This window comes from Chelonoidis abingdonii, chromosome 23, assembly GCF_003597395.2.
Source record: "Chelonoidis abingdonii isolate Lonesome George chromosome 23, CheloAbing_2.0, whole genome shotgun sequence".
Classification (NCBI taxonomy): Eukaryota; Metazoa; Chordata; order Testudines; family Testudinidae; genus Chelonoidis; species Chelonoidis abingdonii.
Window position 1 is genome coordinate 16446012 of NC_133791.1, and position 71251 is coordinate 16517262.

The 71251-nt window shown below is 48.7% G+C and overlaps 1 protein-coding gene across 1 annotated transcript; it reads right to left on the bottom strand.

Moving 5' to 3' along the window:
• Nucleotides 1–17983: 17983 nt before the first annotated feature.
• Nucleotides 17984–60609, bottom strand: ACTL8 (actin like 8). The gene is made up of 3 exons (XM_032787564.2): nt 60321–60609; nt 19936–20311; nt 17984–19024 (listed from the first exon to the last, which is right to left on the bottom strand). Exons 2-3 carry the CDS (start codon nt 20299–20301, stop codon nt 18260–18262), a joined length of 1131 nt encoding a protein of 376 aa, XP_032643455.1. The 5' UTR covers nt 20302–20311; nt 60321–60609; the 3' UTR covers nt 17984–18259.
• Nucleotides 60610–71251: the final 10642 nt, after the last annotated feature.

Consider the following 71251-nt stretch of genomic DNA (forward strand, 5'->3'; position numbering starts at 1 on the left):
GCAAAAGCAAGGAAAGGCCAAACAAGGGGAAGAGAGAAGAAAATGGCAGAGAAGGTAGGAAGTCATGGCCAGAAAAGGTGAAAGTACTAATGGGAAAGAAGAAGCAAAAGATGGAATCACTCAAGATGAGACAGGAGACACGAAAGGGGGATGCTCCCCTCATTTGGCTGTGATGTTCAGCCCCCCAGCTGGGAAAATGGTCAGTGGAAAGAGGTGGGAGGAGAGATCCAAGATGTAAAGTGGAGGGAGAGAGAGAGACACATGAAGGGAAAATGAAAAACGTAAAGAGGGAGCCATCAGCAGGGCGCCCAAGGCAACCGGGAATGGAAGTGGGGCCGGAGGGTGAAACGCATCCTGGGTGAGGTCTGGTGTGTGTTCCATGTTCCGCTTCTAGGGTGACCAGATGTCCCAATTTTATAGGGACAGTCCCAATATTTGGGGCTTTTTCCTATATAGGCCCTTATTACCCCCCACCCCATCCCGATTTTTCACACTTGCACACTTCGCAGACACAGGGGTGAATTTCACCAGTAGAGATCAGCCTGCTAAGAGTGGCAGATGGAGAGACCCGAGCAGCGTACACGCTTTGCCTGGGCTCTTTGCACAGGAGGATTCTTCACTGTGAATGCCTGGGGCACACCAGGTCTTACACGGGAGCGGTAGGTTAACGTGAGCGTTGGCCAGGCTGAGGGTTAGGGGCCAGAGGAGGGATGGCAGAGATGTCGGGCTGGGTCCGGCAGGCTGAATAAAGTGGCTTCCTGCCTCCTCTGTGCCAGACAGGAACGCTGAGCTGCACCCTGCCTTCTGCTTTGATGAGACTCTAGCCGCTCGGAGAGCCACCTGACAGCTTAGCACCAGCACCAGGGTGCCACCTGAGGTAACTTGTCAGCTGTGCAATCGGGACCCAAGGCGATGGGTGACTCTTGTGTGCAACGGTGCAGCAGACTGCTTAAATCACCCTCCCCCCAGCTCCCTAGGAAAGCGCTGGGGCCCGCTGATTCCCACGCAGCCAAGAGAGACTCGACACTCGTGTTCCTGCACTCGTGCCAGAGGTGAGAAATCCCAGTAGTGAGCAAATGCTGCATAAAAACATACAGTTACTTGAAGGCAGAATTCAGCTTAGCTGCTGCCCACTGCTAATGGTTGACGCTGTTGAGAAGTGTCCGAATTGGTTTGGTTCCCAATAAATGAAGCGAGATGGGGAGATTTGTCCAGTCCGCAAGCACTGGGAAAGCTGGGATTTCACACACAACCAGCCCTGAACCTAGGCCATGCAATTTGAGAGCAAAATTCCCATGGATGTCAGTAGCTGCAGGACTGAGCCAGGGAGCTTTTTCGGAATGAAAGTGGAGGAAGGCTGGCCGAGAGGTAGAGCACTGGTACCAAACTTAGAGACCTGGCTTCAAGTCCCTGCCCTGCCACAGACTTCCTGTATGACCTCGGGCAAGTCACTCAGCCGCCATGCCTCAGCTCCGCACCTGTACAATGGGGATATATATTAGCCCTGTCCTGCCTCACGGGGGCATTGTGAGGACAGATCCATTACAGAGTGTGAGGCACTCAGCTACCATGGAAATGGGGTCACATGATGACTTGATGAAACATGTTCTACCATCAAGGGTTGGCTAACGGGGGTTTAGGAGGATCCCTAATCTTCCTGTGGGCCCCACTGCTGGCAGAGGCCAAGGCTCAGGGTTGCAGTAGCAGCAACTTTATTAAACACATCCACATTGGCGGGACAGCTACGACGTACTCAACCATGGCCGACAACGTACTGGGTCCTGTGTAAGACCTGGTATAGTGTCCGGAAGTGATCTGCAATGGGGTTATTGCAGGGGGCTGGAGGAGAACACACAAGGTGGGCTTTGCCGGCAATTATTCATTATTGTTTGCATGACAGTAACATCCAGAGACCTCCAGCTGAGCTCCGGGCCTCCACTGAGCTAGGCGCTGCACATACACATAGTGAGAGAAGCTCCTCAGGGCAGCGATTCTATGATCTAAATAGACACGGCAGACAAAAGCATGGGGGGGGGGAAACTGAGGCACGGCAAGAAGAAGTGACCTGCCTAATGTCACAAAGCAGGTCAGCGGTAAAGCCAGGAATAGAACCAAGTCTCCTAACTCCCAGTCCAGGACCTATCCTCTGACTAGATTCACTGCCTGCCTCTTTACGCAGTGCAGGCCTCGGGGTCATGTCTCATCTAACACACAGCACTGCCAGAAGCACAGGGCTCCCTGCACACATGCTGGGGCATTGGTACAGTCCTGACTCAGCAGAAAGTCATTGATTAACTGATTCACCAACTCACTCTTCTAGAAAAAGGGAGGTCCATCCACCGCACCACACCGAAATCAGCACTCAGAATGCAGAGAGCTCGTGATCTGCAAGCGTTTGAGTCATGTTCCCAGATGAGTAGGTCTAATCTGACCTTCTGTGTCACACAGGCCACGCAACCTCGCCCACTGCTTTCTGCATCCATGCCTTGACTTCTCTCTGAGCTACAGCGTCTCTTCTCTGAAGGAGCCCAGTTTCCATGTCAAGGTTTCACGTGATGGAGAATTCACCACAATCCCCAGGTAAATTCTTCCAATTGTTTATCACCTTCACTGTTAAAAACTTGCATCTTATTTGTAGCCTGAATGTGTCTATCAGCAGCTTCCAACCCCTGGGGTCTCATCTGGCTTTTGGTGGCTAGATTAAGAAGCTGGCTATTATCGAAAATCTCTTCTCTCCGAAGATCTTTGAAGAGAGTGATCAAGTTATCTTGTCACCTTCCCTTGGATAAACCAAACAGACTGAGTGTCTTTAATCTCTCACGGGAAGGAGTAATGGTCAAGTTGCAGTGGGGGAGGTTTAGGTTGAATATTAAGAAAACCTTTTTCACTAGGAGGGTGGTGAAGCACTGGAATGGGTTATCTGGGGAGGTGGTGGAGGAATCTCCTTCCTTAGAGGTTTTTAAGGCCTGGCTTGATAAAGCCCTGGCTGGGATTATTTAGTTGGGGATTGGTCCTGCTTTGAGCAAGGGGTTCGGCTAGAAACCTCCTGAGGTCCCTTCCAAACCGATATTCTCTCATGGCACAGTTTCCAGGTCCTTGTAATCCAGAAGAAGGGGATTCCAGGAAGAATCACACAGACAGGAAGGGAAATACAGAATGACGAGGCTGACTTTAAGGCTAGAAGCACTGAATACCATGTGCGCTCTACCCACTTCCACTTTGTTAGACTCTCTCGTTACGAGACTTTAATTTTTATGGCAGAGCACGCTCGCTTGCCCGACCAAAAGAATCATTTAATTAACGTGGAGAAACGTAATTAATTGTAATTGTTTGTGATAATTCATTGTTTAATATGATATTCATAATTATAAAAATCCTAATACCCAGTAACTGTCCTATAATGTAATAATTAAACTCTCATATAGGAGGCACTTCGTTTAAAGTGCTTTGAAATTGCTCCTGGTCTACACAGCCAAAATCAGTAACCCAGAGAGACACAGCACCCACACGTGCACCCCCGAGAGTGCCAGGAAGCTGCGGTTTCTTTAATTATCCTGTGCAGAAGAGCCACACTAAAGGCTTGTCTACATGGAACACTCAGAAAAGTTGATCTGAATTAGCTAAAAGTGCAAATTTAAAGTGGATTAGTTAAACCACATTAAGCCCCCATGTGAATGTTCTCATCAAGAATGAAAGTGGCCTTAATTCAGTTTATTTTAATTCACTTCCAAAGTGAATTAAGCTAAACCAAATTGAGGACCCAATTGAGCACCATACATACACAAACAAAGGCTGTGTCAATACAAAATCAACCAAAGACATGAAGTCAAAGCGCTTAAGTTAAAGCATGCTGAACCCTGTGTGGATGCTCTGATCCAGGAATAAAGGGGCTCAAGAAATAACTCCTGCTCCAAGGGGCTTACAAGCTAACAAGAGTTATGCCCATTTTACAGGTGGGGAACAAAGGCACAGAGAAACTAAGCACAGGGAACTGGACTCAATGACCTCTTGAGGTCCCTTCAAGTCCTAGAATCTATGACTTGCTCAAGGTCTGTGGCAGAGCGAGGAAGTGAACCCTCAAATTCCGCATCCCAGTCCAGTGCCTTACCCACAACACCATCCCGGTGCAGAGAGGCAGCCCTATATTTTGCTATCTTTGTGAGAATTCTCCAGAGCACACGCTTAGCTGAAGCAAGTCTCTTTAACGTGGTTCTATTGTTTCAGTCTGCACTGGCCCAGAACAAAGCACATGCTTTTGCTACTTTTACATTCCCACCCCGGGTATTCGTAGCTGCCTGATCAATTTCCATTCTGATCAGCAAAGGCCACAGCTCACAGACTCTGCCTAAATTGATAGACACTAAAATGCACCTTTACTTAACAGACATATTCTGCCTGGCATGTAAGCTGGGCAACCGCAGGCTGCAATCCTGGAACTGTGTCCCATCAAAAGAATGGAAAACAACAACAAAACCACCACTAACCCCATTGGCTTCACGCTAGACATGTTCTCTGAGCTTCCAAGCAAACGGTGCTCGTGATATCGGAAAGCTGGTTTGCAGCTGCAGCTCCCCGAAGGACGAGAGGAACATATTTCTGCAGAGCCGGGGTGGACGCATGCACCTCTCCTTTTTGAGCTTGGCCTGAAGACAAAAGAAAGAGGCAGTATGCACTTGCAGTTATGACACTGCGCTGGGAGTCAGGGGGCATGCGTTGAATGTTTCTCTTTGCGCCTGACCCTGGGCAAGTCATTTAACGTTTCTGTGCCTCAGTTCCCTGCACATACAGAGGATAGAAATCTTTCCCTTTGTCTTGGCTAGTCAGACTGTGAGCTTTTGGGGGCTGAGTCTGTACGTGTACAGCACCTCGCACAGTGGGGACTCAGTTTCCACTGAGGGCACTAGATGCTATCGGGGTGGTCTGAAAGGAGCAAGAGCCAGTTTTCCTGCAGCAAGAATATGCCCCCTTCCCAGCTGGCATACATACAAGAGCTAGGGCGACCATACGTCCTGTTTTGGCCAGGACAGTCCCTTTTCTAAGCCCTGTCCTGGCCGTCTCGACCTCTTTGGCAAAAGTGGGCATTTGTCCCGTTTGCTCTTGCTGACTCGATCAGTCGGGACAAACGACCCGGGGGAAAGGCAATGCCAGCTCTGAGCAGAGGAGGAGGCGTGGTGAGAGAGATCAGCAATACCAGCCTCAGCACCATACCGGGGGGCAGGCACAGCCCGGGCAAGCGGCGACACCGGTCCTGCCTGAGGAGGAGGGGGTAGGGCTTGGGTCAGACCTCTGCCGGGTGAGGGCAGGAAGGAGGCTCGGATGAGCGGCTCAGGCCAGGGTGGGGGGGCTCAGACGAGTGGCTCGGGCCAGCCCCACGGAGTATCCTGTTTTCTCTTTGGGGGAATATGGTCACCCTAACAAGAGCTAATCCCCAGATCCGAGCTGGTGGGTTCCATCAACCAGGAGGAGGAAGAGACGAATCAGCCAGCTGATACCATCCCCACTCCAGCCTCATCCGTGAAACCTGCCTCTGCTGCCTTTGTTTCCTCCTGCCAACTTCATGATGGGAGAAATAACAAGTCCAGAAGAACACGGCGGTGGCAAGTCTAACCTCATCGGCCACCTGGGGAGAAAACAAAAAAGGCACGAGAGCCCCAGCTGCGCTCAGAGAGTGGATCAGAAAGATGGCATCATCTGAAGCCTCATTGAACTTCCGAAGCTTGAAAACACTCTAATTTCCATGTGCCGAGTGTCCTCCGCCACTCTCACAACCATCTTAAGTACTTAAATATACAATTTACATGAAGGAATTATATACTGCTGGCTGCTTTTTAAAATAGGGAAAGGACCCCCCACGGAACTGTTTGCTTTCCTCTAGTGGTATAATCTTGTGTGAAGAATTTGTCCTTTCCCTCTAATTGTGCCATCTGTGCCTCGGTGGATGGGCTTCTGCTTTTTTTCCCTCCTTCTCCCCCTCACCTTTCCTTCCTCCTCCTCCTCTCTCTGAAGAAATTTGCAAGCGACGCTTTTTCATTCTGAGCACAAAGGTGGCGGGTGATCGGAGCAGAGGGGCTGGGCAGATTCAGGTTTTTATCTTGCGAGCGCGGACGTCAATGAGAAATGCCAAGGCTGATGGGGCTAGACGGGCCGCGTGCTCACTGCATGGCAAAGGCAGCATTGAAAGGGATTTGAGAAAGCAATGAAGGCGGTAAACGTCACCCTTTGATGTACTGCAATTCCAAAAGCCGCCCTTCCCCAGCCTTGCCAGTGTGGTAGGTGGGCCGGCTTCCACTTGTTGAGTGGGGAGGCTGAGAGTGGAAGGGATTCAATTGTGCATCCACCCCACCCCCCTTTGATATTATAACTTGCATTTCTAAAGCATTACAAGTGTGTTGCAAAATCAGAACCGCGTCATATACCTGTAGAGGCAGAACAAGCCTCTTTCCTTGTGAGCTGGTGCCTGGTCTAGATCAGGTTGCAATGTGGGGTTTGCTGAAGAGTCAAGTCTGGTCCCATCGTCCCTTGGTCTAAACGGGTGCATCTCGCCGTGAGAGCCAGACTCTTGCAGATGCAAGTCCCATCAGTGTCAGCTGTGGAGGGGAGTAGAGGAGGCAGTTACCGGGAGCTGTCTACTCACCCTTATGGTTCGGCAAGACGCCTGCCGATGTTAATTGCCCTGTTTGGCAGGTTGTGCTCTGGGCGTACAGGGAGATGATGTTGTCAACTTTGGGAGCACTGGAAGCTGTAGCTCAGGCATTAGGTCATTCTGGTGTCCAGGTCCATGCCCTGCTGTGCTGCACTGGAGTGTCCAACGGCTCACAGGTCCCGGCAGGATTTGGACCCGGCCCTTCGCACCATTTTGCTGCTGGGTTTAAAGAGTAACAGTAGGGCAGCACACGGCTTGCTTTGGCCATGCGTTCACGCGGCGACATTCTTGGCTGAGCCCGAGCTGAGTGCTAGCCGCAAAGAGCGCAGCACTATTCCCACGCTCCTCTGCGATCATGTGAGCATGGGCCACAGACCGCTCTCCTGTGAGCATGCCCTCCAGGGCGTCCGCGTGCTGGCAAAGCTCCAAAAGACCGGGGCTGCCCGACGAACAGGAAAACCATTATTATGTTTCAGCCCCGCGTGAGGCTCCCTTGCGACAGGTTGGGCTCCTGACCTATAGCCTCGCAGCCAGATTTTGGGCGGCCCTGGCTTACCAATCCAGACGGAGGGAGGAGGAAGCCAGCGGAGAGATGGAGTGGAGAATAATCCATGGGCGGAGGGATGGAGTGGCCACAGTGAGGATAAAGCCAGGTCTGCCTGACTGCCTGTGACATGCCCGAAGCCTTAGATAAACTTGCCAAGGCAAGGTAAGGGTCCTTCATAACGCGCTCCTCATTGATCATCTGGTTTTATGCACGTAAGCCGTCACAGGACCAGCCCCCACCCCCTGTGCCAGGCCTGTACGAGACAGGAACAGAATTCCAGCCCATTCCCAACTGCCTGATAATCTTACTATCAGCCAACTCTCGATCCGGTACAGACTTTCATGGGACTTTGCCGCAGGAGTCCGATGTGCTCATGGGACTATACAGCTGGCCTATCAGAACTGTGAACCTCCCACCAGAGCTGTTCTGTACATTCCCCACTCGATCCTTAGCGTCCAAGATGGGGTACCAGATGAATCTCTAAGCTCACTTACCGCTTGGTAGTTGTAGCGGCCACCAACCGATTCCGAGTGCCTGGTACATCTGGGTCCCAAAACCTTGCCCGGGGAACCCCCAAGCCCAGATCTTCTGGATCTTGACACAAGGAAAGAACCTTTCCCCGTTGCCTCTCCCAGGTTCCCTTCCTGGTTACTGGAAGCTCAGTGATTCAACTCCTTTACTCACAAAACAGAGAAGAAATTCCCCTTCCTCTCCTCGCTTCTCCCTTCCCAGAGCTCTCCCTAGGAGAGGAAAGTATCCTAAACAGAGAGAAATTATCCCATCTGATCCCCCTCCCTCTTTTCTCCCCAAGTCCTTGGGTGTCCAGACCCAGTCGCCTGGTGGCTCTCCCAGAATAAACAACATCAGGTTCTTAAAAAAGAAGCTTATTATTGAGAGGAAATCGTAAAAATTATTTTGTAATTTAGATGGATGAGGTCAGGGTCTTTATAGCTATAGCAGCTGGAGCTTACCTCCCAGCCTAGATACAAGTCCATTATCCTTCCAGCCAATGCACGATTAACCTCCTTTCCAGCAAATGCACATTTGCAATTAAGAAAACAACGAGCTAATCGGCCTTATCTATCTATCTTACTATTTTAAAAACTTATAGGCTGTATCGAGGTTGGGAGAACCCAGTTGACGCCCGGACACTCGACGCAGAAGAACCACCATCAATCTACAGACAGCACTCAGAACTTCCTCATCAGCTCTGGGAGTACAACGCAGTTTCATGGACAACCAAACCACCTTTACCAAACATCTTCTGGGCTCCTAACTGATTCCAAGGACCAGGTGCACTCCGACAGCAATACACTAGCAACTCAAAAGGTTTTAGGGTAATCTAGGAAGAAAGAATGTTTCAAGAGAGGTGAAAACACCAGTCGGTAAGTCCATGTGGGCTGGGCAAATTTTCAAACTTTTTTTTTTTTTTAATTTTTTGACACAAACAGGTCTCTTGACTCTTTTGTGAATGAAAAATTGTCATTTCTTTAAAAACATTTGGGCTTTTTGCCACAACAACGAAAGGCTGCGGGTTGCATTTTTTCATAAAAAAAAAAGTTTCCACTTTTTAAAACAAATTTCATTTTTCCTACTTTTTTCATCGAAAACACAGCATTTTCCAATGGACTCCAGGTCTCAGCCAGCCTTTGACCTCGAAGAAATTGGCAGCTGTGGAAACAGAGTGGCCTGTGGTTTTGCATATAAAGGAGGGATATTTGGAGCAAGTTCTTTACCACAGACAGAGAGCTCCGCGGTTACCTCCTGTTCGCAGTGGTGCAACCTTACAGAGGCCACTTGTAACTACGAAAAAAGGAGACCGCGTGGGGAGGTAAGTTGGAAAATGTTTGGTGACGCAAGATTCTCGGTCTCCCCATCACATCATCCTGTACAGAGCCTGTTGAGTTGAGGCCCTGCAACAGCAGCTGGCACTGACTCAGAACTGCGGAGAGGAGGTTAGCACACAATCTGTACTTGTGAATTTCAGAGGACCATCCCTTCTCCCTGCAGCCAGCGCTGTGCGCGAGAACACATCAGCCCCAGGGAGCAGGGTGGCGTTCGGGCATGTTTTTAACTGACAGATGACAGATTGAGATCACAGGGGGCAGACAGAGAAGCGAAGGCTGCCAGTGACAGAGGCCGGCAGAGCTGTCTATTCGAAGGAGCCGGCAGACGCAGCGATTCACGATACACCTGCAAACACGCAGACGCTCATTCTCACTGCTAGATTCTGTCTCAGGAGCACTGTACCGTGTTCACCTGTCTGAATGTCACACGGGAGACAGTAATTGTGCCACTGCCATTATATGCCTCATAGAGGCAAAGAACAGTCCGACGGAGCAGAGCGCATACGTTAGTAATGCCAGATGAAGACCGCAGTGTTTCAGCCAGGATAGGAGGATTATTATGAATTGTTATTATTTTCTTGTGGCAGCCTATAGGAGCTGCAGCCACGCACCTGGCCCCCATTGTGCTAGCTGTACAAAGAACAAAGACCCAGTCCCTGTCCCAAACAGTTTACAGTCTAAGACTTCAGGATCATTCAAAACCACTCAGCATTGGCCTAACCCTGCTGCCAGCGAGGCTGATGGGAGATTTAACATGGAAGCAGAGGTAGGCCAGCACGGAGCACTTTGGAAAACTGCCCCTTTGCATACAATATCTTGCAATATTGTGCCGCTCTTAGGGCTCAGTTCGTTGCTGGTGTCGCCGAACAATACGACCACTGGAGCCAGCCCTCCCTCAGCAAATTCTCCAGTTAGGACCCCAGTCTAAATTCTATCACCATGAGAAGGGGTTATGCAGGACAGCCAGCCATTATGCTGGCGTGCATGGGTGGAGGGGAATTCTCTTCTCACTTGGGAATAAATTTAACTCTCTGCAGGTGAGTCGGAACCAGGATAGTTAACACCACTCTTATCCCTCATGATACTGTTAGTGCAGGGCAACATTCTCAGACTCGGGTACTTAAAGTCAGGTAGCTAAATCCATGTATTCACAGCACGCTACATCTCCACCCCTCCTATCAGTGCTCATAAGCACCAGACAGTAGTTCCTCGGAGCGCCACAGGGATGTCTGAGGCCACGTTAAGGCCCTGTGCACTGTCCCGATGGTGCAATGGGCTGCAATCTGGCTGCAATGCCCAGCAGAGAATGCTAGGATCCCGAGCCAGCAGAGGGAGGGGGTTGTATGGCAGGGGACAGGCACCCTTAGCTACATTTCCCTGGCACAGACTGACCATTGGACTCTCTGGTTCCCACCCTTCTAGCCCCCTGGGGTCAGAGTGCACCGTAACCCACTCCCCGTTCCTCCCACCAGTGAGCCAGGTGGCAAAGCTCAGCATGTGTCCATTACAGCCAGCTGCAGAACAGAAGCATGTTGCCGCATTTCACCTCTTTAAACTACCTGCCTTTTTTCACTGGGGCCCCAACCCGCTCTCAGAGGCCCTGATATTGACGGCAGCTCATTGAAAAAATTGCCTGGGGTGAGGATAAGGATGAGGACCAGTAGAATGGGAGTAGGGTTGCTCAGGATTTAGGAGCCCTGGGACAGCTGAATTGGGCACCCAAGACCGAGATCCTGTTGGGGGGCGGGGCAGGCTGTAGGTTAGGGCTGAGGTGCTTTGGCAGAATGCGTGTGTAGCCGGGGGACAATCGGCAGAACTATGCGCGAGCCCAGGACTGGAATTGTAATGGGGGCTGCAAGTCAGGAGTGAGGTGCATTGGCAGAGTGGTGGGGGTGCATAGGACTGGAGTAGAAGGATGGTCAGGTCGGGATTATGGGGCATTGGCAGAGTTCTTAGAGATCTCAGGACTGGACAAGCAAGGCAGCTCTGAGGTATATCAGGTCTGAAAGCCAGGACTGAAATGCATTTATTGGCAGAGCTGAGGGGAAAGAGACACTTGCGTACCGGGCTGCTCACCTCTTGCCTGATGCTCACCTGAGCAGCCAATCCCTTAATGAGTTACAGTCACACTATAAAGCCTTGCATTATTAAAAACCCACTGCAAACTATTTAAATAAGAAAAAGATAAAAGTTAATGAGGAGAATTTTCAAACACAGCATGCTCCGAAAGCAAAATGTCTAGGGAAAAATTTATCGCCGTTTCCCAGCAGTTAAACACAGGTGGAAGACCCAATCCCATCTCACGGGAGTAACTTTATGGGTGAATTTTTGCATTTGTCCAATTCATTTCATAGTCTCCTCATCCCCATAAAACTTCTGTCTCTTTCTTTTTTAAGGTCTGTGCATCTCTCTGTAAAGGTTCCAGCTAACTAATCAAAAAACCCCGTGCGCACACAATAAATCTCTGCAAACTCGTGTCAGGTTTGCTGTGAGATCTAGGCAAATGCAGCCTCACGCAACAGATAAAAGGCATAAGTACGAAGTTGCAATTTTGCGCTATCATAGGGAGACTTTTATCACTGTTTTACAGTAGCATCCAGAGGCCACAATCAAGATCCTGGTGCTAGGTGCTGGACTAACAGCCAAGGTCTTCGCCACAAGACCATTGTCCCAACTGTAGCGAGAACGACTTTCAAACTCCCACCTCTGAGTGGCCCATACCATCCTCCCCCGAGAGAATCCTGCAAATAGCAAGATGTTCTCTCCCTATATTCACATCCCAAGCCTTTATACTCAACATATTGCAAGAAAATAGGTCAGGAAGAGGAAGTGGTCACGTCCTTCCTGCATCCTTTATGATTCTACCAGGACAGAGGAATCGTCTCTCTCTACGCTCTGGTAATAATGTCAGTCGAGGACTTGGCCTACTAAATGAGGAATGGAAAGAGGCACACATGGTCAGTGGCTGCTAACGGGGAGAAGTTACCACTCAAACCACTAGAACTAGATTGGTCCCAGCGCTATCTTAACATCCCAGTCGAGGGGATGAGCCTTTTCCTTCTGAAGCGGAGCTACAGGCTCCATTACTATTCTACTGCACATCGCGCTCGGCAGGTGCATTGAAGGACACCTCATCTGCCGAAGCCTCCAGGTCTCATCCTCCATGCTCCAGCAATGAGGGGGGATGCTTCCTGCTTCCTGACACGCTGAGTTTGTCAGTCTTGCTGGGCACTTTGGTCAGGCCCAGAGGTAACTGTAAAACAAAGGCTCCACAACCTTTGAGGATGCAGCTTGCACATAATTCATTGGGCTTTTTTCTGGCTGGAACACCAGACAGCTGTTCACCACTCCGCGTAAGCAGTTGAATTGCCCGCTGGCCAACATTCTCCATGTGAGGAAGTACAGGCTGCAAGAAAACAGAAAAGAGGAAGGATGGTCTTGTGGGCTAGCTTCAGGAGATAGAGCTTTCAGATCCTGCTCTATGTACCACAGGCTTTGAATGTCCTTGGTTACTTTAATCTCTCTGTTTTTTATAGTATAAAACAGGATAAATCCCTTACTTTGTTGTCTCACCTCTCAGGACTGTCAGATTGCTGGGGCAAGGGCCAGTCTCTTACGAAATATAACAAGGCTACTTTCACCCCTTTCTACAAGGCCACGCAAATGGCCACGTCCAATAACCTCATTGGGGGTACAGGACGCAGAGCTATGCGGGTTAGAGTAGAAAATCCAAGCTATTAGCTGCTTTCTGTGCCCCGATGGATCGGGCGCAGGCCACCCTGAATGCAGCTTGGATGGTTTTCAGGAGACTTCTTTCCAAATCAATCTAGCGCAATAAGTTAAATTCTCCCTTCGAGCAGTGAGCACGCGCCTGGGTGCTAGAGAGAGGACCGACCTAACACCGAACTTGCGGCACTTGGTGAGCCTGCCACCTCTCTGTGCGGGGCAGGCACTTCACCAAAACAGGTTGGCTGAAATACAGCAACACTCGCTCACCTAATCGCGGCACCCGTCATGCTTTTTCAGATTGACCTGTGCTCTCAACCAACAAAACCAGGGGTCAGCGGCTTATACTACATCAAACTTTTTTTTTTTAAGCAGATCTGACTTCTAGTACCTGACTTTGAAAATCGACATATTACTGCAAGAATGGAGCTTTAGCAGAGGGCACAGCGGCAAACCATTACTTGGTGTGTGTCATGGGCCCTAACTGTGGAGATTCTAGTGAAGCACTCCAAGAAGCCAGGGGCTTGCAATTTGTGTTAGCAGGAAAACCAGAGTTTTGGTCTCCATATCACCTTGAAATTAAGTGGCATTAGTGTGCTCTGGTATTTTGTTCCTTCTGCCTTCCTCTTTTTCAAGCTGCCCAGGGACTAGGAAAACTTTGGCTGGCGGGTTGGGTCGGTCAATAGGACACTAGGTAGGAAGGAACTGGGTCTGCAACGTGACCCAAATGGACATGTGAACCCAGTCGGTTCCTCCTTTTTATCATGACGTTAGCAGCCACAAGCAGACAGAGCTTCTATCCATCAGCGACATTCAATAGAAAGGCTCCAGCGGGGTGCTGGATCAACATCAGGACCCGCGTGCTATTCTGGCCCATGCCCGGCCTCACTACAACCTGAGTTGATCTTTTGCCCGAGTTTTCCAACTCATTTAGAGATTAGTAATCACCTAGATGATTTAGTTGGGGATTGGTCCTGCTTTGAGCAGGGGGGTTGGACTAGTATACCTCCTAGAGGTCCTTCCAACCCCTTATATTCTATGATTCTAGGGAATCTCGCCTAGCTTTGGGGAGCAGGAGGTTTTCCGTGCTATTCATAAGATGCTTGGACCATCGTGTATGGTAAAAGGCAGCACTCCAGGCCAGGTGAGTTACAGGACAAGGCAAGCAGCTGCAGAAGAACGCACCAAAATCAGGTACGTTCCAAGCATGAAGCCAGTTGCTAGACGATCATTCAAGAGGTAGATTCAATGGCAGCGAGGGCTGGAGCATCCAGCTAAGCCAATTCCCAAGGGCTACTGTGGAGAACTCTGGAACCCCACAGCATGACGGTACCAGGCCTGCCCTGCCTGACCCTGCCCACACTTTGCAAATATATTTCTCCAAGTCACCACGCTGAAGAAGCTGATCACATCCATGGAAATCCTTGTTCGGAAGACATTTAGCAAAGAGATTACACTAGATAACAGCTGTTCAGAGAGGGCCCATTTAGAGGATGGGCTCCTTTACTGTGTCTCAGGTTTCCCCCTTTTTGGGGGGGGGGAGTTAATTTTCCTTTAAAGCCAGCCTGGCTGAGCCTCTGAGGAAAGAAACGCACAGATCTGCCGCTCTAACGGCTAAGTTTAAGTTCTGTGTAAGTCTGAGGCTTTGGCTAAAAATACCTCCATGGATTTGAGTTTTACACTGTTTGCTTTGATCGGACCAGAGGAGACAGCTCCTGGCTCCCAGCTCCCTCTGTATTCAGGAGCCATCATTAACAGCTTACATGGAGCTGGCTGGCAGTTAAGTAGCTCCGCTTCAGAGTAGAGCTGTAAAGAGCTGAGTTTGTTTTATTTCCAAGAGCAGGAATTGTTGCTGCAGACTTAACATAGGGATTTGCTACAAATGCCAGTTAATTCCATTTCCACCTCCCAGATAGGTGGAACAAACAAAGGAATAGGAGAGATTGAGAGACACTGAGTAGGCCAGCTTCTGGAAAGGTTTGCTTGTGTAGCCAGAACCTGATTCTCTTGGTCAGACAGGGCCAAGTCCCACTGGAGCAGTAGATATGGCTGCAGGGTAATTCAGCCCTACCACCTCAGCTGCTAGGAGTTTTCATCCCCCTCCATCTTCAGCCTTCCACTCTTGCTTTCAGATAGACATACAGGAGCCTGGGAGGAGCATGGCACCGGCAAAATATTAAAGCTAGCCCAGGCCAGCCCATAGCCTAAATGGGGCATCTCTCTGCCTTGTGAGGATCCTGCTAGTTCTTTATATCGCTGGCCTGCACTACAAAGTTATGCCAGCATAAGTCTGCAGGGTTTGATTTGTTTTACGTGTCCACACCTAAAATTTGTCTCCCTATTACAAACATACACATGATGTAGAGTCACCAAGGATTTCTGTTGACATTAAAGGTAACATCTACATTAACATTCACCCTGACAGGCTTCCAAGCAGCTGTCCCAGGAAGAGTGTCTGCTTTGACCAAAATGTTGATCTCCAGTGCCCAGGGGTCAGAAAGCAGAAGCCCCTTCACTTCCCCCCCTTTAAAAACTTCAGTGTGTTTTAGAAATGCTTTTCCCTAGTTGCACACTATGCAGAACATCAGTGCAAGCCCCCTTTTCTGAGCTGCAACCATGGCCAACAGCTTTTGCTGTTGAAAGGACTGATATTGCTGCCTTTACTTCAATGATTGAGCTTTTTTGAATTAGCCAGAACAGAAACATTGGACATGTATCTCATTACAATCCCTGTGGAAGCGATGTTCTTTGCTAGAAACAGTTCTAGGACACAGGATTAAATTAGACAATACTTGTACCCTTATGCTGCCCCTGATGCAGAAGGCAGGCTAGTGGAGGTGGTGGGATAAAAGGCCTGGCCTCTAAAGTAACAGCTTCCCTCTACAGTCTCACAGGAGTGGAAAGCTTTAATTCTGAAGCCTTGCCCATCCCTTCCCACCCAAATTTCAGAGTCCCTGCTATGTGCAGAGACCCAGACCACTTCTAACACCCTCCTGAGTTCTGGTGTCTAGTCAGACATGGTAAGGTGTTCAATACTTTCTAGGAAGACAATGTCTTAGAGACAAGGGTCCTTTAAATCATCTCCAGTTGGGCACCCAGGGAAGGGGAAAAAATAAAAATCTGCCTTCATAGTTTGACCATCAAGCTTCAGCCAGCTCTTCCTGGGGAGGCTTCTTGACCGTCTGTTCACACTTCGCTAGCAGTCTGGGCTGCAAGACTGTGGTATGAAACTGATAGTTTCAAAAAAAAAAAAAAAAAAAAAAGTGTTCAATGCTACTGAGAGGAAAGTTAGTCAGCAAGTCGAGTACTAAAGATGTGTGTTTGAAGGCGAGGCAATTTAAACACCAAGCTTGTTCTTAATCAAGTGCTACATTTTGTTCCATGATTAGATGTAAAGGCCAGATGTTGCCTGGAGTAGTAGTGTAAAAACCCACCCCCAACATCCTGGTCACATTCTCCCACTCCAAGCTAAAGAAACTCTCACGCCAACTAAGATGTTTGCCCAGCATTTGAAGTCCTGCAGGGGTGAGCAATGCCTATTAATCCCAGTGCCCAAAGTACTGAGCAATTGCAGCCATTAGGCTGAGGTTCAATTTATGCAGCTGAACATGGTTTGGGGGCAGTGCTGTTATGCGGGGCACCCTCCACACCAGGCATGGAATGAAGGACCTCTGAACATCACTGCATGATACTCCACTGCCAGAGCTAGAGCAGCAGGGGTCTGAGCAGGTTCAATTGCTGGGTAATTGGGTCCCCAGAGGTGGTTGGTCATACCAATCAGAATGGCTTACAGGAGTTTTAGCACCAGAGTACCTCTAGTAATCTGGCCCACCAAGGTGCAGAAGGCCATCAGGTGAGCTTTTCATTTGGAGATCTCTAGGAATTAGAGATCTTTGAAAAATCCCATGAGGCACCTCTGTTTTAAGGCATCTAATGAGTCTTTAACAAAAGGCCACCCTGACCCTTGTAATTACATTGCTACAGGATGCTCTGAAGCTGCCTATGTGCCTCAAGAGCTATTTCAATTTAGTTCCTAATATCCATCCCATTCTTCAGAATTGGAGTAGGACACCAATGAGAAGCCCAACCTTCAGGCAGAGTTTTGAAAGTGGGTAGCTTGTTAGTTTTCATCCAGATTTAGATGCTTAAGGCCAGGTCTACACCCCTGACTTTGGTATGACTGTTGCTCAGGGGGTGTTGGTTGGGTGTGGAGTTAAGATTGGCCTAACTGTCTATAAGGCAGGAGTTTCTCCTGCCAATGTAGTTACTGCCTCTCGTGGTGGAGTTGAGCTAATGGGAGAGCTCTTTCCTGTCAGCTTAGAGCATCTTCACCAGAAGCATTACAGTGACACAGATGCACCAGTGCTGATGCAGGTTTGTAGTGTAGACCTGCCCTTTATGTCAGTTTTCCAGAAATGGAGAGCATTTGTAGTCAGCCACTGGAGACTCAGCACCTCTGGGAAAAAACCCAGCTGCTGTTTAATCATGTGCCTTTGTGAGACTCTTCAATGACATCACAGGAAGCTGATGTTTCCTTAAATCAGATGGAATTCTCAGGACAAGCAGCCCCTAGCATCTGCTACTGCATACCCAGATCTGCCACCAATGACTCATTGCAAAGTCAGATAGTCATTTAGTCCCTGCCTCCCCTTCCAGGAGGCTGGAAAATGAGTATGTATCCCTGTTCAAGGTGTAACATTTGATCCTTGACCAAAGGAGTTCTCTGACAGCAGAAACCTAGAGTTTTGTCCAAATCCCTTCCCCATCCATTTCCCAAAGAAATTCAGTCAGTCCTGCAGAGCACTTCACATATTTAATTTTCAAGTTTCCCCTTATCACAAGACTATCATTGCATGTTACAATTCTCCACTTTGCGTTTGACCATACAAACTCTTAAATCTCCCCAGTGTAGAGAGTTTCTTCAGATTAGAATGAATACAACAGCTTGCGCATGAAGTCAGGAGTAGCCTTCAGCCCCATGGCTACTTATTGGTACAGTTGGGGGGAAAAAAAAAAGCAGACAGGCCCCTTAATTCCTGCTGGTACAGCAGGAAGACAAGTGGCAATTAACATTTGCACTTGCCAGCCCCCGAAGAGGAGTTATGGAATAATTACTCAATCTTTAGATGCCTGACCTTGAGTACATCTTGCACCAATCTCATCTCTAGCCCTGAGAATCTGACAGTACAGTGACAAGAGGGAAGAGAATGCTGTTAGTCAGTGACAGATCCATAGCATCACATTAGTATGGTTTTACCTCTTAGCCTTGTGATGAGTTACTAGCATGAGGGGTTTAGCACATTTTTACAGGTGATCACTGTGTGTTAGGTTATGTGATGGGACTTTAGTTTGGATAGGTCAAAAGCAATGTTAGACAGGATATGTTAACCATACAGACAGCCCTTGGAAGAGCTAGGAATAGCTTTGGAAGGAATATTTCCATAAAGCAACAATCTATTCTCCAGCCACAATGACACTTCCATTTTGGAACATGATTCAGAAGCATTTCCTGTGAACAATGGACGGACCAGCCTCGTCGTATTCCTGCTTACTGATCCACATCTGCTGGAAGGTGGAGAGAGATGCCAGGATGGAGCCGCCAATCCAGACTGAGAATTTGCGCTCCACTGGGGCAATGATCTTGATCTTCATGGTGCTCGGGGCCAGGGCAGCGATTTCCTTCTGCATGCGGTCGGCAATGCCGCCATACATGGTACTGCCACCGGACAGCACTGTGTTGGCGTAGAGGTCCTTTCGGATGTCGATGTCACACTTCATGACCGAGTTGAAGGTGCTCTCGTGGATGCCACAAGACTCCATGCCCAGGAAGGAGGGCTGGAAGAGGGCCTCTGGGCACCTGAACCGCTCGTTCCCAATGGTGATCACCTGCCCATCAGGGAGCTCGTAACTTTTCTCCAAAGAGACAGATGCAGCAGCTGCAGCCATCTCCTGCTCAAAGTCCAAGGCAACGTAGCACAGCTTCTCCTTGATATCACGCACGATCTCCCTCTCGGCTGTGGTAGTGAAGCTGTAACCCCGCTCCGTCAGGATCTTCATGAGGTAGTCGGTCAGGTCACGCCCAGCCAAGTCCAAGCGCAGGATGGCATGAGGCAGCGCGTAGCCTTCGTAGATGGGCACGGCATGGGTCACCCCATCACCGGAGTCCATCACGATGCCAGTGGTACGTCCAGAGGCATACAAGGCCAGTACAGCCTGGATGGCCACATACATGGCAGGAGAGTTGAAGGTCTCAAACATGATCTAGGAGAGAGGAGACATTTTTACTGTACTGCAGGGATCAGCTGTCCACACCCGCAACCAAATACTGATTCCTGAATCTGTAGCTAACCAGGGCTAGACCCAGACATCATCATGGACTAGACTATTCTGGACTCCAGCATCAAAACCCAGGTTGTCCTCCCCCGCCCCTCCCCCACACACACACCGCTCCTGCACTGCCCAAGGGACTTCTGCTGTGAACAGTATGCAGGTGTAATCTTGTGCTGCTACAAGATTACACCACACAGGCAGCCAGGTACTATGCTGATGGGTAACTAGAGCAGGTCAAAGACACCTTTGGCACGAAAGTCTGTCCAGAAGACTCATCTGTACATTAAGTTGTAGCTCACCTCCACCTCACCTCCCTGTCCTTTTAGAAATTCAACTAGTAGAGGAAAGAGTGAATTTCTGAAGTCTTGCAAGTTTTTCTAGAGATAAGATCTTGCAGGGTTCAAACAGACCTGAGATGTTTGACATGTCTTGAAGTGCTGCTGGCGGGTATGTCTACACTACCCGCCAGATCAGTGGGTAGCGTTTGGTTTATCATGTCATAGACACTATATCAATCCCTGAATGCGCTCCTGTCAACTCTGGAACTCCACCAGGGCGAGTGGCGGTTGCGGAGTTGACAGGGGGAGCCGTGGCCAATTGATCCCATGCTGTGAGGACGGGAGGTAAGTCGATGTAAGATACTTCCCGCAGCTGAAGTATCTTACAATCGACCCTGCCAGGCCTCAGCATCAGACAAAAATTGAGACAGCCAAGAGACTGAGAAGAAGTAGTGCCAGGGCTGCCATAAAACCATCAGGGATGCAAGGGGTAGAGAACCAAGACACACTCATTTAAGGCATCTGTAAGACATGCACAGCAGATACACAGTTGCAATACTGCACCTGGGTCATCTTCTCTCTGTTGGCCTTGGGGTTCAGGGGAGCTTCTGTCAGCAGGACAGGGTGCTCCTCTGGGGCAACACGGAGCTCGTTGTAGAAGGTATGGTGCCACACTTTCTCCATGTCATCCCAGTTGGTGACAATGCCATGTTCAATAGGGTACTTCAGGGTCAGGATGCCTCTCTTGCTCTGGGCCTCGTCACCGACATAACTGTCCTTCTGCCCCATCCCAACCATGACCCCTTGGTGCCTTGGGCGTCCGACGATGGACGGGAACACTGCACGAGGGGCATCGTCTCCAGCAAAGCCAGCTTTACACATTCCAGAGCCATTATCAATGATGAGAGCAGCAATTTCTTCCTCGGCCATTTTGGTTTGTCTGAATAATGAGACTGAGAAAGACCAAGCTTTTAGGTGAAAGGCAAGTCAAGTGCTCCTGCTGAGGGAGCATCTCAGGGCATTGGAAACTAGTAGTTGGTTTAAATATATGCATATCCTACAGAGATGCTTGGATAACTGATTGACTATAGGTGTGGTAAGGGTCCCTATATAGAAGGAACAGACTAAGTGCCTCATGAGACAAAGGGGAGGCTTCAGAAGCTGGAACTGGGAGTTTGGAAAGGATGTTGTACCTGCTAGTGTTTGAGGGCTACTAAACACCTGAGCTCTTTCCAAGGCCTCTTTGGCCAGCTACAGGATGTGAAGTGTGACCGTACGAAGTTTATCAAGCCCCAAAACAAAAACAAAAAAAAGTACAACATCTTCCATGCACAGGCTTTTCTTGGTAAGCTACTGAAGAATATAGTGCTGGAGATGGCTAATGTAAACCAAGCAGGCTTCATTTGAGAAAGTAACAATCTGCAACTCTAGCTAGGGTGACCAGATGTCCTGATTTTTATAGGGACAGTCCTGATTTTGGGGTCTTATACAGGCTCCTATTACCCCCATCCCAATTTTTCCACATTAGCTATCTGGTCACCCTAACTCTAGCTGTGTTAGTTTTCAGTCTGATACTGTGGTTGTGTAGATACCATGTGCTCTCATTAGGTTTTTAAGTACTTTGTAGGTAAAATGCAGAAGCATTATTGGGGCCAGCATATGCTTCATCAGCACTTGCTTAAAGGGGAGTTATGGTAATAACCTAGATGCTCCAGCAATAGATAGCAGTCAAGGCTACTGGCAGCAGCGTGCTATGAATGGTGTTGTGACCATGGCTCCTGATGCTTGTACATAGGAGCAGCCTGCATGGAAGAGATTTACTAGGTGGGACTCCTGCTTGTGACTCCAGCACAAAAATCTTCCGGAGAAGGCCGAGCAGGAGATTTGTGATCTGTGGAAGTGCTTGCTTAAGGCTGCTCACCAGACACTAGGTTAGGTGCCGGCTTTGATCTTGGGCAAGATCAGTAACCTGGATCAACAGATGAGGCAGCTACTGGTCAGGACAGGAGCACAGTTAGCAAGGAAGGAATTGTTACAGCTTTCACCAATTCCTACCTCAGCCTGACCCTAGCTAGAACCAGAGAGCTGCCTGTCCATGGAGTAGTTAATAGGCCCCTCTCCCTCATGGCAGGTGCCTATTTTATACCACGGCTCTGCCAGGAGCAGATGGACTGGAATTGGGGAGCATGAATCCTGTGCTATTGCCAGCTTCCTAGCGAACATCTGGGTTTGCTGTGTGTTGGGAAAGGGAAGTGTAGGGGAGGGGGATGTGCAGTGGAGACCAGGCCAATAGCAGGGACCACCAAGAAATTTGCTGGAAGCAAGGAAGGGAGTAATTAAAGCTCTGCCTAACCTCACTTTACCTTGGAGGTATTTTAAACATTACTCTCCCTGGCAGCAGGGGGATTGATTGATCACCCCTTGGCATGCTGAAGTCCTGATTAATGTAAAGCTAACCAGTCCCTCCAAACTCTGGAGAATCAATCACTTAAATGTGGAAATTACTCACTAAGCCATTCATACACGCAATGAACCAGGCCATTAAAAATTAATCGCTTGACATCCCTGCCATGTAAACATAGCTAATAAGATTCTGATGAAGGGGATGGTGTGGGGGAGGGATGACTGCTGGGAACAGACGAGGCTACTGAAGAAAGCAGAGTCCAGGTGAAAGCCAACTAGGTGTCTAGGGGCAGATCTTCAGTCCTCATTTGGACATTTTTGCAGAGTCTGGTGCCATGCACTCTCCTTTGGAAGAGTTGTCGTCAATAGGGCCCCCAAGAAGAGACCTCTAGACACAGTCAGGCATATGCCATAATCTGCCAACAGATCTCCACTGCTATTGCGATCAAGCCCCCACAATGTACTTTTCACAATTCATGAGTCCTACCAGGGCCAGTGCAAGGATGTTGTGCCCTAGGCCAAGCTTCCACCTTGTGCCCTCCTCCATCTGAGCCCTGAGGCACCCCTCCTCCCCACAGCAGCTCCCCCCCTCAGCGGAGCTGTGCAGCAGTGCCCATCCCAGCTGCTTCACTTCTCCTGCCTCCCAGGCTTGTGGTGTGGGTGAAGCAGCCATAGTGTGCTTGGGGAAGAGGTGGAGCAGGGGTGAGCAGCTGCCCTGCATGCCACCCCCTCTTACTTGCTGTAGGTGGCCCTCCCCCCCCCCCCGCAAATGCTGCCAGTGGCTGAAGATCCGGCCACCACAACCCTCAAAGAAAATGCTACTCCCCAAATCCTAGCACCCTAGGCAACTGCCTAGGTCACCTAATAGGTTGCACCTGCCCTGGGTCCTACACATGCCTCATCCAGTGCACTACATGTCCCAACAACTGGGTTGGTGGAGCCAGGCAGACACTATGCTCTGATGAGCACACACAAGGGTGTGAAGACAAAAGAGCCTGTCACCCATGGGCAAACACTTCTCACAAAACAATCCCTCTGTATCTGACACAAAGGAGGGCAGCACAACACCTTCAAGGGACTAGTGTAGGGATCTTAAATTCATAACTACTAGGTGTCGTCAAGTGTCACGGACTCGAGACCCTGGATTATGGCCCATTACAACAATCTAACCCACCTTCTGCCTGTGACCTCAGAGGTGTTAACTGCCCACTTCACCTTGAATGGCCTCTTGCAACATGCATTTACTCCTTTGGCATAATCTGTTCGACCTTGTATTAGCTTTGATGGGCTCTATGCAAGTTCAAATGCTCATCTCACTGATGGAAGTTGGTCCAATAAGAGATTAACTCACCTTGTCTCAGATGAAAAAGGTGACTTAAGCTGTGTTTAATTAGCAGAGGGGGACAGGGAAAGCCAGCCTAGAGATATTTGAACAAGGCTGTGAAGATAATCCCATCTCCTCCTGCAGTGGAGTCGTGGTGAATTTGCTTTGGAATATAGGCTGCATGACAAAGATTAACTAAAATATTTAATCTATGGTGCCTGTAGATCTATATTCCAAGGACCAGTATTTGCAGGGAGAAATTGGTGTGCAGGTTGGATTGCTTACCCATTCTCTAGCAAGCCCTGGTTTTGTCAGCAGAAAGCCTCGCCTCGTGAAGGAGAGATGTGCAAAGTTTGACCAAGCTATTTGGCAAAAAGCAGGTTTGGCAACAGCCAAAATTAATAGTTGTGCCAAAAATTGTTTTAAATCTGAACATTCAAGCTGTTTTGATATTTTTGAAGTGACTGGGGGGGTTGGTTTAACTTTAAGAAATGCTTGAAATCAAGACAAGAGGTTTTGATTCAAAACAAAGAAGTGATTTTGTGTAACTGCCAGTGAGCTGAAAAATCTGGTATTCACAGCTGTCCTCAAGAGACTCATCCTGCCAGAGCAGTCAGTCAGTCTGGGGAGAACAGCAGATTGTATAGGAAGGTACCTTCCTATACAGGTTTTCTAGTGTTTTGCACACACACTAGAATTTAATATCAAAGTGAAAGAAACCCAAAACCCCTGCCATGCCTGGTTGTGATAGCAACAGAAAACCAACAGCCAATTATCTGAAAGAGTATTCTAGTCATGGCCAGTTTTGCTTTCTGGTCAAGTGTTCTGACAGGTCTGGCTGGAACTTGGAAATGCTATTTCCTGGGAAGTTTCATCAAGAGATTATGGAGGTGGGAAGTGGGGAGAACCATGCATTTGTCATACAGGTCTTTGCTAGAAGTTCACTGGGTCTACATTTTGATCACTGCAATGCAATAGCCACTGATCTCCTTGGGAGTTTCCATGTAGCCTCAAGGCTCCATCACCTCAATGAGCCTTAAGGGGTTGTGCAACTGGATTCAGGCAAGTTGAGCCCATCTTCAGAAAAAGGCCATCCAAACCTTTACACCAAGGCCTGGACACAGACTCTAGTTGTGAAGCCGGGTAACAGCCTCATCTCAAAGCTGAGATGCTAAAAACAGTCCTGGCTACAGTGACATTTGCCAAGTCAAAATGCAGTTAGATGCTAGGTCACTACTTCCTGAAAGGATTCTAGTGTGGTCAATTTCTGGCATCATGGTCAGCAGCCAAGAAGCTTCTATTACCTGGAATTTCTCCCTCAAACCATGAGACCAAGACTGACCACCCAAGGATGGTAGTGTACTTTTTGGCACAGCAGCTAAGCACCAGCTACCTCTACCAAGAGAGAGTGTCAGCTGCTATGGTACATTGCAGGGACAGGAAGCAAGACCCCAGACGACACTTCAGGCCATGAGAAAGGACAAAAGGTTAATGGAAGGATGGCAGTGCCTCTGTCTACCCCTATTCACAAAAAAAAAAGTGTTCCAGCCACGCAAGCAATAAGATCAACTCCCCTGAACTAGCCCTTTCTTTACACTGGAACTGAAGCTTTTTAAAATCCCTTCCCTCCCGTGATGCATCTGACACTAATCAGGGATCCAGCCCTGTGGGAATCAGTGATTAATGATGTTAAATATAGCAGGAGATTGCCAGGGTAAAATTAGGCACCATGCATAAAACATCACAGCTCCTCGTTAGATAGTCAAATTAGACTAATAGTTGGATGTTCATCTATTCACACTGGCCCTGTAGTTACAGATGGACTGGCTAACCCATTCCCCGGCTATGTGTATAGCTTTGATGCCTGTGCCCAGAGATGAAGTCTTCCAGTTTTCAGTCTTAATTGGAAGATGGCCCTCAATTTAGAGAGTTATTGCTATTAATGCAGGATAGAACAGTCAAGTTCTTAACAGTTTTACTCTACAAGCGGATCAGGCGGCCTGAAGATACATGAGCACAGAGGAGCACAGTGTAAGCAGAGGCTAGTGTCGCTAGACTGATTCTGTACTTTGTTTCAGATGCCACCACTGCCTGCTGGAGGACATCACTAGAATCACACGGGTGTTTGCTGTAGCCCTGTGAGACACTGCTATCTCCTTTGTAGCAAACAGGAGCCTTCTGGAGACTGCTTTGAAGTGGGTGACAGTCTGGAATTACTTCCTAACATACAGCCAAACACTGAGTCACAGGGAGCCCAGCCTACCAGGGCGAGATTGAACTAAGTGTGTAAATACTTAGTGGTCCAGCAACACTTCAGTGAGTGGAAGATGCTGGATCCATACTGCCTACTGGCCCCACCCCAGCTTTGAATCCAGCCTGTGGGTGCACTTGGCAGTGGTGATGCATTCAAGTCTTGGGTGGTTTGCCAGACCTTCAACAGAGAGAGTCCATCCCACCTGCAAAGCCCAAGTGGAGTGTGAGGTTCCCTCCCTAGAGGAACCAGCATGCATTCTAGCCATGAGCACTGGCTACACCAGTGCATACTAACCGCTTTGAGAATGCGAGTCACTCATTTTGGACCTGAAGCCCACTGTGGCTACAGCTTCTGGAAGCTCCATATACACTACCCAAGATGAACTAGCCACTGACCACATGGCAAAGACAGCCATATTTGTTCTCTTCCTCAAGGACAGGAAGGCATAAGGTAGAGTAGTTGCAAGGTTGTGTGGCCTCACTCTAGAGGAGGTCCTGCAAACTTACTACCTCATAACTGGGTCTGGTGAATAGTTTCATGAATAGCCAGGGTCCAGGTCTGTACTTTAGAGTGACTAAAGCATTGTTCAAAGGACAATACCATCTTTAGAGACCACCAGCTTCCAGTAAAGCACATGAGCGCAGGGTTCCAGGTGATTCAGTTCTGAGCCTTGTTCCTAGAGATATTTGCCTGTTTGGCTAGGCTAGTCCTATTCCCATATCACGCATTTTATTTACTGCCTTTGCTTGAGACAGTTAGCTTTTCTCTGCCTGTCAGTTTGCTACCAATTGACTCAGACACTCATCTCCCATTTTAATAAGCCAGCTAGAGTCAAGTCTTTTGCTTAAAGCATGTTTTGACTGCTGACGTTTAAAGCAGCTACTCTAACCAGGTTACAAACTTGGAGCCTCACTACAGTTTAATGCAAAGCCATCTTCCTCCCTGGAAGGACCCCTCCTCCCCCTCAGTCCAATTACCCTTCTAGACACTAATTAGAAGCAAAGGAGCCTGAGGGAGAGGGGGGAAGGAGATGAGATTAAGCAAGAATACAAAGCCCGCAAACTGCAGAGAATGAGGGAAAGAAACAGGCAAAACTATAACTAGTTCCTCAAACACACCATTGAAAAGACAAATCTCAGTATAATTAATCTCATTATCTAGGAAAAAAGAGACATGGGAATGGTTTCAGTTCTTGAAAGGGCTGTCAAAATTTGATACAGAAGGATAATCCTTTGTGAAAGCCAAGCTTGGATAGCCAGCAGAATTCAAGAGACCGTTTATGGAAGATCAGAGGATAACAGTGGAATAGATACAGGAAGCCAGCCCACAGGGAACAATTTAACAAGGGTCTCATTTCACTGCATCTTTCCTAAGGCAGCCCAAAATAGCCCAGAAAAGCTTACTGCACTGAGCCTGTCACTAAATCTCACCAACCTTTACACCCCACCTCTAAGGAAACAGTTCACTCCATTTTAAAAGTCTGCCATCTTTAGGGCACTCTAGGAAGTCCAAAGGAGACAGACAGTAACCCTGGCTTTGATGGCCTAGGCAATCATGAGTGAGAAAATGGAGGGGGGGCGAGGAAGAAGGGGAAGTCAGTACATAAGAATGGCCATATTGCATCAGACTAATGATTCATCTAGCCCAGTATCTTGTCTTCAGTGACTGATGCCAAGTGCTTCAGAGGGAACGAACAGGATAGGACAAGTGATCCATCCCCTACCAGAAGCTAGGGCTGGATAACAGGTTAGGGACACCCAGAGCATATGGTTGACCATTCTGGCTTATAGCCATTGAGGAACCTATCTGCCAGGTAGTTCTTTTGAGCCCCCTCATTATAGTTCGGGGTTCACAACATCCCTTGGCAAGGAGTTCCACAGGTTGACTGCATCATGTGAAGAGGTACATTCTTTTGCTGCTTTAGACCTAATGTCTATTAATTTCATTGGCTGACTCCTGGTTCTTTAGTACAAGGAGTAAATAATTTTTCTATTCACTTTCCCTGCACCATTCATGGTTTTATGGACCTCTATCACATCCTTGTCACATTCTGGGATGCAATACTGTGTTCCCCCTCTGACATCTTGGGTGCCTCACAATGATTTGCAGTTGTAGCTTCTAACCTGCACTGCTCACAAACAGCCTGCAGGTCACACCTTGAGTGTCTGGCCTGCTACAGCCCTGGTCTAGCAACTCTGACTCCAGCAGCAACACCTGTCACACCCTGGCCTCCACCAGCTTGGTTATTACTTGCAGGGTCATCAGACATGTGATCAATCTTTTCCAGGAGAGGGCTGGCCAGTGCAGAAAGTCAGTTGACCCTGTAACGGGCAATATTCAGTTGGCTACTTGAATTGGAGTTACCAAACAGTTGTGTTTCAACACCACTGGGTTAGTTTATATTAATAAACCAAATACAAGGATTAGGTTTTAGAGTACAAGGTATTAGAAGTGGTTACAAGTGCTTAGTCGCTAAAGCTCAACAAGGCAGAAATCCTCACCACATGTTCAAGAGGGTGGACCAAGTTCACAGGCCAGGATCTCCCCTCCTGCCACCAACAAATCAAAAGGCTGCTTCCTCTGTCAGAGAGCCTGGAGCATATTTGCCCCTCACTTCTACACTCCACTCACCCTTTGAAAAGCATTTTGGGGGGTTAGCCCTAGATAAAGTTCATTCCAGCTGCAAAAGCAGCATGAAATCTACATCTTTTGAACTCCACTGCAGATTCCTCTGTTCCTGCCCCCTTTGTTGGGCTTCTTTGGCACTTGACAGGTGATTGCCAATCACCTAGGGACACCTGGTTGGAGGCATCAGCTTGTCCTTGGTCTTTGAGGAAGGTTTACCCCCCCTCCCCATACCCCTCTGGTAAATGTGTCAATCTCAGCTTGCATTCATCATTCTGAAGACATTTTGTCTATACACATTAAAGATCAGTGAGCAGTGTTTTATCAGTTTAAGTGATATCTTGGTGCAAAATATACCTGATGAGTTGACACTCATGGCATGTGTTGTGACCAGACACCTTGTCGCCTTTTACAAGCAGACTGGTCTCAGTCTTTTTAATCTCTCATAAGGAAGCTGTTCCAAACCACTTGTTGTCGTCTTAACTTTTCTAACTCAAAAGAGGTGGAGCAATCAGAACTGCACATGGTACTCGAAGTGTGGGCATACCTTGGGTTTATATAGCAGTATTTTATATAAGCAGCAGAGAATCCTGTGGCACCTTATAGACTAACAGATGTTTTGGATCATGAGCTTTCGTGATGACCCTCTGACAAAGTGGGTATTCACCCACGAAAGCTCATGATCCAAAATGTCTGTTAGTCTATAAGGTGCCACAGGATTCTCTACTGCTTTTACAGATTCAGACTAACACGGCTACCCCTCTGATACTTGAGAGTATTTTATAGCCACCCTTTTCCTAATGATTCCCTGAGTTAGCCCAACCAACAGCATTTGCCCAAAGGGGATCTTTGAGCTGAGTGTTACTGTTGTACAACTTACTTAATTTGCTGGGTTCTGCCACGAAACAAGCAGAATCTAGCCTGGTGTGTAGATACCCTGAGTGGACGGGGAAGTCAATGGGAATTCTGATTACTTTGGTCACACCAAGGAGTCTTTTTATTCTGTAGGCCACCAGAATGATAATGAAAGCAAACTGACACAAAGGAAAACTTTAATCTTGTCCATAGACTAAGGGGAAGTCTATGCTAAAGGATTATACTGAGCAATGTAACTGGGTCAGTTTGAAAAAGCCACACTGAGACAGAGTTAAGCCAACCTAACCCCTGTCGATAGCACTAGATCAACAGAAAATCTTCCTTGCCAGCCTACCTGTGGCCTCTCAGGGAGATGGATTAACAATACCAATGGAAGAACCCCTTGCAACACTGCAGCGAGTTTCTACGGTGGAGCAGCTATAACTATGATGCTATAGTGCTGAAAGTGTAGACAAGGCTTTAGAACGACTGCTGCAAGACTTTGGATTTGCAGGTCGAACACTCAAGCAGGTCATAAGCCTGGCTGGGACCAGACACAGAAACTGTCACAAACTTCCAAGTCTTTTGTTTTACAGGCCTCGTACCCCCTAGTTCAGAGGGAGAACTTCTCTGGAATCCTGCAGTTCAGACTGTTCCTGTGTACCTTAAGGGATCACTTGCATCCCCTTTGCACAGGTAAGATGCTACCAAGTGCCAGTGAAAGGTGGATGTGGAACAAGTGACCACACAAGCTTCAGGGCAGAATGGACTCAGTGTTGTTCTGCAAAAGACCAGAATTTCTTTTGCAGCAACTTCAGATTAGACTGTGGTCTTGACTCCTGCCCACGCTAGAGGCCATTACCCCCATCCTATAGCACCAAGCATCAGTCTGATCTGACACTGGATAGCAACAGCACACCAGCAGAGCTGTTTTGGAAGAGTCCCTTCCCTAGGGAGGCAATTGGATGGTCAAAGCGCTTTTCTCCTTATGAGAACACACTGAAAATTGCAGATGTCTATTTTGTGCCATTTCAACTGAAATTGTCAATTGTTTCAAGAAGGACAGATTATAGGCTGTCAAGCAACCTGAAACTGAGCCAGTCAGGAAGCTTCATGATGTTAAGCCCCTGAAAACTAGTCAGCAGATTAAAAAGACAAATAGCCTGCATTTCTCCTCACCCCCCCCCTTGGCTACAGATTGACAATAGCTGTAGAGAACATGTTAGAAAGAAAGGAAATATTCAGATACCCCTACTCCTGCTTAACTCTGATTCACCTGCCACCTCAATACAGGGCACTTATCCCCATCCTTCTTTAGAGTTGCCATGAGGGATAGATTAGGCCACTGGTTGTTCTGGAAAGGGCAGGTGTCAATTTGGGCAATAGAGGATGCAGAACAGGGACCCGAAAGCGCGCTCCTGCCTGTGTCTCTTTAGCCCCAGAGGTAGCAGCCCAAGAGTGAGTTGCTAAGGGGAGGCTTGGTAAGCAGCCACAGAAAGCCTGAGAGCGCTGGGGTCAGGGGCGAGAGACTGGCCTAGAGCAGGGATATTTGTACCCTGGGGATATGCTGAGGTCTTCTGTGGGTACATCGACTTATCTGGATATTTGCCCAGTCTTACAACAGGCTACATAAAAAGCACAAGCAAAAAAAGTAAGAATGTCATACAGACAGTGACTTGTTTAAATAGCACCACACACTGAAATGTGACTACGTTCTATTCCAATTGATTTATTCTATAATTATATGGTAAAGTAAGAAAGTCAGCAATTTCTCAGTAATCCTGTGCTGTCATGCTTATCTTTTTAGGTCTGATTTTGTAAACAGTTCGAGTGAGGTGAAACTTGGGGTATGCAAGACATATCAGACTCCTGAATGGGGGACAGTCATCTGGAAAGGTTGAGAGCCACTGGCCAAGAGCAACAATGTCCAAGCTGAGAAGCTGTGCAGTGTTGCAGGCCTGGGAGAGACCTGTTAGTGTGGGACAGTATTTGTGGAATTAGCATGAGTAGCTAAACAATCTGTTCAAACCTTGTATTTTGCAGTGATGCTAACTAGCAGTTAGTTTCCCAGACCTGAAGAACTCCTTTAAGCTCAAAAGTTTGACTGGAAGTTTTTTTTACGTTGGACCAGACAGAAAAAGATTACTTCACCCACCATGTCTAATACCTTGGGGCCAATACTGCTACAGCCTCCTGGGAGGATTAGAAGTTGATATCAGCTGCTAGATATCCCCTCAATCAGTTCATTTAAGACTCTTGTTGCAATGATGCACTTGCTGCACGTTTCCAAGCTTCTCTGCACCCAACAACCACAAACTTGTTTAAAGGGAAAGCAGAGATTGAAAGCAAGAAAGTCAAGACACTAGCCACCAAGTTGCTTTTGGTCTGACCTTGTAAGCCTAACATTGACACACCTCTTCTTCCCCTGAGGTGTATGAGTTTGGAGCCAGACTAAAACCAGAGGGATTGGCCTTGCACTTCCAGACTGCCCTCTATAGATGAGGTTTGGAAGTTCTCTACTTTGTTGAGAGCCTCCAATGCTTGTTAGAATATTTACACTCACTCAGTCTTTCCTGCGGCCCTAGTAGAGGAGCCTTTTGAGAGAGTTTACTGGTGACCCACTTGGGTCAGTTGAGTCCAGTTACACCAGCTCATCACTAAAGATTTGCATCTTTGACACAAAATGGCTGCATCCCCCTCCACTCACAAATGCCAAGTCTATTGGGGAGCAATAAAGTACATCTAGGGGGCAAGCCTGCCACACCTGCCAAGCATTCTAGTCTGAGTCCTGAGGCTCTAGGTACAGCCAATGGTTAACAGGAACTCTCATGTATGCAGTGTCATTCACTACACCCCTTTGGCACGGTGGCAGTTCCTCCCTAGGTCTAGGCAGAGAATCATGATTCAAGAGGATAGAGGCCAACTAGATTGGACAAGTGAGAATTTGCTTTATTAGCAGGGGCAAAAGCAACATTTCAGAGTCAGCCCCAAAGCTTCTTTCCCAAGCCAGTTGGGAGACTGCCCTCGTTTCTGTAAGAGCTTGTTAAATGTGGCCAAGAGCCTACTGCTGAGATTCCACCAGTGCCCTGCCACTGAGACAGCAGCATTATGCAGTGCTGGGCTCGATCTGCAAGGAGGCAGCCTTAATTCTGGGCAAATAATGGGAAGTGTTTTAAGCAATTCTGCAGTTCACTTCTGTGAGGGAGGAGATGCCCATACCACCTGCATACTCAGATTAGCACACTATCCTCCATGCTGGGAGGGAAGGAGAATGAACACCCAGGAGTCTAGCAGCTTGTTGGAAGGCAGCATCAAGCTGTGTTAAGAAAGGGCAGCTGTCACAAGAGGCAGCTGCTCAGGAATGCAGCTGGAAGCACTGCCCTCCCTACTCCCTAGCATCCCCCCAAAATGCATTGTGTACTTACGCAGGCTGAATCTAGATTCAGCCAATGTTTGCTGTAAGCCAGCACATTTGATGAGACACTTCCTCCAACATCTCTAGTTCAATTTATAGAGTGCCACTGGGCCAGGGCAAGATGCCATTGAGAAGATTCTTCCTTTGATGAAATAGAAGGAATTATCCTCCAAAATCCCAGCAATCAGTCATAGATATCATGGTGCTGATTTTTAAGCTTGCTCTGTTGCTCAGGATAATGAAGACCAAAAAACCCACACCCAACATTCACTGAGAATCTCAGCATTCAGCTGAGGAGCTAGAGAAAATTGTGGAGGAAGCCATCCAGGGGGGTTCTGATGTTAAGCCACAAGTTCAGAGCTCAGAACCCAACCACAGGATGGAATTTCTTAGATGCAGTTCAAAGCAGCCTAGATCTCTTCCTCAGACTGGAGTTTCCCATTGTTAGACAGCAACACAACTGTGTTTGGAGTAACTAAGTGGTGAGCATAAGTAATTCAGCTACAGGGAAACCCTGCTATAATGCACCCTGCAATAATGCAAATTTGGATATAAAGGTGGCTCTGGCTGCCCCAAGCAAAAAAGCACTGGAGCACCGAAGCGCAAAAAACCACACACACACCCCCCAGAGCGCTGCTGAAGCACAAATAGGCTGGAGTGCTGCTGAAAACAAAAAAATGGAATGTGCCTTCCCCACGGCTTCTTCCTCCCTACCCCCCCCTTCTTTTGGCAAAAAGTTGTTCTCCTCCCCAGCTGCTCCTTGCATGTCTCCCCAAGTGTTTCCCTTCTCTCGCTGCATGGCTGTGCAGCTCCAGCAGCAGGAGCTCTCCTTTTTGGTTACTGTTAAGGGCAGTTCACAAAACAGAAGTTGTTCTCTGCCCAAGAGAAATTGACCAGCTTAAAATGGTAAACCTTGCTATACCACAACCCCACATATATTGCAGTATGATTTTTTGGACCCCAATCATGTTGTAGCAGGGTTTCACTGTACTTGTATAATGAAGACAGAATTATATGTGTCAGATCATTGCTTTGAGGACAATTGCTGCATCAGTAGAGGCAGCATCTTAGATTGAAGGTCCCTTCTTGTGTTAAGGGAGATATTTTACAGCATAGGAGTAGGTTCCATTTCAGGTGTCCCTACACAGACAGCCTGTTAAAGGACTGGAAATCAAAGCCCCGTGTTTATCCACATGGACATTGGAGGGGCATTTAAAGATCTACAGGTCCAACATTCAAGACAAAAATGCATCTCATAGCAGCATCTGAGCTCTTTAGTTTGAGTCTGCAGGGCAAGGGAAGGGACAGTATTTTCAAGCATTTGGGCAGCCAGCTGTTCTATAATCCCCTTGGGATCCAAGCAGGGTTAGGTCAGGTCAGTAATTTAAGAACTCAGGGCTTTGGGAAATGCTGTTGACAGTCTAAAGCAGCCATCTTCCCTGTGCAAGAACTGAGTTATTTGGCAGCAGGCCGTTTGCTGTTGGTGGCGGTGAAATTTTATGTCCTATCTGGAGAGGTCAGGCCTTCAGTGCAGGCTCTTTGAGCAGCAATGCCAACTCTGGCCACCTAGACTAGAGTGATTCGGTTCTCCCTACCGAAAAGTAGCCTCCTTGCAAAATTCACTGACTTACTGTATCTTAGGAACAGTGGCTGAGTAAATGGTCTGATGGTGTCATCAGCAGGTGGGAATCAAACCTGGGCCCTCAGGAGCTAAATACATGAGCCTCTACTGCATGGGCTAAAAGCTACATGGTTTTTAGCTAAGGCTGTAGCAGACTCATTAATCTGAGTGGTCTTGGTGCCACTAGAAGGACAGACTCAGGAGGTGGAGGGGTTATACCTGCAGTAACCCAACCTACAGGGAAGCCTCTTCCCCCTAGGGCTGGTAGAACATTTGAAGACAATAGCTTTGTCCAGACAGATTCCTATGGGAAGGGTCGATTTGACAGAAAGGGTTTGTGACCAATACTGAAGGTTTTGAAGTGATGAGGAGAGAGACTCATTTCCAGGAGGAACTTTGGTGAAGATACGGCAGGGTTTCAAACCAGCTCTTCCTCAGTCCTGTTACAGAGGGTTCGAGCTCTGAACCCCAGGAGCCAGTCCTTCCTAGATGCTGGGAGTTTGTCCGACTGTCAGTTTTATTTTACTAAGCTCTTGGCCCCAGCAGGCCTGTAGAGCTCACTCCTGCTTGTGATCGACTGTCACCATGGATGCCGACTCTGTGGGTGCTCAGCACCCATTTCCTACCCCAAGTGCCTCCTACCTGCCAGTGGCTCTGGTCAGCATCTCCCTCTCCCTCCCACCCACTGCAATCACCTATTCCACAGCATGCAGGAGGCACTGAGGGAGGGGAAAGAGGGATGAGGGAGGGCCAGGCATGCTCAGGGGAGGGGTCAGAATGGGACAGAGGGAGAGAGGCAGGGAAGGGCCTGGGGTAGAGCCAGAGGGAGCACTCCCTGGCACGTAAGAAACCCCATATGCCAGGGGCTCTGGAGGAGTCCTTCACCTTCTTTGCTTCTTGCATGAAGGCATGTGTGGTTGCTGGGAATGAGGACTGCTTGTTTGTGGATACAGACTAATGCAGCTTGGATATTTGACCACCTCTGACATTGCAAACCTAGAGCACGTGGGAGTAAGATTGCATTGCCATAGGCTTCCTTATAGCAGAGCATGGAGAAGGGGGAAAAAAGAACCTAGGACTCAGGTTCCTACAAGCTGGGAGGCTGCCTAGCCCCAAGATTCTTGGCATTTGTTATCCCAGTGGGAGTGAGCCTGACAAGAACCTAATCCTATTATGAACATAATAGTTTAAGAGCCCTGCCCCACTGAATGTCTGGGGATTGTGCATCCAGTGTCCAACCCAAAGAGTGACAATAACCAATTGACTCTTATTAAGAACTCCAATAATGGTTGGGAGATTGCAGCTTTGATAAGTGCAGCTGAGGTCAACTGCATTAGAAAAATGTAATTAGACTAATAAATTCTTGGCAATTTTTTTTTTTAAGTCTCTCAAGGGGAGGGAGCAGCTTACTGTGCCTCATTAGCTATGGAAGCCATAGATCCCAGGCACTGGCAGCGGGCTGGAAGAGTCCTCTGGTGGATTTCACACTCATGTTAAGTTTGACGTAAGCATGTGTTTGTCAGGGATGGGGGAGGTCTTTAGCACCTAGGAAAACAGCACTAGTGGGAGAGTCCCAGCAGGGTGCTGGGTTTGCTGCTACAGTCTAGAAGCCAGTTAACAGGGACCCAGCTGAATCTGTGCCTGCCTGGCCTAATTTGCCATTAGCTGTGGCTTGAAAAAGCACCTCTGGCTCATGCATAATGCAGAGGAGAAGGCTGAACCCCCTGCAAGGACCAGCTCTTGCATGGAAATCAAATATTCCTGATTAAAAAAAAATTATATTTACTGATCTCTACAACATGCTTTCCAGCCTACTGGCTGCTTCTTCTCGTACAGCCGCCTTCCAGCTGCCACAGCAGGAAAGCTACTTCCTTGATGTGGAAGGAGGGGATCACAGGTCATGACTCCATCCCAGCAATGGGCAACTGAGTGATTTTAATAAGATGTGTGCCTGAAGCAAGGTTTGGGATAGCAGTATTGATTGCATTGCTTAATATTTCATAAGCATCTGCTGGTGAAGCTCTCCCCCCACCCCATGCCTCTCAGGAGTTTGGAGTGAGCTTTCCACAGAGCATTCTTTCTGCAACCTTCACCCAACTCAGAGACCAAGCAGCCTGGTCTCTTATGTTTTTAATACTACAGTGATGAGAGCAGCATATTAAGCATTGGGACTAATTGGTCCCATGCTTTGTTCTCTCCTTGGGGAGAAGCACAGGCAGGGGAGTGTCTTGTTTTGGAAGCAAGTGGTTTTAAATAGAAATGTGTTTGAGCCTTAGTGCAGCCCTTTCCCAGGAAGGGAGTGGGTGTATGCCCAGCAGTCCAGTTTTTGGAAACAATGAAGCCTGATTAAAGCAGCTGCTTAATATCCCAGGGCAGTGAATAGGAAGCTCTTCCCCTCAGTTTTAAGCTGAGCATTCACAAAGCAAAGAATCTTGCACTGTCCTATTTAAGGGAACTTGCACTCTGGCCAAACCTGTTCCACCAGATTAAGGTACAATCCAGCACAGCTGTTCATGGCAAAGGTGACAGGTGTAACATCTGTTGAAGATTTGCTGTCACATGAAATATTTTGGTGGAGACAAGATGTCTCAAGCATGCTCTCGCTCAGCTTCATGTTCACACTGATGCAGGGAATACTGGGTGAAGGTACAGCTGGTGTTATGCAGGAAGCGGTCCTGGAGTATGAACTGGATCCCCTCTTTTTGCTGAGCAGAGATTTTGGTGGTTAAGGGAGAAGACTCCCAAATTCTGTAGGCCAGCTTGCCTGCAGACTCATGCAAGCACAGAGAGCCCCTCACCCTTGAACAATCCCCTGCCACCACAGAAGGGATGTGGACAAATTTGAGAGAGTCCACCAGAGGGCAACAAAAATGATCAGGGGACTGGGGCACATACTTATGAGGAAAGGCTGAGGGAACTGGGATTGTTCCGTCTACAGAAGAGAGTGAGGGGGGGTGGATTTGATAGCAGCCTTCAGTGACCTGAGGGGGGGGTTCTAAAGAGGATGGAGCTCAGCTATTCTGTCATCTGGGACCACTGAGAACAAGGAGCAATGGTCTCAAGTTGCAGTGGGGAAGGTCTAAGTTGGCTATTAGGAAACTATTTCACTAAGAGGCTGGTGAAGCACTGGAATGCGTTATCCAGGGAGGTGGTGGAATCTCCTTCCTTAGAGGTTTAAGGTCAGGCTTGACAAAGCCCTGGCTGGGATGGTTTAGCTGGGGTTGGTCCTGCTTTGGAGGACTAGAGACTTCAGGAGGTCTCTTCCAGCCCTAATATAGTCTACGTTCAGTAGCCTGACTGCTTCCAAGGATAACCAGCAGTCGTGTCCCTTTGTTTGTCTGCTGGCACTATTGCTGAGGGTGTTCCCTTATCATTGACTGCCAGAAAGAGCTGGTTATGAAAACCTCCCCCACCCAGCCCATGGGCTGGGGGGAGGGGCTGTTCTACAGCATCCTGGCATGTTTTTCCATTGTTACCGCAGTACTAGGCTCTGTGCCCTCCCAAGAGTATAAGGGCCCAACTTTCCAGCAACTGCCCATCCATGGCAACTGCTGCCCTTCTGTGGGGGGGTGGTATTTAACAGGACAGGCAGATGTCCCATTTTAAGACTTGTGGGGACATTACCACCTAGCTTCAGAACTGATGAGGGAGACAATTTTATCACCCCCCCCCTCAAATCTGTAACTGGCAATGTGAGAATGGGCGAGGCCCTAGACAGAATGTATCAGGCCCCCAAAACTCTCTCAATGGGCTTGTCTAGCTCTTAACTCAGGAGTGAAGTCAATATTGTCATCCCATTTTACAGATAGGCAAATGGTGGCACAAGATAACATGACTTGCTCAAGGTCAGCCAGATGGCCAGTGGCAGAGCCAAGAATAAGTCATAGTGAGTACTCTGTCCATTAGACCACAGGGCACCTCCAGGGTAGGACAGGAAGGAGCTGGAGTAGCTGTTAGCTGTTTTTGTGCAGCCAGCACCTGGAACTACTCCAGCCTTACATTTGGGATTCAGTCCATGCCTTTGTCAGCACCACGTCAACAGAAAACACTCTAGAGGTTAAAGTAAGTAGCACAGTCAGACTAAATGAGGAAATGGTCTTGAATGCTCTGAATATCGCACAACCCTATTTAGTCTCTGCCCTAGATCTAGGGAGGAATTGCTTTAGGATGAGACTGATCTCCAGTGTCTAGTGCGCCATGCAGTGTTTTTAGCCAGGGCACGATAACCCTGTGCTACTGCACGGGAACCAGACCATGAAGTTGACTGGCTGCCGACTGGTCTTGTTTGTCGGCATGGACAAGAAAACAAGTAGTTGAACAGCTTAAGGGGCAAGATGTTGAACAATGTGTTCATTTAGCAGGGACACAATGAGGTTGCCAGACGGAGTGCACAAACCTGCAGCTCCTACTCAGGGCAGCTGTGGTTAATGCTATGGCAAGTGTTGCCTTAACACAATTGTTGGAAACTATTATATCGTCTGAGTGTTCAGATCCCAGGATGCTGTTTACAGCTATGGGCACCCTTGCGAATGCTCCTTACTTTCACATACTGCTGCCCTCTGAGCTCAGCCGAGCCTCAAGTCAGCCAGTTCAGCTTCCCAGTTGCTCACCATTATGTCTCCACTGGAGCTGGCACTGGCATGTCTGCTGCAGTGTTTAACAAGACAGGTGGTTCTGATCAAGGTAAGTGACTTTAGACAAAAGCTCCAAACCAAGCTACCAATTAGCCCAGGCTATGGTTACAGATCAGGGATGGTCTAGACAGTATTTGGTCCTACCATGAGGGCAGGGGACTGGACTCTATGACCTCTCAAGGTCCCTTCCAGTCCTAGAGTCTATGAATCTATGCTGAAAGATCCAGTTAATGTAAGAACAGGAGTACTTGTGGCACCTTAGAGACTAACAAATTTGAGCATAAGCTATTTGTGGGCTACATCTAATTTCATGGATGCATCTGATGAAGTGGGCTGTAGCCCATGAAAGCTTATGCTCAAATACATTTGTTAGTCTAAGGTGCCACAAATACTCTTGTTCTTTTTGCAGATACAGACTAACATGGCTGCTACTCTGAAACCAGTTAATATTGATTCACTAGGACAGAAGGGAATCAGGTCAGAGATCAATGTGTTGCTATTCTCTCAACTTCCTTGGCTGAGGGGGCTTCTGCCATTAGAAAGGCCATGCTAGGATCCTATCGGTTGTCCCACTATCCTTGTGGGATGGAAAGCATCCAGCTTAAGCTGCCTGCAATTAGCCATTCAGGAAAACAGTCTTACCTAGGAACTCCCAGTTAGTCATGTTGCAGAGCCATTTAATGGTGTGGTATTGAGCTTTCAGGACCTCGGATAGTTCCCTTGCAATGGATGCTATCACAGCCTACCTACTGAACATGTGGTGTGTACCCATGTGATAGGGACATGGTGTTTGCACCTCTAGCAGCTAGATCTGAGTAGCACCTGCCACAGACAGCTGCCAAAGACTCTGGGAAGAGCCTGTTGGAGCCAGGTGTGTTATGCACAGAAATCACAGCCAGTGGTACTCCTGTTAAGAGTTCTTCCATTACCAGCTCTGCTTCAATAGATAAGGTACCAACACTTTCCTGGGATGTTCACTCCCAGGCAGCAATTAAAATGCAACCCAAGAAGTCCTAATATTTTCTGACCACAACCGTTCCAAGGACAGTGTGGTATTGATGAGCCACCTCTGCATGAGGAAGTTGGTTTTTCTGGCAGACCTTTGCCTTTACAAGCCCCAGCAGTTGGAGTCTAGGACAGAGACACAGGTTCCCATGACTGTTTGAATGAGAACTTGAATACTGTTCAAGTTGCACTGAGGGAAGACAGCTGCTCTGGCTCCCTGTACCTAGGCAGCATGAATTAATTCCATCCTGAACTCTAGATTGATCACCTCACTTAATCAAATTAAGAAGAAATGAAATAATGACACCACCACAGCTGTCATTATCTGCAGTAAGACATCTCAATTTATGGTGTAATAAAAACCAGATCTTTAAACTGTCAGTTAGAATCACAATTAAAATGCACCAAGTGCCTTTTTCCATTGATAGTTGATTGGAAGGAAAGAAAGGAAGAGACCTACCCTGGAGTTAAAGGATTGGTTGTTTTATCCAGGGTTTGAGAGGATACATGCAACAGCTCGCCTCGCTGGAAAGCAGGAAGTCCCTACTAGCTTAAGCCAGCTAATGGGGCAGGCTTAGCTAGAACACTGATCCAGAATCTCCACATATTCAGTCCTGTATATTCCTTGGGATGCATAGAGTCCAGTTCTGCAGGTGCTAGCACCCTGCTTGAAAATTGCTCCCTCTAGGGGTTGGCCCATGTACTGCAACTCCCATTGGAAAGGTTGCCCCTTTGGGTCAGGTAGTACTGAAAACAGGCTAGGTTCAAATGCCAAATACACTAGCTAGGAGTAGTTGTTTACTACTCTCTACACCCCATAATTCAGGCCAGTTGTGGTCTCCTTGTTTTGCCAAAATTTAAGCTGTAGTTTAGTATACCAGTTTGCTTTTGGTTAGTTTTATGGTCTTGCTAGTTAATAGCCACCCTGACTAGAGACTCCACCACTAAGTTCTACTGTAGTTGGGTTTTTGCAGCACCTAGTCTGAGGTGCCAGAGCTCTTGTCTTAAGTTAAATGGTCTCAAGAGTACTTGAGACAAGCATCCAAGATTTGTGCTTAGCCTTAAGCATTTTGTTCTAGGCAAACCCCTGAACAAGGCTTTCCCCCCAGAGAGAGCGTGTTGGTTCTAACTACACTAGAAATGGTTAAACTTTGGTTCTTTATAGCTTTAGATCACTGTACAAACACCAAATCCTTTATTATATAGCCACGTCCAGCATTGCCTTTTCATTGGCTAGGATGAGATAGCCAGGGAGGTTTGTTCTAGTCCTGACTTTGGGAAGAAACTTGGAGTTGCATGCTAGAACACCTTGTAGTGTCACCTGCAGGTCCTAGCAAGCAGTACTCCAATTTGAGCCACATGCCAGGTAGACAAAGCTTTGATACTAGGATCATGTCTTACAGGTTGCAAGTTCATGTTGAAAGTGACCTGTGCAAGGAAGAGAAAGATGTCTTTGTGCCTCAGGCTCTTCTGACTAAAGCCAAAAAAGTATTCCATGCATCCTGATAGGAGGAAGAACAGGGAAAGGCTATTTTGCCATATTAGAAGAAGTTCAGGTCCCATCTCATTAAAAGATGTTAGGGAGATGGTGTGATAGCAATCACCTGTTCAATGATCACTTTTGATATGAGCAGGAACTTAAGGTGTTTATTGCTGGTAATATCTTAGAGGATGGCTGTCTCAGTTAGAGATTCACCACTCAGTCTTTTAACAGGAGTTTGCAATACATGTTGTACAAGACCCTGTAACAAGTCCTCCATGCCTACAGCTGGCTTTGAGGTTTCTAAAGTAAACTAAGCAAGAAGGCCCTTCCAAACCCTCCTCCTATATGGAGGAGCTAGATTGTCCCTATAACATCAGCACATCTGGTCACCTGTTCTCAGGGCATCAGTCACATTATTCAAGGCTGTGTCTTATACCAATGCCCCAACCCCATCATGATTTCACACTTGCTCTCTGGCTACTCTCCTTCTGAAGTCCTTTGCAGGCTACCATTAGTGAGGACATTAGACTAGGACAGAGGTGGGCAAACTACAGCCTGTAGGCCACATCTGGCCTGCAGTACCATACTGCCTGGTCCTTGAGCTCCTGGCTGGGAAGGCTAGCCCTTCCCCCGCTATCCCCCCCTCCCCTGCAGGTATGCCACTGCACAGGCAGCACTCTGGGCAGCAGGGCTGCACACTCCTGCAGAGCAGAGTGGCAGTGTGTCTGGTTCTGGCTGGGTGGTGCAGCTGCCAGACATGCTGCTCTGAGTGGCATGGTAATGGGGCCAGGCCATTGGCTAACAGGCAGGAGGTCCCAGGGGTCAGTCAGGGGACAGGGAGGGGTTGGGTGGGGTGGAGGTTCTGGGGGCACTCAGAGTGGATTGGGGTCAGGGGATGAGGAACAAGGGGAGTTAGATAGGTGTGGGGTCCTGTCAAGTGATGCGGATGTGGCAGGGGTTAGAGCTGTCAGGGGACAAGGAGGAGTGGGGGGCTGGATGGGAGGCAGGGTCCAGGCTGTTTGGAGAGGCACAGCCTTCCCTATCTGTCCCACCATAGGAGTTTGCAACCCCAATGAGACCCTCGGGCCCAAAAAAAGTTTGTCCATCCCTGGGCTAGGATACCTATAGGTTCCTGAAGCCATCACGTTGGTTTCCATTTCTTCCAGAGCATTAGGATGACCAGACAGCAAATGTGAAAAGTTGGGAATGGGTGGGGGGGAAGGTAATAGGAGCCTATATAAAGAAAAAAGACCCAAAATTGGGACTGTCCCTATAAAATCAGGACATCTGGTCATCCTACAGACCATCCAACTTCCAAGCCTGGAGCAGAGTGGAAGTTGTGATTGGAAAAATCCATGCACTGGACCATCTAAGTGTGATTTGTTGCAGCAAAAAAGTTTAAGAAGTTGAAGTCACAGGAGGCCACAAGACAGAGTTTCAAGGAAGTGAGTAAGTCCTGAACATTTGAAATATGCTGATCAAAATTCAGCCTCTCCACACATGTGGGAAACCCTCAATTGTCTAGAAAAAGGGGAAATTGCTCAGGGCAGGCACTGGAAATGTCACCAGAGTGGTAATGGAAAGATTAAGAGCCATTTGCCTACTAAAGACATTTTAAATAAATAGCTTTAAGAGGAGAGGCTTCTGCAGCAGCACGAAGAGCTGACAGAAGCCAGGTGGGTGCATATTTTAAGAAACTTTTTAGAGTCAAAGAGTCTCATTGTTATGCCTCACTGCAGCAGTCACTTGCAACAGCATGACTAGACTTAACCCAAAGAGGTGGGCAGATCACCGAGTCAGTGTGCTGCCAATTGCAGCAGCTTTGGCACAGTGGAGAACAGCCCTGCCTGCCTTCCTAGCCTTCCCTCCTTCTAGACAGGGAGATCTCCTTTACACAGGAGTGCACCACATCATTGTGCTCACTGTCAAATGAGTGTTTGACTCCTAGGGAAGTGACCAACCGCTGGCTATAAACAGACCAGCAAGGTCCAGGGAGTACAGGCACTGGAAGCCGTAGAAGCCAAGGCATGTCTTAGCGCACTTTGCAATCACCATGTGTCATGAGAACTTCTGCAAGTCCAGGGGGATGATCCAGTCCAGTGCTTTACCACACCCATGCTAGTTACTTGTATCTGGAAATACTTAAGTTTATTAGAAAATATTTAAATAAAGATACAAAGAGTTTGATGTGTCAGTCAACTGCTGGCTGAATGGTGTTATCCCAATAATGTAGCCCAACATGAATTTGGATATAATACAGTAAAGCAGCAGGGAGCCCTGGGCCCTTTAAAGTGCTGCCGGAGCTCTGGCAGAGATTTAAAGGGCTCCAGGCTCCCTGCAGTGGCTGGAGCACCAGGCCCTTTAAGTCACTGCCAGGGAAGCCAGGCCAGTCCTACATGGTGACCTTGCTCTTGCCAGTACACTGGCCTGACCTGATAGAACATGGTCTCACCTATAAGGCAGTGAGATTTTTTTGCCTCCTAAGGACTGCATTATATTGGGGTAGTTACAGTAAAACCCTCAGTTATGAACACTGGGGTTATGCACTGACTGGTCAACCACCTCCCTCATTTGGAGCCAAAATTACAAAATCAGGCAGCAATTGCACCAGTGCATTGGGAGCATGCTGACTATGCTGTTTTACATACAGTAATCATATACCCATTACAAGAGCACTGCATTGGCATATCTAGCCTCAGCTCCCAACGTGACTGCCACAGCCAGCCAGCATCCCAGTAGAGCACCTACAGGCCACAGGTCTGCTCTCCCTTCCCACACCCCTCCTGCAAGGTGCAACTGAACAAAGATACTTCCCCTACAGAGCAAGTTCTCAGGACGCCCAGGGAGATCTGTCCCGTGTGGTCTCCTGAGCCACCCCTTCTTCCCTCCCTCATCTCCAGTCTGGATTTCCAGCACTCAGCAGAAGCGAGTGTAGAAAGCTTCTTCTTGTCCTGCATCTTGCTATTCCAGGTCCCCTCCCCAACTCCATTAAGGGAACTGCCTAAAGCCTGACAGATCCAGATCCTCCCCTGATGCCCAAGTTGGTTTACATGCTGCCAGATTCAGAAGTATTCACTACATTCCAACTCATGTTAAGTTAGGGGATCACCACTGAGATTCTTGTCCTTTCAAGGAATGCTCTAGAAGGCCAAGGCATGTTCCATTCTACAGAGTTGCCAGCTAGATCCTTTCTAATCCAGAATCTTGACAACTGACATTGCAGCAGTGGATAAAGCACACAGAACAGAACTGGATATTCAGGTAACATGCAGAGCCTGTACTTTGGAGCCCAAATGTGACTTGAGAAAGCCCTTGAAGGCTTGATCTTGGCTAGTCTTCTGAAAGTAGGCTACCAGACTCAGATCTTCAGACAATGGTATGGTTAGCAGTTTGCTTTCTCCCCCCAGTGGTGTGCTCAGGAAGGTATGGGACACCTTCTGTTAAAACCTCATGTTATCCTGGCAAGGGACACTTGCTCTGTTTGGAGAGCCCTGCCACGAGCCAGCTTGTTAAATGGAAGAGCAGGTAAACTGAACACTTGTTTTAACTAGGGGCTGCCCTAGGTATTTTGATGTCCCCAAGCACTGCAGGCAGGCTGCCCTCAGCAGTTTGCCTGCAGGAGGCCCCTGGTCCCACAGATTTGGCAGCACACTTGCAGGAGGTCCATCTAAGCCATGGGACCAGTGGACCCTCCACAGGCAACCTGCCTGCCACCCTCACTGCAACCATCAGAACACCGCCCCACAGCTTGCTGCCCCACGCATGTGCTTGGCATGCTGGTGCCTGGAGCCACCCCTGGTTTTAACCCTCTAGCATTAGAGGCAAAGTTCACTTCTAGGAATGGTTGGCAAGAATTGCTCATTTAGGTAACAGGCAGATGCAGCACCAAGTAGTTGGACATCAGTCCACTATAGTATTGTCTAGGCTAGGGTTTAAGGTATGATCATAGAATATCAGGGTTGGAAGGAACCTCAGGAGGTATCCAGTCCAACCCCCTGCTCAAAGCAAGACCAATCCCCAACTAAATCATCCCAGCCAGGTCTTTGTCAAGCCTGACCTTAAAAACCTCTAAGGATGGAGATGCCACCACCTCCCTAGGTAACCCGTTCCAGTGATCTTAGTATAGGAGTAGGCAACCAATGGTATGCATGCCAAAGGCAGCACTCAAGCTGATTTTCAGTGGCACTCATACTGCCCAGGTCCTGGCCACCAGTCTGGGGGGCTCTGCATTTTATTAAATGAAGCTTCTTAAACACTTTAAAAACCTTATTTACTTTTGTCATAGCTTCCTACTCAGATTTGAACCTTAGCATTCATAAACTGAGAAGCTAGCATGAACCCTCTAAGCTTAATTACCAGCTTAGATCTGATATCGCTGCCACCAGCCAGGAATTTCCAGGGCCTGACTCCCTCTCTGGTCTCCCAAAACCTTCTCTGGGGGACCCCCAAGACTCAGAGGCCCTGAGTCGGACTCAGAGGCCCTGAGGTCTCACACCAAAAGGGAAAACAACCCTCCTCCCCTTGTCTCCTCTTAGCTCATCCCCAGCCTCCCCTCCCTGGGTTATTCCTGGGCGATACTGTACTTAAAACTCCTATGAAATGGCAAAAACAGAGAGAGCAAATTTTACCTCCCCCCCTCCTTTCAGTCCCTGAGGCTGCACAGAATCTCAACCTAACCGTAAATCTAACACAAAGATAAACTCCTTGAATGCAAAACAGAGGGGGCAATTTACCTTCCCCCCCTCAGGCTATGCAGATCAAACCTAGTCAAGCTAACACAAAGATTTCCCCCTCCCTTCGTTCCTTAGCCTTAAGGCGAGAAAACTCAAACAGGTTTTAAAAAGAAAGCTTTATATAAAAGAAAAGAGACAAAAATATTCTCTGTATCAGGTTGACAATACAGGGTCAATTACTTAAAAGAAAAATATGAACAAACAGCCTTATTCAAAAAGATATCCAATTTAAACATTCCAGCAAACTACACACATGTAAATACAAAAACAAACAGCCTATTGTTTTGCTACCTTTGTACTCAACTTCAAAACAGAAGATTAGAAGCTTGAAGATAGAAAGATCCCTCATCGCTGAGATACAGACAAAAGACACAGACCCAAACATTCTGTCCCTGAGCTTTGAAAAATCTGGTTTTTTGATTGGTCCTCTGGTCAGGTATTTGGTTCCCTTTGTTAACCCTTTACAGGTGAAAGAAACATTAACCATTAGCTATCTGTTTATGACAACTTTACATACAATAGTTTAGTTCTATATTATAGACTTACATTTTAACATTCTTTAGAAGGTCTTGCTATATTAATTTAAGGTTTCACGTGCCAGTAGAGTGAATAAATGAAGACTCAGCACACTACTTCTGCAAGGTTGCTAACCCCTGTCTTAGCACATTATAATTGACATGTCTTCACCACTGTTTTGAAGAGTTAGACAAGGCATACAGTAAGATGGTCAAGCTAAAGCCTACATTTCCCCATTGAGCTTGGGTAGTTTCACAAGTATGGCTGATGGTCACGAACACTCAGTCTAGTCTAGGGCTGAGACACCATTCAATCCTGATCTGGATAAGGCCTGATGAACCGTTAAGGTAGTAATTCCCTGACACAGGTACCACATCAGTAATTATACCATCCCCAGGGCCAGCTCCAGGGCTTTTGCTGCCCCAAGCAGCAAAAAGAAAAGCTGCAATTGTAATCTGCAGCTCTACCACCACTTCAGTCTTCAACAGCAATTTGGCGGCTGCTCCTTCACTCCCTCTTGGAGCAAAGGACCCACCGCCGAAGACCCAGACATGCTGCCCCAAGCAGCTGCCAGCCCTAATCATGCCTTTGGAGATTCTTGACCATTGGTCTCACAACTCCCTGCATTTGCAGTGAGAGGGGAAACAGCCTGTCTTGTTTCAGCCATAAGCCAAGACTTGGTCACTAATCAAAAGCATCAGTCTGTATTTGTGTATGGGTTTGGCTACACTTGCAAGTTGCAGCGCTGGAACTTACCAGGTGTCCACACTTACAGAGCTCAGCCAGCGCTGCAACTCCCTTCCTGCAGCACTGCCTGTACACCTGGTCTGCTACAGGTGTAGCACTGCTCATCAGGTGTGGACACTCACCAGCGCTGTTATTGGCCTCCAGGGTATTAGGAGGTATCCCACAATTCCTGTATACAACAAACCGGAAGGTACTCCCCGGAGCTACTTATCTAAAAAACAAACAGCTGCTCTTTGCTGCAGCGAGCGAGCCAGCCCAGGCTTTGCAATGTTCACAGCTGTTTGCTTGAGGAGACAAACAGCACGGGGGGGGGAAAAGAGGGGGAGGGAGTCTGTCAGAGGAAGCTGCTTATCTTGGCCTGAAATGGCCTTTTTAACATTTAAGATGGGTGATTGAGAGAGGTGGTTGGAGGAAAATGGCCGGAATTTGCCAAGGCAGGGAGCTGTCACAGTGTCTGCTCCAAAAATCCACTCTGTCTCCCGCAAGCTCCCTGTCACACTGCACCCCACCCCCCTCTTTTGAAAAGCACATTGCAGCCACTTGAACGCTGGGATAGCTGCCCACAATGCACCACTCCCAACAGCGCTGCAAATGCTGCAATTGTGGCCACACTGCAGCACTGGCCGCTGTCAGTGTGGACACACTGCAGCGCTGGCCCTACACAGCTGTACGACCACAGCTGTAACTACCAGCACTGCAAAAATGTAAGTGTAGCCATGCCCTCTGTCTGTAAAAACATGCCCATACCAAGGTCAGGCACCCCAAGTAGTAACATGGGCTCTTCCCATGTAAACTCCACCCCTAGTTCCTCTCTGTACCCACCCTAAAAAAGCCACAACTAAGGGTCACCAGCATATTGCTAGCTTTGCTCTTGGACAATCACTGCCAGCTGGCCACATGATCAGGGATTGACAGGTTACTGTTTCCTCTGGTACCAACCCTCTGAAGCTCCAGTGGGGGTGCAGAAGAGATTCCACCCACTCTGAAGTGTTCAAGTTAGATGTTACAACTAAGCAGACAATGCCATTAAAAGAACAAAAACAGGACCTACTGAAGTGTCTCTCACCCCTAAAGTTAACCACCACCACAAGTGTTCCCACCAAAAATACTTACAAAATGACATTGACTGGGGGGAGGGAGATGAAGCTGTTGACTAGCTCTAGTTACAGCCTGTCTTTCTGTTGATTGAAGGGTACCTGAATGGGCCACACTGACCTGTACTGTCTGAAAGGCTGCAATTCCTGTTGTCTTTAGTGCAGGAGGCAGCAAGCCAAATGCAGACTTTGAAGCACAGCCCCACTCCCAGAAAAGAGATCATGGGGTTACAAGCTTTTGTTTCAGCTGCACTAACAGCAACATCAGTAGGGAGATTTCCTAGCTGCTGCTGGTGATGCCCCCCTCCAGATGCCTTCTGACTGTTTCACATGCCACCTCTGTGGAGTGCAGGTCAAATTATGACCAGTTCAACACCTGCAAACCCGTTGTCTTAAAAGGCAGAGTCAGGGCTCAGTTTGATCCTGCAGTTAGAACTTTGTCAGTGGAGAAAGAGTTAGAACTCCCTCATTAAAATAATCAGGGAGAACTCTCAAACAGCTCATTTAGAAACAATGTTTATGGGTTGGTTTTTTTTTAATAAACGTAGCTGCTTTTCAGTCTATTGTGGCATTTTAAGGGCAGCACTAACTCAGCAAAAGCTGCAGCACGCAAGGGGTTAACCAGCCAGCCCCCTCATTTAGCGATTCAAATGAATCTGTGCCTTGTTTTGGACGGCTGCCCTTCTGCAGCTCAATCAAGTTAAATAAGCAATTGGAGCAGGTGAAGGACAGGAGCTCCTTGAATCATTAGGAAGGAAAACAAGTGCTGAAGTGCCTTTCCCAGGCAGGTTTAAGATTTCCTTTGCCCTCCTAAGGCTGCAGCAGCAGCTGGATGCAGTGGAATGTAGCCTTCAGTCCTCTTTAGGGAGAGGATGGTTACTGAGCAGCTAACCTACAGTGCAGTCAAGAACTACGCTGCTCTACCCAGACTGCTTAGTTATGCTTCTGTGCCATAATGGGGCCCCAATCTGCTTTGCACAGGCCACTAGTCAAACAGGGAACCCAAGCCCTCCTCTGGGTAGGCTGCAATTCCCTGGAGGAGGAAGCTAAGAGGGCATATTAGACCCATGCTGATCACAAATTATCAGGGTGGGAAGGGACCTCAGGAGGTATCTAGTCCAACCCCTTGCTCAAAGCAGTAGCTATCTCCAGCTAAATCATCCCAGCCAGGACTTTGTCAAGCCTGACCTTAAAAACCTCTAAGGAAGGAGATTCTACCACCTCCCTAGGGAACCCATTCCAGTGCTTCACCACCCTCCTAATGAGAAAGTTTTTCCTAATAGCCAACCTAGACCTCCCTCACTGTAACTTGAGACCATTGCTCCTGATGTAGTTCCAGAATCTAATCAGGGAGCAGTTCACATAGCTTTACACAACACCCCTGGCCAAGCCTGTTCTCAGGCTGAGCCTTACACACTTAGCACCAGCCAGGCAAAGATTTCCAACCTGAGAGAGGAGAAAAAACCCTTTCCTAGCAATTCTTAGGCTAGGAGACAGGGCTCAATCAGTCTTGGTAACAAATATTCCCACTTGCATAGTCTCATTTAAAGGTGAAACTCATACATCTGCCATTAAGAAGGTAGATCAGATGCCACTGAAACAAACAGGCTAATAAATAACCTGCCAGGAATCTTACAGCCACTGCTCTAGGAACAGCCTTTTCCCCAGGCCCTCAGCAACCAAGGGAAAAGACTAAAAGCCACTCCTTACCTGCTCAGCTGCCCTCACAAGGAATGGAAGGATAACCTCTCCCGAGCCCAGGGGCCTGCTTTTATGCAATAAGTCTAAGAGGGCCCCACCTCTCTCTTAAAGTGCCAGTGTCCCCCATTTAATTTGGCTACCACCACCGTCTCCATTGCCTTCCTTCCCCGTTGTGTCTACTTCGAAGGCAGAGACTCTGCTGAACATAGTGGAGCAGCAGTATGGCCTAGTGAATAGAGCCAGCATTCAAGAAGCTTGGTTTCCATTCCGGGCCGGGCTGTGCAACCTTGGGTGAGTCGCTCGGTGCCTCTGTTTCCCCTCCCACTCTTTGTGTATTTAGACTGTGAGCGCCTCAGGGCAGGGACTGTGTTTTATTGTGCGTGTGTGCAGTACCTAGCGCAGTAGGACCTCCGAGTGTAACTGTTGGACAAATAATAGCCTTGAACCCACGTTTTCATCGGCCCAGCCTGGGGAGACTGGTCTGGATGCTAGACAGTCATTCCGGTGGGTAATTAAACACCAGCTGGGAAATGAGTGGCAGAGGATACAAAATGAGACCGCCACCTCCATCACTGGTTGTTCTTGCTGGGGAGAGATCAGACGCAGGGCTTGCCAATTAAGACTGTCCCCAGTCCGAAAGCAGCAATGTCAGCCAAACAGCGGGAGACAGCTCCTTCCTAGGGCACGCAGCTAACTGGAGCAGTTCTGTTTCCCCTGCCCCCCACCTGAAAGGCAGAGAGAGAGGATCGCTCTCTCTTATTATGCATTCCCCTGAGGGCACAGGAGGCTTTTCAGCAGATTGAAGGTGAGACCAATGTTAGAACTCAGGAAGGGAAGAACATGGGCTTTAGGAAGACAAAGTGGATGCCAGGGCCCCAGACATAAAAGCAAGAAAAGATGGAGGTGGGGGTGGGGAATATTTGTATAGATTAGAAAAAAGAAACAAGTATTTAATTCAATGAACCGGAAAGTCAATACATCTCTAGATACACATGCAGGCTAGAAAAATCACATACTACTTAACTGTAAGGTGCTACCCCGGACTGAAAATTTCCCACCACCCCCATTGCTCAGAACTGGGGTGGCTCAGCTGCACACTAGCAGAAACCTTGTGCAGTCTCCTTCACAGTTAGCCCCGGCTAGAGGGTGCCTACTATAGCAGAAACAAAGGTCCACGAGATGAATCCTCATCTAATAGCAAAGGGCCCAATCTCTGGGCCAACCAAAGATAAACGAAGGGAAGGAGCAGCGCAAAGTCCAGCAGGCCCCTGAGATAATGAGCTGCTTTGACAATGGACTCGCAGATGCTCTCAACTTAGCATGAGGATATTGACGCTGCCAGTTATTAAAAATCCAGCAGCATCACTTCCATCTTCACTGACTTGAGCATAGCGAGGTGGCTCTGCTCCAGGACCTTATCTCTCCCAGCTGGTAGCAGAGAGGAATTCACGGGAGTCATCGCTGCTTATGGGAATTACTAGTAATGACATTCGATGGAAGATAGTCTCTCAAAGAAGGTGGTGGAAACCCCATTACTCAAGATGGACAAGGCACTGAAGAAGACAGTGTATGAAATAACCCTCTGCTGGCTCAAGGGAGGCATTAGGGGAATGAACAGATCGTTTTATCCATAACTGCAGCTAACGTTCAAAACTCAACTAGCGGGGCTACTGGTGAGTGACAATTGCTTCTGCCCTCTAGTGGTGGAGCGTGGTGTTCCTACCACACTGGGACACTCTGTACCTCGGGGGAACACCCTACACCCCTGTGTTCATCTTTATAAAATGACTGAGTGGTATCCACTGCAAAGTTTGTCATGTCGGGTGTCTTCAGAAGGCTCATAATGCACTGAGTATGGTTGTTACAGTAATATTATAGTAAAGTTATAGGTTATAATTTCATGCATATAGTTATGAGGCTGAAAATGTGTCCTCATGGCTTAAAACAAGCCCAGGCAAAAACTCTCCAAGAGCAGAGAGGCAGTTCACACCTCATCAGGGCATGGATGGGACAAACCCAGCCCAGCCTCACAGGAACAAAGGACGTTGGCCTAGGCAACAGCAAATGGATCTGTTAGACCAGTGGTTCTCAAACTTTTGTACTGGTGACCCCTTTCACATAGCAAGTATCTGATTGAGACCCTCCCCCCTTATAAATTTAAAACACTATTTTATATATTTAATGCCATTATAAATGCTGGAGGCAAAGCAGGGTTTGGGGTGGAGGCTGACATCTACATGATAGCAACTATACCAGCATAGTTATGGCAGCATAGTATGCTGGCAGAACCTCGGAACTCCGCCTTCTCAAACAATCGTAGCTACATCAGTGGACGCAGTCTTCCATCAACACAGCTGTGCATCCACCAGGAATTAGGTCAGCATAGCTCGGGGTGTGGTTTTTTTCACACCCCAACATACTGTAGCTGTGTTAACCTAATTTTTAAGTGGCCAAAGGCCAAAATTAAAAGCCTTGAACCTCTACCATGCTGCATCTTATCTAGTCATTTATGCTGGTGCAAAGTGGGTGTAAAAGGCTGCTCTTCTGATGTGGTAGTGCTCTGCACCCCCTTTGCTCCAGTGTGAATGGTTGGAGTAAATTCACTGGTGTAAACACAGAAGATGAAGGGTGAGGGTGAATCTAAGCCCTGAACTTCACCTCCAGTGATGCTGCAAAGAAAACTGCTTGACTGTGATGCCCAATGAGTCTGCAGCCAGACAGGCTAGAAAACTAGCACTGAGCAGTGTGAACGGCCCCAGCTTGACTCAAGGATGCATTAATTGTGAAGCCTAGCGCGAATCAGTTAAACATCAGCACTGCTACCTAGTTCATGGCAGTCGCTTTTAGCTTGGGATCACGAAAGCCGTGTCACCACGTGTATCCCTTTCATTCTGAGCCCCAGCCCCAGCCCCCACCTCTTCTGATCTCTGAGGAACACGGGGAGAGATTTCAATCCTTCTCTCACACGACAGTGCAAAATGTTTATCTTTATATATTTTTATTCATGTATTTGCATGTATGCAACTGCTATGAAAGGCAACTATCCAAATGATCTAGTGATTGCTGGCACAACTTAAACATGCAGCTCAAAAACACTAATAAGGATCATTATTTGTGATACAGCAGCATCAGAGACTCCAGCTGAGAATGGGGCTCCATTGTGCTCGGGGCTGCACATGTGTACATAGCAAAAGACAGCCCCTACCCTGAAGAGTTTGCAATCTGTTTAGACACAGAGACAGGGGAAACAGAAGCGAATGGATGTGAAGTGATTGGCTAGTTACACAGAGCAGGGGTTGGCAGTGCCTGGGTTAGAACTCAAGTTCGCTGGAGTCCCTATCATAGGATCACAGCAGCGTAAGGCCTGGTCCACATTTCAGAGTTAGGTCAACATAAGGCAGCTTACGTCAACCTAACCCTATAAGTGCCCACACTACAACGTTGCTCCCGCTGATGTAAGTCACCCACTCCACCGACCTAACAACTCCACCTCCATCTCCACCAACAGAGGGGGCCTAATGCGGACATGAAAAAAACACAGGCATTACTGCAGTGGCTGTCCATCAACCTAACTGAGATCAACTTAATTTTGCAGTATAGGCTTGCCCTAGGACTGGAAGAGCGCTCAATAGTTCATCTGCTCCAGCCCCCTGCACTCAAGCCAGGCCTAAGTAATAACTAGACTGCCCAATGCCCCATCCACTGCAGAAAGGAGCAGCACTTTGCCAAGCACTCAAAGCCACTAGAGGAAGTCATGAAATGCAAGTGCTTCCTTCCACGAATGCTCCCCACGCTGGCACAAGCTAAGTCCTGGTGCGCAGATGGAGGGACGTGGATTCGCCCGAGCTCATAAGGAAGTCTGTAACCTTATTTAAAAGTCACTTTTGCTCATAATTGGAGGCACTTACCCCCTCAGATACATCATTTGCCTCACATCAGTTTTATTACTAGTAATAACTCTCATCAATTCCTCAACAGATGGAAATTTTATTTGCCTAATCATTGCCATTTGACTTACTGTGGAGCTGCATACGGCGGCTCAGGGCAGAAATGTTCCAGCAGAGGCGATGGCTGTGGGAGAGCCGGGAACGTGGCATTTATTGCCAAGGCCACCTTGAAGATTTGTGGATTTGGGAGGAGGCTCCATAAAGTTGCTTCTTTTGCATTCCCTCCCCCAGCAACAGCAACCATTCAAATTATTATGTGCAGCTAGCTGAAGAGCTGCTGCTCAGGTGTTTATTCCGTAATCCCTACGGCGGGCCTCGGAGACAGCTCTACTCTCTGTTTAATGGCACTGCAGTGCTTGGTTGGGTTAACACAGGGTGCACGTTTCCTGCAGATTGCCCAGGGGATATCCCATAGGCCCTATTGAAATGGCATGTTGTGGTGTCTTAGATTCCTCTCAGGTGTATCTCTCCCCAGACAATGCCGGGGGGCTCTGCCGTTAGCAATGCTCTTAGAAGAGCTCTCGCTGGCGCTCCACACTAGAGGTAAGATGGCATCTTGAGCAGAGCTGGGCATCACAGATTTTTTTCAAACCCACGAATCAAAGTGTTTTCACCTTTGGGGAATTTCTGGGTGGTTGTGGTTTTGTTTTGATGGGAACAGCTGAGGGAAATGGACACACGGCATGTTTTCATGTCACCAAAGCTGCAGTTTTCACTAAAATAAAAACTTGGGCTGAAAAATATTGCCCAGCTCTGATCTTGAGGTCTATTGACCGGCCAAAGATAGAGGCTATATGGGGGCATTATTCTGACTTCCAAGAAGGGGATCGGGCACTGCCTGCCTGACCGCTCTCCAAACCCCACCAGCTAAGCCTGGAGAAATGAGGCACTTATACAGCAAGCTAGTTAGACACTTGTCCAAGTAGGGGAGTGGTCCCATAGCCTCCACAAGGAGGACTTTACGCTGCCCCAGGCATTTAGATTACTGGGTCTAACTCCTCTAGGGAAGCTTTGGCAATCTCAACCTAAATCCCCAGCAATACAATCATGCCTCATTTCCAGCATCTGGCATGTGGAGAAGTTCCTAAGAGTTTCCGGAGTCACCAGCCAAGCTTGGTAAGGAGGTCCCCTTCCATGGTGGCAACTCTCTTCTACAGACCTTCCCTCCCTGTCTCCCCAGCTCCCCTCTGCGCACAGTGAGATGTTCAGTTATTGCTGCGCACAGATGTTGACAGCAACGCCGCTGACTCTTGGCACAGATCCCTTATTGCCATGATCTCACGTAGCTGCTACATTTTCAGTAAAGTGGGGCCTACTTCCATGAAATCCCATGGGATTTTAGGGGCCAGGCCATGCACTGGATTTTTTTCCTGACTCCGTGACGTAGTTTGCATTTGTCTTTGTTGAATTTTGTCTTGTTGATTTCGGACTAATTCTCCAAATTGTTGAGGTCAGCTGAATTCTAATCCAGACCTCCAACTTGCTAGGAGCCCTGCCCAGCTTGATGCCTTCTGCAGATTTTACAAGCGTACTCCATTATCCAAGTTATTAAGGAAATATTGAACAGGCTTGAACCCAGGACTGACCCCACTAGTTACGCCCTTCCAGTCTGAGAGCAAACCATTGATAACTGCTTCTTGAATATGGTCTTTCAACCAGTTGTGTACCCACCTTACAGGATAGGATAGGAGCTGTGAGGCCAAAGCTCAGAGACCCTAGCCAAATGGGAATGCAGACTATGGCCGGATCTGGATGGAATTTCACCTCCTCCTCCTTTGGCACACCTGACCCCATTCATAGGACTGGACTTGAAGTCAATGACTTTGCTTGAAATGAAGGATTTCCCCATGATTAAGGCCCTAGCGTGGGACACAGAAAACCCAGGTTCAAGTCCTGCAGCTCCACAGACTTGTGTGACCTTTGGCAAGTCACTCAGTCTGGCTGGGCCTGAGTTCACCACCTCTACAATAGAAATAATCGTTCCTTCCTCCGTCCTGGGGGCACTATGATTAAAGATTGTAAGATGCTCATCTCCTACATTAATGGGGCCTATATAAGTACCTTCAATAGATTTCTGCAGCTCTGGCAGAACGACCCTCCACAACAAGACTCCATCATCCTGATTTCAGCTGCCCACTGGCAATTAACGAGGCTGCCTTTAGTTACCATGGCTACTGATCATGTTTCCTGGCTAATGACCTAACTTAACATGGGATCTTTGAATCAGGGACCCACCCTGAGTGATGCAAATGGCATTGAGAGAATAATTATAGTAACATCTCTGCTTTTCTATTTATTTTTAAATGAGGCCACAACCACCCTAGAGGCACAAACAGTCCTATTTCTCTGCCACTCCTTCCCCTCTCACAATCCTCCTTTTCCTCATCCTAACTAGGTATTTATATGGCCCCCATAACTACAGTATCTAAGGCCAAGATTCTTATTTAGCCACTGAAGGCCTATTGAAATCAATGGGCGTTAGGTGCCTAAATACCTTTGAGGATCTGGACCTAAGAGCCTTGTTCACACTAGCCCTGTGATATGGGGAAGTACGTTGATCCACATGCTATAAATGATATCGCTGAAGCGCTGGGAGACTGAGTAACATACCCACGATCACCGAGGAACCCTACGGAAGAAGCAGGAAGTGAATGTGGATCTTCCAAATCTCAGCCCAGTGCATTCCCCACAAGGCCAACCTTCCTCCATTCACACCTCCTTGGAGCTTCCCATTAAATACTGAATTTAAAAGCAGCCCTGAATTCAATGGCAATCACCATACCACAGCAGACACCCCAGACCTGAAGTTAGAGGGTAGCTAGGTTGGGCTCAAGGCCCATTAAAATGAAAAAGGGGACCAGCTCTCCAAGGTTCTGGTGTGGGCCCATTTCTGGTCAATAAACCAGATCCTCAACTGGTGTAAAATTAGCACAGCTCCATTGCCTTCAACAGAGCGATGATGATTTGCACCAAGCAGAGGATCAGGTCCATATATTGCAAAACTCAACACATTTATATACATTCTACAGTTGCCCACCTGTTAAGCAGGAAAATCTGTGAAATTAATATTGCATCTTCTTCAACCTATTCAAAGAGCAAATGAAATGGTGGCACATCATCTCTGGGAGAAATTTTTTCATGTTTCAATTACATTTTTTGTGATATTTCCCCTGTTTATTGACCATTTATAGAGGCGGGAGAAAGTTTCAAATCTCCATGAAATTTCAAAAAATGGTAAACAACCTCTCCTGCTATCCCCCCTTCCCACCAAAAACAAAACATAAGAGCAGCCAGACGTGGTCAGACCAAAGGTCCATCTAGCCCATATCCTGTCTTCTGACAGTGGCCAAGGCCAGCTGCCCCAGAGAGAATGAACAGAACAGGGAATCATCAAGGGATCCATCCCCTGTCTCCCGTTCCCAGCTTCTGGCAAACAAAACAACAAGAGGAACATCACACCACCCAGGTGGTGGGGGAGGGGATTGTGAGACATTTTGACATTTTATGCAATTTTTTTCCCCAACTAGCTTTACATCAAGGGTGGCCAACCTGAGCCTGAGAAGGAGCCAGAATTTACCAATGTACATTGCCAAAGAGCCACAGTAATACGTCAGCAGCCTCCCATCTGCTCCCCCGCACCGCTCCCAGCGCCCTCTGTCCACCAGCAGCCCCTGCCGATCAGCACCTCCCCCTCCCTCCCTGCACCTCCCTATCAGCTGTTTCGTGGTGTGCAGGAGGCTCTAGGGGGGAGGAGTGAGGGCACGGCAGGCTCAGGGGAGGGCGTGGGAAGAGGTGGCGTGGGGGCAGGGCCTGCGGCAGAGCCAGAGGTTGAGCAGTGAGCACTCTCGTCACATTGGAAAGTTGGTGCCAGTAGCTCCATCCCCGGAGTTGGTGCCTATACAGGGAGCTGCATATTAACTTCTGAAGAGCCGCAGTTTGGCCATCCCGGCTCTACATGTTCCAAAGCAGGTAGCCCCAGACCTATTGCCACCTACTGACCTCCAGAAACCGGTTTTTACTTGTCCGATGGCATCAGCAGAGGACGATGAGTCCAGAGAGCAGATGAAATGTCCAATGTGCAACGTCTTAGAGGTATCCCAGGTAGGCTAAATTGAAATAGTGTCACACCAGTCAAATTGTATCCAATGTATTTGCTGTCCCTCTGAGGGCCAAGAACTGCAAATCCTCTGGCATGATGAGGGAGGTCTCGCATGTAGAGTGAAAGATGAGAAGAAGACTTTGAGGAAGCCACAGTAGAGAAACTACAGCTCCCAGCATCCCATGAGACTTTATGGTTCTTAGTGTCAAACAGTAATCACTTGGCTAGATTCTGATTTCAGCTACCCCAGTGTGTTGTTGGAGTAAGACAATGGTGCCAACAGAGCTCTTCCAAATTTATCCTGAGGTGAGATCCAAATTGGTCCCTTTAGAATCCTTCTCACAACGGGGAAACATTATAAATTATGGATGTCACCGTTTTTTCAACCCGTTTAATCAATTTTTGATGAGTGTTTTTTGAATACAGAGCAAGTTATTAAAACAGCTGATAAGTAGTGTGCCCTTAACCTGTTTTGTTATATATGCAGTGAGGCAGATCTTCAGCTAGTATATATCAGCATTCGTAAATTGACTTCAGTGAAGCTACGCCGGCTTACAGGAGCTTTAGACAATGGTTTTGTACTTGACCATGTTCTGCCTTCAGCTGCAGTGGAGTGACTCTGGAGTCACAACATTTCCAAACCTGGCTCACTGTACTTTGCTATTTAGTTCTTTTTGGAGGAAGCAAACTTCGGGGAAAAGTCTGCAATCCTTTATGCATGGTGTGGAGAGTTTTATGCAGAACTGTTTGACTTCTGCATTTCTAAATACCTAGGCCTGACTCTTCACCAGCCGGGACAAACTGCTCCCACTCTAACTTTGGTGCTGCAGAAGTTACTGACACATGGAGTGAGCCGGAGAGAGGGGACTGAGGGGCGCTGGGCCAGATAGAGCTGGAGGTGTTTGCCCTGCAGCCAATGTTGGGAAGCAGAATGCCTCCACGGGAGCTGTGTGGAGCAGCCACTGCTACATGCTTGAGAAGGCTGAAGGGGGATGGAAGAGGAAGGAAGGCCCTGGGGTTTTGGTAATTTTAATAATAGAGATATACCTATCTTGTAGAACTAGAAGGGACCCTGAAAGGTCATGGAGTCCAACCCCCTGACTTCACTAGTAGGACCAAATACTGATTTTGTCCCAGATCCCCAAGTGGCCCTCTCAGGTATTGAGCTCACAACGCTGGGTTTAGCAGGCCACTGCTCAAACCACTGAGCGATCCCTCCCCCCAGCTGCCGATGCACAGACCTGGGTACAATACCCTACTCAGCCTGGCTTAGCCTCTCTCCGTCTCAGTCTGTGATCTATACAGAGGGGATATTGCACTTCGCTATCACACGCGGGTGTTATGAGAATAAATACATTAAAGAGTCTCTGGTGCTGAGGCCTGTAAGTGGCACAGGTAGCCCCAGACCTACTCACATGTACAGGAGGCAATGGGGGAATTATATGCTTGGTGGGGCAATTGCTCGCCCTCAGGCAGCATGGCTAGTGAGAATCGAACTGGTCCATAGAACGGAAGGACACCGCCATCCTCTGAATCTACACTAGGAAAACCAGCAGATGTGGCCTTCCCCATTTGCGAGGCGCTTTGCTGCTGCTTGTGGGTGAACTGAGCCCTGGGTCACAGTTCACAGCGACTGCCCCATAGCCCCTCTCTGTGTCCAGCAAGGGCGTCCATTCTGGGCTCCAGGCTTCTCAGCCGTCACCTCTCTAGGGTGTGGAGACGCGTGTCGCTCTCTCTCTCTGGACCAGGGCATCTGCAGTCTGCACAGTCCCTGCTTTCACTAGGTGATTCCCAAGCAAAAGATACAGGGCCTAAGCAGCCTCCTCCACGTCTCTCCTCCAAGGTGTTACACCAGCTAACTGCTCCCAGGTTTAAGTGACCACCCAGCTCTTCCTAAGCAAGCACCTTTATTCTTAAGGTAAAAGCACAACAGAGAAAACCTATTAAAACAATACAAGAACCTGCACGTGTGCTAACAGGCTGACCAGAGCTCTCACACACCCCAGGTCCAACAAGGGCCCTAGTTAGTGTTTAATCCTTCAGATCCCAGCGAGGGTTTCTCCCAGGGGTCATGAGTTCATCACAGCTTCAGCTCAGAACAAGCACCCAAGTTCTTGTGGGGCTTCAGTGGGCCCAAGACCTTCCACTCCTTCCCTAAGGATGGGGACCACCTTGGAGCAGAGGTCTGGTCCATTTGCTGGATCAGAAAGCAGGCTCTGAGCTGGTTTGAATTCAGGCTGTTTAACCCAAATCCTTCTCTTTGTCCTGTTGGGCCCTAGAGAATCCAGTCTGAACCAGTATAAGCAAGTGTCTCTCCAGGAGCTGGTAGCTCTCAGGAGGTGTTACAACCTGAGTACATTTGCCTAACCCGTCCCAACTATTCTTAGCTCCTGGAGGGCTGTGGTCCCCCTCTCCCCTGGGATTACATGCAATCCCTCAATAGCACATACACATTTGCATTTTTAATACAAGAAACCTTCAAAACATTTATACCTAACTCAGGAAGGTTTGTCCAGGATATTGCAGGAGATTGTGAATCTCCTTCCTAGCCCCAGGGAGGGGGCATCGCTCCATGTGATGAATGCTGGGAATGCACCGCCCGACCGTCGCGGGTGTGTGGCTTTCTGCTATTTTCTCCATCAGTGGCTCAGGCAGATTTTGTCTCTGAGTCTTTCTCGGCTTGTTGCCGCATTTAATTTTTTTTTTTTAAAGAGCCAAATTAGATTAATCCATCTCTAAATTAATTTGTGGGTTGGTGTGGAAACCGGATCGCCATCTTGGCAGCTCCTAGGGACAAGGGGAAACAAACAACGGCTCATGGCTTAGTTTGTCTCGTGTGTGTGTGTGTGTGTGTGTGTGTGGTTATGTGGGTATATTTGTGTGCATTATGTATGAAGGCATCTTTCTGCGTGTGTGTGTATCATATGTAAGACTACATTTTAGTCTTGGTTATTTTTACTAAAAGTCATGGACTGGTCACAGGCAGTAAAACAAAATTCACAACCTGTGAGCGGTCGATGACTTTTACTATATATCGCTAACTAAAACTTGGGTGGGGAGGCCTCGGGTGCTCTGGCGGGGTGGTCTGGGGTCGCTGTGGGTTCTGGGGGAGGTGGCCCAGGACTTGCTGGTGCTGTCGGGGGGAGGGTTGGCGTGGCTGGCAGGGTCCCTACCGGGCTCCGTGTGTCCTTGCAGCTCCTAGGTGGTGGAGGGGCCAGAAGGCTCCTCGCACTGCTCCTGCCACAAGCACTAGCTGCGCAGCTCCTGTTGGCCAGGAACTGCAGCCAATGGAAGCTGCAGGGGCAGAGCCTGCAGATGTGGGCAGCACACAGAGCCCCTGACTCCTCCACCTACAAGCAGCAGGGCCATGCCAGTGAGAGCTGGGGAGTCCCCTCCCCCAGGTAAGCACCCCCCCCGCACCCTACAACCCCCTGCTCCTAGCCTTGAGCCCCCTCCCATACACCCAAACTGATGCTGCTGACCCAAGGGCTGCCCCCTGAGCCAGCACTGGCCACTACAGAAGTCACGGATAGTCATTTAATCCGTGGCTTCCGTGACAGACTTGCAGCCTTAATCATATGCCTATGTTTGTGTCTAGCTGTGTATGTGTGCGTATGCCTATAAATGTCTGTGTGTGCATTGTGTATAAATGTGTGTGTATGCTGTACAAATCCGTGCAAGTGTGTGTGCTGTCTGTATTTGTGCATACTTTTGTGCACCCTCGTGCGTGCATTTGAGTATATGCCATGTGTGCCTGTGCTCTTGTGTGCGTGTGCAGGTGCATTTTTGCATTAAAACCCAAAACGACCAGACTAAAACAAACCCCTCAGGTCCAGGCCAGCCCTACTGAGTGCACTGCTGTTATGCCAGGGATGAATTTGGCTCATGATTTTTTAACCAGACCAAATTCAACTCTGAACCATACCCACTCTCATGCAGCCAGCCTGCCATTATCCCACCGCATCAGATCCGGGCCTCCGCCTGTTCCCATTTCAGTCAGTCAGCAGCAGATTGCACAGGCTCTAAATTCTGTGCTGACGCCTCACCTGGGATTGCAGAGGGTGTAAAATGAGTGCAGGATTTGGCCCTATTCACTGCAGTGATGCCAGGCTGGGCGTTAAATGGGTGCCGATGTGTCGAAGGGAGCACAAACTGGCATACCTGACACCCTGAGGGTCCTATCCTCAGTCTCGGTCTGGCCACTTTACACCACTCTGGTGGCACAAAGCAGCCCTGGACCAGCTTCCCTGTCCCACATTATTACTGTTGCGTGTATTACGGTAGCACCCAGGGCCCCATACGAGATCAGCTCCCTTTGCGCTAGGCGCTGTACGAACACATAGCAAGCGACAGTCCCTGCCTTGAAGAGCTTATCATCTAAATAGACAAAGCAGACACAGGAAGGGAGGGGAAACAGGCAAAGTGACTTACCCAAAGTCACACAGGAGGTCAGTGGGAATGAACTCAGGTCTTTCTGAGTCCCCATCCAGCCACTAAGATCACACTGCCCAGGAAAGATCCCCCAACATTGCCTCATGTGGCATAAATGGGGACTCCTATGCTTCCTCTCCTACAGGGTCGAATAGAGAGGATGCTTCTAGGTGAAGGCTGGTAACTGCTATCTGCTGGCAGAGTCAGGTGAATATATAAGGATCCATTCTGTGCCAAGTTCATTTCAGCAAACCGGCTTTTCACATTTATTTGCATTACCAACGAGCCTAACGACTGGGTTCTATGCTTCCCCGTCCTGCCGCTGGTGAGCAGAGAAGCCGTGCACCATCACAGGCACCGGTACAGAGAGGCAGCTTAGCCACAGATGAGGAATTTAATTTGTTCTCTGCGTAGGGCTTTATGTATTTGTCTGAGGTTTACAGTAAGCGGGTGGCTCCCTGTCTAATCTGCTTTCATTCCCCTGATGCTTGCCTCCGAGGGGCAGCAGAACGCGAGCTAGGCCGGTGGCGGGGGATGGCGGCTCTCTCTCGCTGCGTGGGTATACACGCTTGGCTTGGCATCCCCTGGTAACTGTAGCCGGATAATAAACACTATGCTGGGAGCAGGCTGGGAGTGATTAAGAACAGGCCGTCCCCCCTTGTAGAGCGAGGATTCGCGTAATCCGCCTTTATGGTGAAAGATGGGCTCGTTTTCGGGTTAACGCTCCAGCAAACTGGCCATTGTGCTGTGAAATGACAGGCTTTAAAGGGCTTGTGTCGGTGGTAAACAACTGTTGCTGGCGGCTTATCGCAGAGCCGCCGCTGGGTTTGCTTCTCGCAGTGGGGAGAGAGCGGCAGGAGCAGCAGTGGATTATGAGCCTCTGTTTGACCCAAACCAAGCCACACAAAAACAACACGCGCCAGTGCTTTTGGCAATTTGATTTCACAGCGTGAGCTGAGTCTCGGCGATTTCCCCGCAGCTGGGGCAGGTGAACAGTGCCGGGCAAGCAGAAGCCCTGCTAATAGTCTGAGATCAGGGCTCTCGGCCTGTTTGTGTCAGCAAACCCCATTACCATGGCCGGGCATGTAAATCGGGCAGTTGTGTGCACAGACTGCTCGGGATGTGGCTGCCCAGCTGGCCTGCACACTCACAGTCGTTTGCGAGAAGAGAACTGGACATCTCCAAGCACATGGGCTCCGTCACTCACACAGCCAGGGGCTGGAGGGATTTAAGATATGAAAATGGGCACTGGTTTTTTTTAAGTCTCAGGAGGGGGCAGCTGGGGATGGTGCTGGATGGAAGCTCTTCAATGAAAGGGATTGAGGGAGGTATTCAGCCCCATGCACACAGAACGCCTGTACACCATGGAAGTCCTCTTCGATTTAAATGGGACATAAGTGGTTCATAGACCTCGGCCTGTCCATTGCTCGTAATAAATCTCCACCAGTTCTTGTGCTAGATAATTTCCGAGCTGAATAATTCTATTCTGCCTCTTTCTATTCACTCCTCAGGCAGTGTCAGCTGGATGTAATGGGCCAGATCCTCCGCTGGTGTAACTCTGTTAACATTACTGGTGTAATTTATGCCACTGGAGCATCTGGCCCATTGTATCCTCTTATCTCCTGTCCTGGACAAAGGTGTGGAGTAATTGCTGCGGGCAGATAAACCGCTTCCATATCTGAGGTGGCTGCATTTCATTGGCAGGCGAAGCAATTCCTTTGTGAGGCTCATTCGCCTTTAGCCAAGCAACAATGTGAAGTCGCTATCCTCCAGCACAGAACAAGAAACTCTGTTCAAATAAGGAAAACAGACGACAACTCTAGCAAAACATCAGCACGGACTGACGGCAGATCAGTGCTGGCTCACAAATATAGGGCGCAACCTACAGAGCCACGTCCCCCACTTCTAGCAGCAGCCTGGGTTTTCTGCTAATTATGATTAATTATCGTTACACTAGCCCCTAAAACAGGACAGAAATTACGGCATGGAAATGAAGAGGACCAGCACATCCATGGAGGACAGAGCTGAGTAGCAAGCCAGGCATTGGACTGGAACCCTCAGGGCAAAAGGCAGGCATGGCTAACATGGAAACGCACAACCGAAACAGAATTGAAAGCTCTCAAAATGACCCTGCAGCGGAGAAAGGGCAAAGATGGAAGGCAGTAGTGAAGGCCCTGTTTTCTGCATGGACTAGACAGGCATGAGAGTGAGTGGGAGCAGTCCCAGGTGAGATCAGTGCAAGGTGCTGTGCAAACACATAGGGTGTGTCCACATGGCAGCCAGAGGTGTGATGGCAGCACACATCACTAGCTTTGACCTAGCACAGGCAACAGGCCCAGGCCCACCACACTAGTTACCTGAGCTGCTGTGGATCTAATCCGGCTCCAAGTGCCACAATCATACCTACCAATGGACCCATAGTTAATATGGAGATATACCTATCTCAAAGAGCTGGAAGGGACCCTGAAAGGTCATCAAGTCCAGTCCCCTGCCTTCACAGCAGGACCAAGTACTGTCCCGGACCGTTTTTGTGCCTCAGATCCCTAAATGGTCCCCTCAAGGATTGAGCTCACAACCCAGATCCCTAAATGGCCCCTCCAAGGATTGAACTCACAACGCTGGGTTTGGCAGGCCAATGCGCAAACCTCTGAGTATCCCTCCCCACAAGTTACAGATGGTCCCTGCCCCCAAGTGCTTACAGTCTCAGGTTGGGGCGGGGAAGAGGGAGAGGGGAGACAGACGCACAATGAGATGATGACGTGACTTGCCCAAAGCTCTTTTCCCAGCACTGACCATCAGCCCCTCTGCTTCTGTCACAAAATCACAGCCCAAGCGGGACTGACATCAAGGGCTGCAAGGAGCAGGTGACTGACAAAGACATTGTAAAACACTGTCCGATCCTCAGCTGGGGTAAATCAGCATAGGCCTACTGACGTCAACAGCACGACGTTGCCTTCCGCTAGCTGGGGCTCTGGCCCCTTGTTCCCAGGATTGATTGGGGACCATTAATATCACGCGCACAAGCCGTCCTCTGCGGGCCGGGGGAAAAGGAAAAGCAGGGGGCAGAGCTCCCTGAAGAAGGAAGGTCTGGGTGTGGATCAGACATCAATGGGCCGAGTGCTATATTCTGGCAGCCCCGTGGACTTCAACTGGGAGCAGAACTGGGCCCATTTTCCGGCTGTGCCTCTGGTACACCACAATACGTGGCTTTGTTTTCTTTATTCATTATTACGATTATTTAAGTGGTGTTGCACCAAGGAGCCACAGTCTTGGGCCAGGACCCCTCTGTGCTAGGCCCTGTCTGAACCCAAGACAAAACTACTCTCCCTGTCCCCACAGATTTACTTCTTTTTGCATTTCCCACGTGGCAGAAAACCTCTTACCCAGCCACGAGCTGAGAAACAGGCTGGGGAATTCATTGCTTCCCACTGAGATGGTATTGGCCATTAGGCCAAACTCCTCCCTGGGGGAATTCTGCTGAGGTCAAAGGATTATGTGAAACAGCTGTGGGAGAGGGGTGCACCAGGCACCTTGGTGCGCTAGTGCCCAGCAGCCATTCAGGGGTGGGGGCAGTCAGTGTGAATTAAATGCAGCTCAGGCCAGCTCCAGCGTTCTCCTTTGGCCCTTTTGCACCACCAAGATGGGTACAAGGGGACCGGGCGGTAAAAGCTAAGCACCTTCAGGAGTACCCGCTGCCCAGAGGTCATGCCATGTGCATTCTAGGGTGGTCACGAGGAGGCGGGGGGGGTCAGGGTGCCTGGGTGGAAGGGTCATGCACCCTGGCAGTTCTCTGCAGGTGTGTGCCCCACGGGGGCTGTGATTACAGAGCATGCAAACACAGCCCAAGCCCCCACCAAACCCTAAAACGCATGCAGGGCGGCCTTTGCTCGCTAGGCTCTAGAAGCCAGGTAGCTATGGGGCGGGTGCAGGCAGAAAAGGCAGCAGGGAAAATGCAAACAGGGGCATGCCCCTGACACATGCTTCCCCGTCTGTATAACCTCACCTGCAGCCCAGGTGTCTGAGACAAACTACCCCTCCCCATACCGTCACAGCCTCTTTGCACACCAAGCTGTGCAAAGCCGAGTATCCCAGCACCGTACACTCCTCCCAAGTGCTGCCAGCTCTCTGAGCCCACCGGGCTGGGTCTGCTAACCCTGGGCTTTTCAATAAACAACACCCCAGTGGCATATGATAACCCAAAAGCTCCAAACGGTAGCATTCAGCACGTTGTGCCTGTGAGCTGCCCCTGGATGACACGGATGGCATTTGAGATCATCACCCATGACAGATTCGGTGCGACAGCCACATTGCTCTGTCTGGTCACCCAGGCAGAGGTCAGCAAACTGTCAGCAGAGGCTGTAAAAGGGAGCAACTGCCTGGCTAATTAATCCTGGAAATCCAACCAGATCCCCCTCTGGAAGATTGCGCCACAGCAGGATCCCCTCCCCAGGGAAAGGGGATTTCAATTGGGAGCATATGACAAGAAGGCTTTCCCAACAAGAAAGGCTTTGCAGTGTTTCTTAAGGATAGTCAGGCTCTGGGTTCACCTGAGCCACAGCTGGATCCCCTCAACAGGGAAAGGTTTACCCTCAACTCTCGCACTCTCCCGTCCTGGGCATTGTGATCTGCATTGTCCTGGAGGAGAACCCCGTCTTGAGGCCATGTCTACACTGGAAGTGTTACATTGGCACAGCTGCAGCTACACTTCTATAGCATAGGCATTTGCTGCCGTGAAGTGAACGGGCTTTTTTCTTCGCTGTAGTGAATCCACCCCTCAAGAGGTGGTAGCTAGGTCGACAGAAGTGTGTGTGCAGACCAGGCCTTGTTCCCCATTGCCTTGCACTTTGTGGGACTACTGGCATCCGGCCAAGGGAGCGCAAAGTGCATATAAAGTGCTGCCGACTCAAAATGTATCTGACACCCACTTTGCACTGGGTAAATGACTGCACAAGATGCAGGGCAGTGGAGAACTGGGCCCATCCCCGCAGGCAGTGCTGACTGCATGCACCCTGCAAATTCAGCACTGCCCCTCAGAGCTCCTACCAGGTCAATGTACAACTTGCATCCTGCCAAATGCTTCTGGTATGTTACATTCTCCTGGGGGTCTGGCTGAGCCCCAGATCAGGTGCTCAGAGCACCATGGCTACGGCTGTCACAGGAAAGTCCTCCACTTGTTGTGGGTTTGTGGGGCCGGGGCAGAAGTGGAAGGTGGAGGATAAGGAAAGGCTGGAATTAACAAAAGGTTCTTAGATTCCCCATGCACCAGTGAGCTGTGGGGGGTGAGGGTGTTAACACCACCAACCCAGAAATGCAGGTGCAATCAATCAATCATCCTCAAGGGATCAAGTTTATGATCAGAAAACAGGGCAAGTTACCACAATCAAAGAGTACCAGAAAACTCCTTTGTGGAGTTCAACCCATCCCTGTGACCCAGCCATCCTGCCTTTCCCCAGGGATTCTCCCCACTCTGGCTCCCAGGCAGACAGCCATGACACCAGAGAGAAAGCAGAGGCTGAGCTGACGTTAATCCCTTGTTTGCCAGCAGGGCCGGTGCAAGGATGTTTCGCGCCCTAGGCGAAACTTCCACCTTGCACCCCCCCTTCACCCTGAGGCACCCCCCCCCACCCCAGCTCACCCCTGCTACAATCACGAGCACCCCAAGCACGCCGTCGCTGCTTCACTTCTCCCGCCGCCCGGGCTTGCGGCGCCTAAGCTGATTGGTGCCACAAGCCTGGGAGGCGGGAGAAGGGAAGCAGCCACGGTGTGCATGGGGAGGAGGTGGGGCAGGGGTGAACTGGGGCGGGGAGTTCCCCTGCGTGCTGCCCCCCCAAACTTGCTGCAGGCGGGCCTCCCCGCATGCCCCTGCCCCAGCTCCCTCTGCCTAAATGCCGGTGGCAACCAGGGCAGCCGAAGATCCAGCCACCACAGTCACTGTCGAAGAAAATGGCGCCCCCCAAATCCCAGCACCCTACGTCACCTAAATGGTTGCAGCAGCCCTGTTTGCCAGGGACCACCTCAGGCCCCTGCCTCTCCCTGAATTCCAACTAGTCACTTTGTAAATGACTGCCTAGACACATCCATAAGAGTTGCTCTGTGTGTGTGTCTACAATGCATTGATTTTCCTGATCTCGTTTTCTTCCCTGAAGTAGAGGGAGAAAGAAAGAAATGCAGCCTGTCTACCCAAGAGAGGTTAGAGACATTCACATTCAGGAGAAAAAACATACTTTAATTTTTTTTTTATTTTGGTAAATTGCCATCTCTGAGTTCCTCTCTCTCTTACTTTGGAAGCTGAGCATGACAATTTGCCATCCTGTTCGTTAGTTGGAGGCTTTGCCGTAGTTATGGTATTTATTTATTTATTTATTTATTATCCCTGACAAAGAAAAAAGGTAGCTGTGGAATCGCTTGCTCCCTCTGATCCCAAAAGGGAAAAATTCCATCTTCCGAGTGGTGAATTTATGCCTCCTGATCTGGAAACTGCAGCAATACATCTCTCCAAATTACAGACTTTTGGGAGGCTCTTGCCTTCCAGGCTGTGGCTCCTCTCGAGGCATGGGAGAGAAGGATGCTTTAACACATTGTTATTTTAAAAGAACGAATGCAGAGCTGGTTGAGGGGCTGGAATGACAGTGTTGGGGAAGGGAAGCATGTCTCCTACCAGAGCATGTAAGGCATGCACAGAAGCACTGCAAGCTTCCTGTGCATCATCTGCTCACTACATCTTAGGACATGTCTACACAGCAAACTTAGGCCAATGCAAAGTACGCCGGCATAAAACCAACAAAGTGATTATATCGCTTGTGTGCATGCCTGCTTATGTAGGCTCTGCACGTACTCCCCAGGAGCACCTGTGCTAATGCAAAGTGCCGTGTACCACAGGCAGAAATCCCCCTCCAGGGCACTGCCTTCAAACCCTCTTCCTCCCAGCAGGTTCTAGGGACCCTTTTAACTCAGTGACAGAACTACCTCTTCTTTTCACCTGCAGCTAGGGTGACCGACAGCAAGTGTGCAAAATTGGGACAGGGGATGGGGGTGGGGGGGGTAACAGGAGCCTATATAAGAAAAAAGACCCCAAAATCGGGACTGTCCCTATAAAAACCGGGACATCTGGTCACCCTACCTGCAGCTCTCCTTGGAGGCCAACTGCTCAGCATCTCTGAAATTCAGGCCCTTGGCATCTCAAAACGAGGCTCATAAAATTAGCAAAAACTGTGACCACAGAGGCTGTGGCAGGAGCAGGAATACAGCGCAGGGCTGCTGTCTCCCAGCACTGTGCTTTAACCCCTGTGCCCTCCTTTCCTCCCTAGGCTGAGGCACTTCGCACAAGGAACGGCAAACCCTGGACTGGCTTGTGATTGCATGCTGAACCCATGCAGGACTTCAGAAGGAGAAGCCAAAAGGCAGCTCTGCATTCAAATACCATCGTTACAGGTGGACAAGATCCACTCGCTCTGCAAACCCGACTGTTCCCTGCCTTGTCTTGGTGGAGCCATTTGGACATGGGCAAGTGAAGCGGAAAGCATTGACAAATCTGAATTTGCCACTCGTTTACACCGAGGGCAGCAATTTACTCCCACTTTGCACTGGCGTAAACGACCACACTAGGCACAGAGTGGTAAAGAATCATTATTAATTATGAACTATTCATTATTTGATTATTAATTTCTAATTGTCAATGGTTAATTACTGAGCCTTAATTTTATGTATGCTGTGGTAGCAGGTGAGGGGCCCGGTCATGGGCCAGGCCCCCACTGTGCTTACAAACGCAGAACAAAACAATGATCCCCGCCCCGAGAAGCTTCCAGTCTGAGCCCAAGACCGGACAACAAATGGCTAGAGACCGATAGCGGTGGGGAGGTGCAGAAAGAACAGAAACAAGGTTGGTTAACGTGATAAGCCACGGTCACTGCATTTCAGTTGACTTAAGTATCGCCCCATAGCCACTAAAGGGGGAGACGTATTTAGTCAAAATATTTTTCCCTGGACCGAAGCAAAATCAATCAATCAATTTTTGTTGACCTAAAACAAGTTTTTGTTTGTTTGAATATCTGCCAGTGAACTGACAAATCAGTTATTTACCCCACTCTGATACCCACCCAGCCAGGTTACTGTATGGGGCAAACTAAGGGGCAGCCCACAGATTCATTTGAATCCTACTAGCGCTTCCCAGGGAAGTGCGTGAAAGTCCTTTCACTGCTTACAAGCTCCCGCTAAGCCAAAAGAAGCCAGAGAACCTCAGGCTGATCCACCCAGCTCACCCTTTCACAGACAGCATCAATCCATTTACTTCTAGCCCAGGCTCGAACCGCTGCTCAGCGAAAGCCTCTGCCAGAGGGATGCCCCATTAGCTAGGATTTAAGGGACTGATCCCAAGCTCAATGAAGCCACTGGAAAGACTCCCATTGACTCCAGTGGGACCAGACCTAAGGAGCATTGTCCCTTCTACCCTCGAGAAGTGGAGAATTCCAGCTGATCTGCATGGTAGCTCCAGTCTCACACCTGTCCAGCTTTAGCTCTTTGATTACTAAGAATCCTTTTAAGTCAAGGCTGCGGGGACAAAGTTGTCTCCTTCTGCCTGGGCAGGTAGGGTAGGATGCAGGGATTTTGCCAGCTCTGCATTAATCCCAGATGGTGCCAGCAGCCCCAGAAATACCCCATCACAGAGGAGACAACTACCCAGAAAGTGCACTTGTCAAGGTTTTTTCCCCACTTTGAACTTTAGAGTACAAAAAGTGGGGACTTGCATGAACACTTCTAAGCTTAATTACTAGCTTAGATCTGGTACACAGCCACCAGCCAGAATTTAGCGTCTGGCACACTTTCTGTTCCCCCAAAACGTTCCCTGGGAAACACAGATCCAAATCCCTTGGATCTTAAAACAAGGAGAAATTAACCATCTCCCCTCCTTTCCCCCCAGACTTTCCCCTCCCTGGGTTGCCTTGAGAGGCTTCACACCGATCCAAACTCCTTGGATCTTAAAACAAGGAAAATCA

What these genes read in the sequence shown, in the direction of transcription:
- ACTL8 (XM_032787564.2), bottom strand. Translation starts at nt 20,301, where the DNA reads ATGGCCGAGGAAGAAATTGCTGCTCTCATCATTGATAATGGCTCTGGA. An exon ending in ACAGAGAGAAGATGACCCAG is followed by an intron (nt 19,025 to 19,935) that starts GTGCAGTATTGC and finishes CCTCTCTCCTAG; the next exon opens with ATCATGTTTGAGACCTTCAA.